The sequence below is a fragment of the Xiphias gladius genome, chromosome 20 (assembly GCF_016859285.1).
Source record: "Xiphias gladius isolate SHS-SW01 ecotype Sanya breed wild chromosome 20, ASM1685928v1, whole genome shotgun sequence".
NCBI classification, from domain to species: domain Eukaryota; kingdom Metazoa; phylum Chordata; class Actinopteri; order Istiophoriformes; family Xiphiidae; genus Xiphias; species Xiphias gladius.
In genome coordinates this window covers 25,574,235-25,645,984 of record NC_053419.1, presented here as the reverse complement: position 1 = coordinate 25,645,984, position 71,750 = coordinate 25,574,235, and the positions used below count along the sequence as shown (strand labels likewise).

General features: G+C 38.6%; 4 protein-coding genes and 1 long non-coding RNA gene across 11 annotated transcripts in view; all 5 read right to left on the bottom strand.

The window, feature by feature from the left end:
* Nucleotides 1-25,454, bottom strand: part of LOC120806736 (multidrug resistance-associated protein 1-like) — a 33,506-nt gene extending 8,052 nt beyond the window's left edge. The window contains exons 1-25 of the mRNA XM_040158118.1: nt 25,257-25,454; nt 24,881-25,060; nt 24,563-24,688; nt 24,004-24,141; nt 21,980-22,105; nt 21,754-21,815; nt 20,884-21,012; nt 19,211-19,435; nt 17,974-18,151; nt 17,578-17,739; nt 16,467-16,559; nt 16,167-16,370; nt 15,732-15,878; nt 14,416-14,503; nt 11,905-12,101; nt 10,764-10,940; nt 10,396-10,563; nt 7,825-8,014; nt 5,754-5,826; nt 2,392-2,500; nt 1,853-2,060; nt 1,282-1,592; nt 1,014-1,202; nt 384-701; nt 105-304 (exon numbers count right to left, since the gene is read on the bottom strand). Coding sequence (XP_040014052.1) covers nt 105-304; nt 384-701; nt 1,014-1,202; nt 1,282-1,592; nt 1,853-2,060; nt 2,392-2,500; nt 5,754-5,826; nt 7,825-8,014; nt 10,396-10,563; nt 10,764-10,940; nt 11,905-12,101; nt 14,416-14,503; nt 15,732-15,878; nt 16,167-16,370; nt 16,467-16,559; nt 17,578-17,739; nt 17,974-18,151; nt 19,211-19,435; nt 20,884-21,012; nt 21,754-21,815; nt 21,980-22,105; nt 24,004-24,141; nt 24,563-24,688; nt 24,881-25,060; nt 25,257-25,454 — 4,196 coding nt within the window. The remainder of the gene's footprint in view (nt 1-104; nt 305-383; nt 702-1,013; nt 1,203-1,281; nt 1,593-1,852; nt 2,061-2,391; nt 2,501-5,753; nt 5,827-7,824; nt 8,015-10,395; nt 10,564-10,763; nt 10,941-11,904; nt 12,102-14,415; nt 14,504-15,731; nt 15,879-16,166; nt 16,371-16,466; nt 16,560-17,577; nt 17,740-17,973; nt 18,152-19,210; nt 19,436-20,883; nt 21,013-21,753; nt 21,816-21,979; nt 22,106-24,003; nt 24,142-24,562; nt 24,689-24,880; nt 25,061-25,256) is intronic.
* Nucleotides 25,455-38,812: 13,358 nt separating this feature from the next.
* On the bottom strand, nt 38,813-42,651 carry LOC120806312. Its single transcript, XR_005709677.1, has 3 exons — nt 42,613-42,651; nt 39,392-39,442; nt 38,813-39,091 (listed from the first exon to the last, which is right to left on the bottom strand). It is a non-coding gene; the product is annotated as an uncharacterized LOC120806312 (long non-coding RNA).
* Nucleotides 42,652-45,671: 3,020 nt separating this feature from the next.
* Nucleotides 45,672-54,122, bottom strand: LOC120806588 (band 4.1-like protein 4A). Its single transcript, XM_040157900.1, has 13 exons — nt 54,040-54,122; nt 51,951-52,042; nt 51,781-51,825; nt 51,254-51,366; nt 50,604-50,673; nt 49,649-49,717; nt 47,801-47,869; nt 47,664-47,714; nt 47,395-47,481; nt 46,927-46,962; nt 46,236-46,304; nt 46,068-46,148; nt 45,672-45,995 (listed from the first exon to the last, which is right to left on the bottom strand). The coding sequence occupies exons 2-13, from the start codon at nt 52,031-52,033 to the stop codon at nt 45,917-45,919; spliced, it is 852 nt and encodes a 283-aa protein (XP_040013834.1). The 5' UTR covers nt 52,034-52,042; nt 54,040-54,122; the 3' UTR covers nt 45,672-45,916.
* A 729-nt stretch (nt 54,123-54,851) lies between these two features.
* LOC120806735 (band 4.1-like protein 4A) lies at nt 54,852-60,205 on the bottom strand. Its single transcript, XM_040158117.1, has 9 exons — nt 60,110-60,205; nt 59,530-59,634; nt 59,349-59,394; nt 58,906-58,984; nt 56,634-56,731; nt 56,056-56,137; nt 55,729-55,816; nt 55,360-55,448; nt 54,852-54,870 (listed from the first exon to the last, which is right to left on the bottom strand). The coding sequence occupies exons 1-9, from the start codon at nt 60,203-60,205 to the stop codon at nt 54,852-54,854; spliced, it is 702 nt and encodes a 233-aa protein (XP_040014051.1).
* Nucleotides 60,206-68,377: 8,172 nt separating this feature from the next.
* The window catches only part of fsd1l (fibronectin type III and SPRY domain containing 1-like), a 14,307-nt gene continuing 10,934 nt past the window's right edge, over nt 68,378-71,750 (bottom strand). For all 7 annotated transcript variants that reach the window (XM_040158172.1, XM_040158170.1, XM_040158171.1 and 4 more), the window contains exons 13-14: nt 71,676-71,750; nt 68,378-69,368 (exon numbers count right to left, since the gene is read on the bottom strand). The exon at nt 71,676-71,750 is cut by the window's right edge and continues 14 nt beyond it. In XM_040158172.1, the coding sequence (XP_040014106.1) occupies nt 69,267-69,368; nt 71,676-71,750 (177 nt within the window). In that variant the 3' untranslated portion in view covers nt 68,378-69,266. The remainder of the gene's footprint in view (nt 69,369-71,675) is intronic.

Here is a 71,750-nt window from a genome sequence, read left to right as displayed (position 1 = left end):
TAAAATATCAAAACATAAGAATTATCTTATAGCTAAATATGTAAGTATTCAGTAGAGAAAACCCTAACACGTAATAAAGTGTATTTTACATAGCTTGAATGAACCTGGTAGCGACAAAGCGAGGGAAGTAAGCTTCCTGGTTGTTGTCGATGCGACTGTCTGCTTGAAGTACGAAGCGCTGCCGTTCACCAAAGGCTCGGATCACGGCGGCACCCTGCAACGTTTCATTGAAGTGGCTGTAGATTGGCGAGCGGCTTACGGCCTCTAGTCGACGCAGCTGACACGACGACGCCACGTAGAAACTCTGGAGACCAAAAACACAGAAAGTAATCATTTATAAATACACTTCGAGCTCAGAGATGATACTGTTCAAGGGATCATACCTGTATGAGGATGTAGACGCAGGTAAGGGGGAGGAGTACCAGCCCTGTGAAGGGTGTCGCCAACAACACAATGATGCAGACCTCCAGCAGCTTGAACAGGTAGCCCAGCATCATCTTCAGCCCGTCAGGAATCATGCAGTCGATGGCGTCAATATCTTTGGAGAAGCGGTTCAGGAGGTTTCCGCTGGGCGTAACCTCGAAAAAGGACATGGATGAGTGCAGCACACTGTGGAGAAGATCAGCATGAAGTTGACGTGATGTGCACGTGATAAATCCCACCCAGAGCAATGGCAAGTGTCGTCCCAAACATGGCCATCCCTGCAACACAGACAATTAAGTCACCAGGAGACCACAAGCTGGTTTTAGTCACACAGTTTTGGATGAAATCTAGCACTTGCTCCTACATGTTTGAATGCACTTAATGTAAATCACTTTGGACAAACGCATACGAAAAATGAATGTAATGTAGTCACAGAGCTGATAGACGTGTTAACAGTTTATCAGAGACATTTTACTGACAGAATGAAACATAAGAATTATCTTATAGCTAAATATGTAAGTATTCAGTAGAGCAAACCCTAACACGTAATAAAGTGTATTTTACATAGCTTGAATGAACCTGGTAGCGACAAAGCGAGGGAAGTAAGCTTCCTGGTTGTTGTCGATGCGACTGTCTGCTTGAAGTACGAAGCGCTGCCGTTCACCAAAGGCTCGGATCACGGCGGCACCCTGCAACGTTTCATTGAAGTGGCTGTAGATTGGCGAGCGACTTACGGCCTCTAGTCGACGCAGCTGACACGAGGACGCCACGTAGAAACTCTGGAGACCAAAAACACAGAAAGTAATCATTTATAAATACACTTCGAGCTCAGAGATGATACTGTTCAAGGGATCATACCTGTATGAGGATGTAGACGCAGGTAAGGGGGAGGAGTACCAGCCCTGTGAAGGGTGTCGCCAACAACACAATGATGCAGACCTCCAGCAGCTTGAACAGGTAGCCCAGCATCATCTTCAGCCCGTCAGGAATCATGCAGTCGATGGCGTCAATATCTTTGGAGAAGCGGTTCAGGAGGTTTCCGCTGGGCGTAACCTCGAAAAAGGACATGGATGAGTGCAGCACACTGTGGAGAAGATCAGCATGAAGTTGACGTGATGCTAAAATCCCACCCAGAGCAATGGCAAGTGTCGTCCCAAACATGGCCATCCCTGCAACACAGACAATTAAGTCACCAGGAGACCACAAGCTGGTTTTAGTCACACAGTTTTGGATGAAATCTAGCACTTGCTCCTACATGTTTGAATGCACTTAATGTAAATCACTTTGGACAAACGCATACGAAAAATGAATGTAATGTAGTCACAGAGCTGATAGACGTGTTAACAGTTTATCAGAGACATTTTACTGACAGAATGAAACATGAAACGTATTTACTGGGATAAAGTTATCTCTCTATCTATCAACCCACCCTGAGTGAAGCCTAGCAGTGCAAACACACTCATTTTCAGCTCATGGTTGCTCTGAGTGCCATTGACAAGTGTCTCGTCTGCCCAAAGGCTCAGCCAATAGTTGTAGGCCAACGATGTGGCCTGCTGGAAGGCACAGAGGAAGATGATGGTCATGATGAAGGTCAGGCCGATAGTCCTGAAGTACTCTTTGTACATCTGCAGCTTCACCTGACAACAGAAGAAGAACTCTGTTGAAAATCACAAACCCCCATTTGATCACTGAATCTTAGAGAAAAGACAAATGAGAAAAACAAAACTTAATTCAGTCCAGAGTTTGTTTCCTCAGTTTCATTCTTTTGTTTAGTTTGTCAGTTTGGTTCTTTAGCTTTGTTTTTCAGGTTCATTCTTTGGCTTACTTCTTCAGTTTAGTTCTTAAATTTATTCTCACTGCAGTTTTGTTATTCAATTGTAAATCCATGTATATGCTGCTGCCCTGACTAAATCTGTCTTTTAATTGATATTTAGGTTTTGATTGATGCTGATGAAGAGAAGGACCCACCCTCCCTGTCTGAGCCTTGTCGACCTCTGTCAGTTTACCAGCATCCAAAGCATCCAAATCCTGATCAACAGCCTCCATCACCTGAACACTGGCACTGCTCATATCACAACTGGAACACACACACATAAAAAAACGCCAAAACATAAACACACACAGAGAAACATAAACACAGTCAGAAACATACACACACAAAGAAACATATCTGTGTGCCTTGTCTTTTAGACCCTATTCCAACAAGGCGGTTCGATAACACTTCCTTTTAGAGCTGATCAGGTGATATTCTTTGCGAACCACAATCTTCTTAAACCTTACATCTCAAACGGCGCTCATCGTGGATTTGCACTTGTATTGTTACAAACTGAATTGTCCTGCATTTTTTGCCAATGGAAGCTTGGAGAGAATGGAGATACTGAACACATCAGCTAAACAACAGTGTGCCGATCCATCCGAAAAGTTTGCCTCGCACTGAAGCACTTTCTGTACATTTTCATTGTTTTCCTGGGACATAAAACAGTAAGGGTTATCAAAGAGGGATTTTACAGAATAACAGGTTGGTTAGTCATCTGTAAAGATCTATTAGGAAGGTTTAGCTACTGAGCTGTTTTAACTGTGAATGATCATTATCTAACATTTCAGGATTTCCAAATGTAATTGGCTGTGTGGATGAAACACAGATTCCTATTTAAGCTCCAGGTGTGAACAAAGGAGATTACGTGAATAGGAAATCTTTTAACAGCATCAATGTGTAGGTAATGGCAAAGATTTAAGTGTCTACATCAAATCTTCATATCAGATAGTAATGTAACTCATTCTCTATTGTCAAGGTAATATGTGATGCCACCCACATCAACACAAATATGGAAATCAAATGGCCAGGGTCTGCAAATGATTCAAGATTGTTTCATTCATCCTTGTACAACAAGTTTGAACAGGGTAAGTTACCTTTCAAATAGCGCTTGATGCTTCAATTCTTACTTTTGCGTTAAGTGTACAAACTATGGCTACTTTTGTCATTTGATTATACGACAATATGATGGTATCCTCCTTAGGGACAGAGGCTACCCCTTTCTGCATTTTCTAATGAACTACTGAACCCTTACCCTGACCCCGAGCCTAGAGCACAACCGGGCCCACTATAGGACAAGAGCCAGGGTGGAGACCTTTGGCATCCTCGAGTTCCAGTTTCCGTGCCTGTGTGGGCTAGGGGTCACTCCAGAGAGGGTATGTGTCATCTTTATGCATTGTGGTAATTGTGGTGTTACACAATATTGCCTCAATAAGAGTAGAGACATGCTCTCCTGCAATAGTAGAACAAGATGATGCAGTGCCCTGCCACCTTCCTGTGAGGGACACGATTTGATACAAACAACTTCAACTAAGTGCAACATCACCATAACAAGCAGTTTTTTTTAAATTATTTTTTTTTTTTCATACATGCTCCATTAATACTGCATTAATACTACATTAATACTGCAGTATGTCTGCAGATTTCTCATTTCCTCTTAATGTCGTGCAAATAAAAATGAAAGGAAGTGCTTTAATTAATTAACATCATGTAAAACCAATGGAAAAATAAAATAATTCTATTAACCCACCCTTAACCTGTGCTTCAGTATTTTGAATGTGGTTCATTTGGAGATCTCATTTTTTTTTTATTTTCTTCTCCAGAGGGACTTTATTTAGATCTTTTATGATTTCAACTAGACACATGGGTGATAGAGACATACAAAAAAAACTATGCTTACTATGCTAAGATGTTCTCTGGAGTTGAATGGGGATTCCTTCACAGGAGAAGGGAAAAAACCAGCCATGGTCTTACAGAACAAACTCAAGCAATATTTTTATCTGTGGCCAAATAATTTGAAGTTAACCCTCTCAGAATTTAAGTTACTTGAAACCTATGCATCAGGCAAAATCTGTTAAAAATGAGACACTTACTTATGGAGGAACGTTTAGAAGATTGAGGACTCCTTCAGTCACTGGACATTAAAGGTGATTAAATGCAAAAGTGTTAATCAACCATCAGCTTTATTCAATATGATAAACCTACAATTTATATAGGTGCTTGTAGCCTCGGGAGTAGTTGGTTCTGATGAGCTACCCCCCCAATGCCATCCATAAATGACCTTTCTGAATTCTAGGTGAATGCAAGCTCTTTCGCCGGGTTGAAAAGTGGTGGTGGGGGCCCTACACTTGTTTTACGAGCCTCCACCTTCTTCCTGCTGGCTACAAAGTGAAACTCAACTATAATGCCTAGGCCTACATTTTGTAATTAAGGAAAAAATTTAGCTATAAAGCAAATACAATATTACCTGACAATAATTTTTTTGTACTTGACTGTTACCTGCTGCCAAGTACATTTCACACCGCCGGGGTTACATCTGATTCAAAAACATAAAATGCATTCAGTATTATTGTGTACAAAGGATGCAAAATTACATCCAAATTCTCAAAAATTACAGTAAATATTGAATGCAATATAAGTAACTTAATCTTATGCATGAACTCTGTCAGCAATTTTTGGCCATATCATCTCCCTTTCCTTTGCTGATGTCGCCATATTACTTCTCTTCCAGATTATTTGCTGATAGTCTTGGCACGCCATCATGACTACTTCTTGCTCTGCTGCTGTGAAAAAGGTTGCACACCGTTTCTCTCTGTCAAGTCATGTCAAGTCAATTTTATTCAAATAGCACCAGTTGATAACATAAGTTATCTCAGGGCACTTTTCAAATAGAGCAGGTCTAGACCGTACTCTTTATAATAATATCTGTCAGAATCCATCCTTTATCATCATATTTATTTATCATCATCATCTTCGCTGTTCGACTGATGATGGCTTTTAAAGTTCGACACAAATGTGCACAATTCAGACTCAGCCTATCTGAGGCTGAGTGAACTTCGTCTCTGGAATGGGAATCTGTTCTGGAACCAAAAATTCAGCAGGTGTAGCATTTTGCCAACTCAAGTCAGAATTCGCGTTTACAGTTTTTCAAACTTCTTTCTGGAACACACTTTTGATCAGAGTCAGTCTGCTGATCATCATCATCTCTGAATAAATCAACACTGAATATCAATGTAAAGTGTCGCTCATGCCTCGCTTATATATAATTCATCAGAAAATAACATAGATTTAAAAGTTTTAATTATGTGCAGTCATCATGTTGTTCAGTAAAAGCTTCACAGATACAAAACACTTTACCACCTGAATTATACAAAAAGATCATCAAACAGATACTCCTGTTCTTCAGTATTTTTAATTATACTTAATGTGTGTATTATTAATGATTTATTAATGATTTAAGTTGTATTATTATTGTTTGTGATTACAAAATCATTTAAACGTCTGTTTACGTTTTTACCTGATCAGCTGCTCCTGAGAGAGATCGATGGAGAAATCCGACGTACTGAGGCGAGACACCGACTTCCTGCTGCCTACACACACACACACACACACACACACACACACACACACACACACACACACACACACACACACACACACACACACACACACACATATACAAACATATAAACAAATACATTGGTGTCCAAAAGTGTGAGACCACTTTCCCATTCAAGCGAATGGGACACTTATATAAACAAACCCAAAGTTTCAAAGATGGTTGGTGTACTTTCATCATGTGTAGATTTGTGAACACATTTTCAGAGTTCAGTATCATAACACACTAAATGTAGTTTTTAATTCAAAGGAAGACAGAATTTTTTGTTTGTTTTTTTGTTGCTTCAATAAAACTCTGATCAGGATAAAGGAAGTGTTAAGATTTATTCAAATATTTAATAATCACAAGATTTTATCCCAAAACAGTGAAAACACATCAGTAAAAGTTTTATTAAATCACTGATCAGTATCAAAGAAAAATACTTTGAGATGACACATTACACGTCTTTCAAGTACATTGAACACTGGATTTATTTCTCTACAGCAGAGACGCCATGATTTTTCTTGTCATCACTTGTTTCTGTCAGTGACTTTCATGCCTGTTGACATCCTTGATTATTTTATTCTGTTTGTTTCTGTCTTTCTCTCTTTTTTCATGAATAAACATGATGTTGTTGTTTTAAGTAAATCAGATTTTTCTCAGCAGATTGTGTGTTTGACTCAAACAAAAGTGAGTCTGTTTGGTTCTCCATTAATTATTATAGAACAGTGGTTCTTAACGTGGGCTTCAAACCCCCAAGGGGGCGGCGGGAAGCATGCTAAAATAAATTGATCTGAAATACATTTCTGAATGAGTGTATAAAATATATAATGGCACCACCTCCAGACTTTTTAATAAAAACACCATGACTTCTGAGAATAACTTCTGACTGTACACGTTACTTCACCAGTGTGGTTACACTGCAGAGACTGGAGCTGAAACTCCGGGATGCTGACAGTGGGGAAAAAGCCAAAAGTAGCTGGAGTAATGCTTCAGTCAGACCTCGGATTGGTGGGATCCAGGACCAACAGCTGCTGGACCACAGTGAAGTCTGCTGGTTTTCCAAAGGAAATGTTCTCAGTCAGCTTTTCGAGCTTCTTCTTGTCCTTTTTACCTGACATTTTCAGCCAACTAAATGATGTCTGTGCAGGACCTGAAGCATGGGTCAGAGAACTGTGGTTGTGGTTCACTTGTCTGGACAATAATAATTGTGATTATTCCCATTGTTGGATGATTTTTAGAGCAAGAACAATGCGTTGAAAGCCAACCTTTGGGTCGTTGTTAGGGCTCATCACTGTGGTTGAACATGCAGTTTGGTAAATATAACCCTAAAAATCAGACAAACTCTGGTCCAGAAAAGGGGATTACAAATCCTTCTGCACTGACGAATTTGACAGGAATGAACTGAAGGAGTCACTGAATGATGTTGTGACCAATACAACTGTGAAGCAAAGGTTCAAGGAGAAGCCACAGGCTGAATTTTCAGTATCAGTGTAGGTGAATACTGAGGACTGATTGACATGGTATTGAATAAGCTTCTCTCATGGTCATGAAAAACAAGTACAGTCTGAGGGTTGAAGACAGTTTGCTCCTCTTCCTCAGCACCTCCCTGCAGCTCAACCATCCCACTCAGGTCAACACTATACAGTTTATCTTGCTGTGTTATCTGAACATTTACACTGGTGGCTCTCATTGTTAAATTGCTAACTATGGTATTATGTGCAGCTTGTTTATTTTAACTTCGGCCTTGGATGTTGTCATGTGTATAAAGAAATTATCAGTGTCTGTATCAATTCTGCACAAGTGTTCATGTCCACAGTGGGAAAAAATGTTAATTACTGACTGTATCACTTTTTTTTAAAATCTCACATTTTGAACGGATAACTATTTTTTTTTTCCCCTGAGCTATGATTAGTTTAGTTACTGAGGTTTTATTCTCTGGTTAGTTTGGTTACTGTCATTTTATATTGCTGTGAGTGTCTTTTCTTACTCTTCTCTCTGAGGGTTGCGGTCTCTCTGCAATGGTTTCCATTGAAGGTTTGGATTAATTTGGCAAAGGCTCCTTTTCTGTCCATCAGCTCCATGTAGGAGCCCATCTCAGAGATCTGACCCTGCTCCATCACCAGTACCAGGTCTGCTTTAGACAGGAAACTGAGGCCATGAGTCACCAGCACCCGGGTCTGAAAAAAACAACAACACACATTACAAGGTTTAAACAATAACACACAAATTACAAGGTTTCAACAGGACTTGGGTCAGGAATGCTCCAGGTCCAACAGTGGACAGATGCCCCTGGACCAAGTATTTCCTGCTGAAGACTGGACCTTTAAGGGCTATACACTCTTCAGTCCAGGTGAATGGACTGACCTTTAAACCTTGATAGTCAGAGCTAGTCAGAGCCTTGACAGTGAGAGCTACCAGTGGTGCTCCAGTGTTATCAAACTGCGTAAGAAATTATCAATAACCACCCAATCATTCCCACAAAGGATCGTACTTCTTTGGTCCAAGGAGGGGGACAGCTAAGGGTAGCTTCTAGTGTTCTTCAAAATGAACACATTGTGAACGTAGGATGCACTGTGTTCTCCACAACCCCGGAGCACTTTGAAAACTAGCCGATGCACCGTGCAGTCCAACAGGCATCACAGTGAACCAGAAGAGTGCAGCATGATTTGCAAAACACTGTTTAAGGTGTACTTGATGACTCAATAGGCACTTGCTAGAATCCCTTAAACATGTAAAGACTAAAGATGTAAAGGGTGGATGCCATCTTCTCCAGGAAGTGATCAGCCCTGGACATGATGGCAAACATCAAACTCTGATATAGAATTAAGCTTCCTGAACACAGATTTGCAGGGAATCATTTGCCTCTAAGACAATGATGACTGAACTTCACCACTTAGAGAAGGATGGATTAATCAGCCCTGACACCAACATGAAGGGGTCAGCAGCTTCAAGTTCCCCAGTGTGTACATCACCAAGGACCTCTTTTGGTCTCTACACGTGGATACCATGGTAAAGAAAGCTTGCCAGTGGCTCTATTTTTTGAGGAGACTGAGGAAGTCTGGCATGAACGCCACTATCCTCACAAACTTCTACAGGTGCTCCATGCTGACAGGCTGCATTACAGCCTGGTGCGGGAACTGCTCTGCCCACAACTGCAAATAACTGCAAAGAGTGGTAGATGTGGAACAGCAAATCACTGGTAACAGACTCCCGGCTATTCTCAATATCTTCCACCAGCAGTGCCTGCGGAAGACACAGCCACCCAGCACTTAGACTGTTCTCCTTGTTGCCATCTGGCACGGCCACACCTACCACCAGACTTAAGGACAGTTTCTACCAGCAGGCCATCAGGTTTCTCAATTCATGTATCTAAAGTAAAATATCTAAATATCCATATATCTAAATATTGGCACTGTTTACTCTTTACTGCACTGTTTACTATACTGCTTACATAAAAATCAGCCATGAAGGCTGCTATTAAACTAAGAACACTACATACCCAAAGTGTAGTACTGCTGTATACACTTATCACTTTTACTTTTATACATACATTCTTATTTTCATATACGTATATAATGCTATATTTTATTTATATCTCTTCCAGTCTTTATTTAATTTTAAATATATATATATATTCTATATTTTATATGACTAGTGCTCTTATTGCTAACCTACATATGGCTGATAAAAAAACTGAATGAAACTGAAAGTGAAAAAACGGCTCCGCCTCCTGCCGAGCTTTTCCTAACAGCTGCAGTGAAACATGATAGGGATGTTGGAGGACTGGTTGACCGTCCTTCAGGCAAATAACATGCTCAGTGAGTGTTGTACTGCCAGAACTAACAGCGAACAGTGACAGTGCTTCCTGAAAGACTTGAAGGAGTTGTGAGGCTTGTTTGTAGTCCACACCTATGTCCACCTCTTCTTCCACATCCACTTCCTTCAGAGAGGGAAACCTCTGGAGCCTGGGGGAGTTGTTCCCTCCAAAGATTCCCAGGTCTCTTTCAGTTTCTTTTTGTATGGAAGATGAATTTTGTAGGGGATAGAGCTCATCTTCCAAGTGATGAGGTAAGGTCCCTGCCATTTGGCCAACAGCTTGCTGTTGGAGGAAGAAAAGAGCAAAAGCAGCTTTTGGTTGTGCTGGAAATTATCTACAACACAATATGACCCCCCAGCTTGGACATCACATCCAGCCGATTTGACTGTGGGTGTCTGGAGGGGTACAGATTGCAGTGATGACTCGCTGCTCATGGAAAAGCTGTATCAGCCTGAAGGTGAGAATGATTCCCTGAACAGTGAGGCCCTAATCTGGAATCTCTACTCTGGAGTAAAGCTGGATCAAGGATCACAGACCAGCTGCAAGGGTGACTGTTTGTACTGGGGAGGCATTCAGGAAGGAGGTGTAACTGTCACACAACGTACTGGTGGACCCAGCTGTTCTTCGCCAAAGAACCAACATTGTCCATGTAAACCCTCAGCTGAGGGATGAAGATGATGAGGAGTGGTTGTACGACAGGTACAGGTAAGACAGGTTCTCTGCAGACCTGTAGAATCTCACCTTGTCTTTGAGGAGGCCTCTGGATCCAATGACTCGATCAAAAATGTGTTGTCCCACTTGAGCATCAACAGCCGACAGCGGGTCGTCCAACAAGTAAACATCTGACTTCCTGTAGACGGCCCGAGCCAGACTAATCCTCTGTTTCTGCCCTCCAGACAGGTTCAGACCCTGCAGTAAGAAAATACATCATCAGTAAACTAGAATAACAATATACAGTCAAACAGGCAACAATAAATAGTCAGAGGGTCTGTATTTTAGTTAAACATCAGCCTTCCTGTAAACTGACCCTTAACCCTGAGGGGGACTCAGGTTTTTGGAGACAGGGTCCTGTAGACAGACCATTTCTGGGGGGGTGTCAATGCTGTTACCTTCTCCCCAATCTCTGTGCTGTCTCCAGCAGGAAGGAGGTCGAGGTCCGGCAGAAGAGCACAGGCCTCCAGCACACGATGGTACCAGCTCTCCTTCCTCTCACCACCGAACAAAATGTTGTCCTTCAGAGACGCGTTCTGGATCCAGGCCTGTTGAGGGACATAGCCCACTGATCCCTGCACACAGTCAACAGAACCTTTTTAAATGGACTGCACTTATCTAGCACTTTTCTTGTCTATCAACCAATGAAAGCGCTTTTCAATGTATGTCTGATTCACCCATTCACACACATCAGTGAGAGTGTGTCTGAATGTGTGTAGCATCACGAGAAGTTAGGGTTACAGTGTCTTGCTTAAGGACACTTCGACACAGTCTCTGGTGGAGCCAGGGATCGACCCGGGAACTTTCCAATTACTAGAGGACAACTCTACCTCCTGAGCCCCGCTATCCCCATTAGTGGTACTTATTGAGAGCTGTCAGTTGTCTCACTTAAAAAACGATTTTCCAACATGTTTAAATCTTGTCTGGATGTTTCATTTGAAGCTGTGGGTTTGGTCTGTTCATCACTTAGCTGAATGAGTTAAGAATGCTAGTTAACAGAGATGAAGGAGTTTAATGATCCTTAGTTTCACACTGTAGATATTAGTGGATTAGTGTTAGAAACCAAGCTGTGTATGGATCCAATGTTGTGTTCATACAGATGTGTCTTCATATCATTTTATGGCTGCTAACACTGCTAACGTAGCTTAACACAGCTAAAATGTTAGTTTGGTCTGACTCTGACATCACAGTAAGAGGTGTCTGTGTAACAGCAAATTAAGTGTTGTGCTTTCAGTGTTTCAGTAAGAGCTTTGAAATTAAACATAAAGAAGAGTCATGGTTCGGAGACAAAGTGGGAATATAGGAACCGGATAACAGACTCCGAGATGGCGTCTGCTCATTTAAAGGGAAAGTTGTTCAGTCACTATGAGCAGCAAGGGGTACTGCTCTGTAGTGGTTCTCTCTCTGGCCACGTCCCCTTGAGATGGCATCACACACAATAAAAAACTTGATATATTTTGAATACAATATAATAAATATAAAAATTTCCGGGTTTTAAAAACGAAGAAACGAGAAATAATAGACATTGATTGTGGTCACCTCAATGGAGACGAAGCCATGCCTCCTTTCCATCTCTCCCAACATGGCTGACAGCAGAGATGACTTCCCTGAGCCGACATGGCCAACCACGGCCACCAGAGAACCCGTCTTCACCTTCATGTTGATCCTCTGCAGACACGGAGAACCATCATGCGACCAGGAGAAGAACCCGCCCTCGATCACAACATCATCTCCGTCTGGGAACATAACATGGGTATACATGGTTCCAAGACATACTACCACAACATGGTGTCACATAGTTGGGGTGGTTCTGGTTTCAACACATGGTCCGACATTGTTCTATGTGCTTAAATACAGTTCAACTACACAGTTCACCATGGTTCCAAAACGTGTTTCTATGTGGTTCCATGTGGTTCCACGATTCCTTCATATGGTTTTATGTGGTTTAAAATGGTTCTGCATCGATAAACATGGTTTTTCATGGGTAAACATGGTTCTACATGGGGAAAATGGTTCTACATGGGGAAAAATGGTTCCAAAATGAGGTTCTATATGGTTCCATTTGGTTCCAGAAGATTCTATGTGGTTTAACATGGTTCTTCATTGGTAAACATGGTTCCACATAAGTAAACATAGGTCTACATAGGGAAGACAGGGTTCCACAATATGGTTACACAAAGCTATGGTGGTTCTGGTTCCTACACATGGTCCTGTTTTGATCTATATAATTAAACATGGTTCCACTACATAGTTCACTGTTATTCCACACGGGTAAATGTGATTCCAAAACATGGTTCTATGTGGTGCCAATTGATTCCTACACATCTATGTGTAGGAATTCTTTGTGGTCTAACATAGTTTCACACAGGTAAACTTAAAATGGTGATGGTGCATCCAGATACAGCAGCTCTTTGCTCTCCAAATCAATGCTATATATGCTATTTACTTATCTTCATTATCTTAATGCTAAGTTTAGTCACCAGTGTGAATCGTTCATACAGCTGCTTGGAACTGCGTAACATCAGATGACGTTGTGAAGTTAATAAGATTTTAGCAACTTTAGACCGAAAGACCTAGCCAGACAACCGGCAGCTCTGTGGATAACCACACCAGCCGCTGCCCCGTTCAGACTGAACAAAGGATTCTGGTAGCAGCAGGGGTGGCAGGCTCTGTATCTACATCAAAAATGTCTGGCGCACCAACCACACTGCAGTTATTGTTCTCCAGATCATGTATATCTACTGCTTAAATGTAGGCCATTTAATCTGCTTCAGGAGTTTCTTTGTTGCTATTATCATGAATGTATACATTCCTCTGCAGGCTAATGCTAAGATAGTGGTAGCACAGCTGCATTCGGCCATCAGTAAACAGCAGGCTGGAGCCTTCATTATTGCAGGGGACTTAACCAGGTCAACTAACAGTCTGTGCTTCATAAATTCCATCAGCATGTGCAGTGCCCTGCCAGGGGCTCAAATACTCTAGATCAAGTGTAAACAAACGGCAAAAACTCATACAGAGCTTTCCCCAGCCCATCCTTGGGACAATCTGACCATCTTTCACTGTTTCTGACATCAGCATAGAGACCTCTCATCCACAAGACCAAACCTGTAATAAAGACAGTCAAATATGACCAGAGGAAGCCACCTTACAACTCCGGGACGGCTTTGATCATACCCACTGGGACCTGTTTGCACAACAGGCTTGCCACGGCACAGAGATAGGCCTGGAGGTATATACAGCCATTGTGGGTTTCTATATCAACAGTTGTGTGAATAAAGTCATATTGGACAAAAAATAAAGACGTTTCCAAACCAAAAACCATGGATGAATAAAGAGATACAAAATCTCCTAAAAGTGTGCAATAATGCTTTTAAATCCAATGAAACTACAGCATGCAGTGTTGCCTGGTCGAACCTAAAAATGGCATAGTTCCATTGTTCAAACACTTCCAACACGTAGTTCCCCTACATTGTTCTATGTGGTTCCAAATGGTTCCATACAGTTCCACATGGTTGCTTCACATGGTTCTATATGGTTTTACCACATTTCCACACAGTTACACATTTGTTTCCCACGGTTCTACATGTTTCCACATAGTTACAAATAGTTCTACGTGGTCCCACATGGTTCTACATGGTTCCAGTCTGTTGTAGTCTTACAGAGTCCACTTGGTAGATCATTAGATAGATCGTGTCAATACATTTATGTAATGATCAATAGGTTTAAGAAATAAAAAAATGTTAAGACTATAAATGGATAAAACATCAAAATAAACTAATTCATTTTAATTTTAAATCTCAAAAACATTCAAACTCATCATCAAGCCTTCAAAACTAGTTTCATAATAAATAAAAGAAAAACATCTATTTTCTCTTCCCTCTGGAGCTGCACTAAGCTCCCACAGCTTTCTGTCTTTGTGCTAATCTATGCTAACAATTTCCCCCTGCTTCCAGTCTTTGTGCTAAGCTAGGCTAGAAGTTTCGGTACTGGACACACAGGTGAAACTGATATCCATCTTCATGACTTGTACAGTTGTGTGTTACGTCATACCTTTGCTATGAGGAAGCCTCTCCACGTTGTTGGGGTTCAGTTCATCTTGACACAGGAAGTTTGTCAGACGTCTGAGTGAGACGATGGCCTGATCACAACAATATAGATTCAACATAGAAACATTAAAAACAGGTAAGTTTCAAAGACACAGTTAAACATTTAATATTTGATATTAAGTTTGGGAATTAAAATATTTAAACACTTTGAATCTGTCTCACGTATTGGAGATAATGAGTATATATCTTAAATCCCCAGTTGGAGCCTGCAGGTGGATGCTGGGTGGGTGGTGGGGCTGAAAGAACAGGCAGCAATACTGATGCATGGCAGGAATGGCATTGACAGGCAAAGGGAGAGATGGGAATTTTTTGCAGCTTAAATAGACCGCAAAGAGGTTGTGTATGGTAGATGATTGTGGTTAGTGGGGCATGACACATGAGTAGAGCATTGCAGCTCATGTTGACTGCCTGAACTTGTTCGTAGGCATTGCTCCATTTGTGATCTGACTCTTGGATTCAAAAACATATCAAGAAGAAGAGCCAAACACTTAAGTACAACATTTATATATAATATATCCATATTTTTCCTCTCCACTGTTGCCAACTGCTTGCTCATGGTTGGAACTGTTGGTTTTCTCTCTATAATACTGTAAGGTCTTGGCCTTACTCTGTAAAGTGCCTTGAGATAATGTATGTTATGATTTGGCACTATCTGAATAAAATTGAGTTGAATCAGAAACTCACTTACTGTTTACTATTTATTTTTAAACAGTGAGTGATCCTTTTGTGTATGTTTTTGAACAAATTACGTTTTCCTGTTGCGTTTGTTTTCAGATAAATGAACTTTTCATGTTGTATTTATTGTAACAGCATGTAAAAACGTTTTCGTATAACATCCTGGTTGTAGAAGCAGCACTCAACTGTACGATTTTCAAATTTCACTGGTCTTCATTCATGGGCTGATAGCCCACAAATTCCACTTAATGACACGGTTTAACGACTCAACATCCAGACTTGATCCGAGGGAACACCTGCTGGCCAATCAGAGCCATGCTTGTCTCCAGGATGACATCGCAGTACTTTTAGGTGAGTTATGTCAAGCTCTTCAATTTTTTTATTTTAAATTTGTAAAACTCCGGGCCTTGAAGTAGAAGATAAAGATTTAAGAACACCATTTGAAAATAGTTTCGTGATCAGGTTATAGAGACTCATCACAGGTTATTTTTAGTCTAACATCCTGTGACTCAGGTTTTCTTTGACTTGGTGGATGTTTTTTGGTAGATGCTGAAGTTCCAGTGTCCCTGATTGGCTGGGACTTGCCTGCATGGTGGTGTTCATGGCAAAGGGAAGCTGACTCAGAGGAGTTTTCAGGATGTTGATGAGAGCAACAGAAACAAAGATTTTCTGAGCATCCAAAACGTTTCGCTCATCGATCAACACGTAGACTCCAAACACTGACAAGGCAATCTGAGACGATAGAAAAGATGAGAAAGATCTGTTTGTTAAAAACAATGAACGTCACACAGGTGATTCACAGAGTTCATTTAGGTGGGTTCATCAAAGAAAAAAGAAGGAGGGTCAAAGAACAAAATCACCTGGAAACAGAATAAAACGATGTACTCAGTGATCAACACTGGGGCATCCTAAACCTCTCAGAGTTTATGACACCAGGTCAGGGGTCAGATGTTAGTGTGAGTCACCTGGCCAGATGTGACTCAGACTCAGTTCACCTAGTCGGGCAGGTGTGAGACTCACCAGGAAGGAGGAAGAGTTGAATGAAGCTAGAGAGAGAGAGTAAAGGATCTGAGATTTCTTCAGGGCATTCAGTTCTCCGTCTCTCAAGACACCGACTCGTCGCAGGAAAGCTTCCTCCCAGGCGTAAAACTTCAGAATTTTCACACCGCTCAAGATCTCGTTCATCAGTTTGATCCGACCGTCCATGAACTTCATCTGTACCTCCTGATAAAGACAGCAGCAGATTGTAGAGGATGATGATCAGATTGTAATTAGTCGGCACTGAGTATCTGATACAAGAAAATGAAACCGTTTCCTCACCTGCAGTTTGCTTCTCATTTTAGCGATGAGTCCATTCAGAGGGAATATCAGAAGAACAGGAGTGATACCAGCGAGAGCAGATGCACCGAGGAGCTGTCAATCAATCAATCACAGAGTGTGGCAGGCAATCAGTCAATCAATCAATCAGAGAGAGAGGGACTGTCAATCATTCAGTCACAGAAAGAAGCTGTCCATCAATTACAGAGAGGGAAAGTCAATAAATCAATCAATCACAGAAAGAGATGCTTTCAATCAATCAGTCGCAGTTAGATTGAAGTTTTCATTCAGTTAATAACAGAGAGAGGTGTTAATCTATCAATCATAGAGAGGGTGTCATGTTGATGTCACAACTGACCAAAGATCTAATCACTGCTCTCTCTCTCTGTATATGATTATTAATAACTATAAATCATATGATTGAATGTGTTTGTGTAAAAATATTTTGATGAGTGAATGTGGACACATCAACAGTCTGATCCATGTTTCCAACAGAGAGAATAAATCAATCAGTCAATCAACCAATCACATAAAATGGCTGTCAACCAGCCAATCACTGAAAAAGATTGTTATCAATCACAGAGAGTTGCTTTCAATCAATCAATCACAGTGAGGCCGTGTGTCAATCAGTCCATCGCAGATAAATCAATAAAACAATAAACCAAATACACCAGATAAACTGATTAACCAGATAAACAAATAAACCAGTTGAATCAATAACCCAATAAACAAGATACTCCAAATAAACAAACAGACCATTTAAATCAATAAACCAGATAAACCAGATACACAAGAAAACCAGTGAACCAGAAAACAACAGTGAGACGTGAATGATTTTCAGAATTGGATATAGAATTAGTGAACCACATAAAGATTATGTTTGAAGTCCTTCTCATTATCTGCAAAGACGTAAGCCGCTTCCAGGTCTGATGTAAGTATGAATCTGAGTGGTAACAGGTCAGGAGATTTTCCAGCACTGGCTTTATATTTATGATGCTGTATGATGTGTTTGTTATGCATTTATGATGTGTTTATGGTGTGCTTATGATACATGTGTTTATGATACATGGATGCATGTATGATGTAAGAATGAGGTAAGAATGTTTATGTTTACCCGCCATAGGAAGTAGAAGCAGAGTGCTATCTCAATGGGAGCGATCCAAACGCTGTTGAAATAAACCACAAAGTCCATCAGCTTCTGAGTGTCGGCTGAAACCAGATTAATGATTTCTCCCAAAGTAAACTGCCGCCGCGCTGAACTGCTCATCACCAGACTCTGAGGATGCAAATAGAGAGACTTTATTGACAACTGTATTCACCGCCGCTGTGCCTGTGATCTGACATTAGTCTGGAAGCAAAGTGTCTCTGTGTGTTTGAGTTTTCACAATGAAAAGAGTTTTTACTGACATGTTTCAACTGACTGAGACTGACTTTTTGCGTGTTACCTGTCCGTGTGTTACCTGTCACACTCTCTCTGTTACCTGTCTGTTACCTGTGTGTGTGTCGTTACCTTCCTGTAGACAAGGCCAATGACGGCCGTCTTCAGTCTCATTCCCACAGTGAAGCAGTGAAACATGTACTGATGATGGAGGGCAGACTGCAGACAGGAGAGCAGGAAGAGCAGCGAGGCAAACAGGAAACCTTTCCACATTGCAGCATCTTTATCCCGCATGAAGCCAAGCAGCGCGCTGACAACAGCAAACAATAAACAAACGACAACATCCACTATAAACACAGAACAATAAACAAATAACTACATACACTATAAAACAACAACAGAAACTATAAACAACAGAAATTATAAACAGTGACATAAGTTTTAAACAACAAACAATGAAAGAAAATGCAAACTATAACAACAACAAAAATAAAGAACAAACACAAGGATATATAACATAAACTATCAGAATTGTTTTTTATTCTTTCAGGTGCAGCCCCGTTGGTGTCAAATGGACTTGGGAGCATATCAAAAATAAATATAAAAACATAATTCAAAGCGGTAAGTAGGCTGACTTTCATATCTTATAAGTACAACAAGTACAAGGGTTTAGTGCTTCAATTAGTCTCTGATGTAGGCTGAGATTGGTACACAAAAGCACAATGAAAATGCTATGACATTGTTTTCAGCCAACAGGAGGGGGCCTCATACACAGGAGTACACTTCTGCTTAGGAGCTTTTCCTCTGCAGTAATGAGGGTCGCTCATATAAAAAATCATCAGGAAAGACAAAGCGGTTTGCTAGTCTCTGAACACTCTAGTCCTCCTAAGAGATCCCCTCTGATCTGTGCACTGAGCTCCACAGGATCTTCTACAAATGGTGAGGTCGTTTTCCAGGACACCTGATTGGTCAGGAGGCGGAGCTTTTATACACGTTGATCTGTTATCTCAAACGTAACCGGCTCCCGAGTACGTTAGGACCTCAGCGTAGGTTACCATGGTGATATACCCCAGTAAGAAGTGAACCACCATCGTAACCCTGAAAACCCAGGGTTGACCCTGTAGTTACCTCGCTAACCACAAATCCTGTTTTGTAATACAGGCCTCTGAAGTCTTCAGAATGCAAACATCCTGACTCATCTGTTGGCCTGTTAAAACCAGACAAACACACCTGTCTGGCTAAATTCTGGGGAAAATTGGCTCAAACTTAGTGAATGTTTACACCTGATGAAACCAGCCACAAACAATATCACAGAGATTCAGAGCAGCGTGAGACATCAGTAAAGATATCTCACACCTCTTTGACTCACCTAAGCACCTGTGGCACGGCGAACATGAAGGCGTCATGGAGGAGGAGACACAGTGTCCCACACAGGAAGTACGGCCCGAAGCTCCGCCCCAGAGCATTTATGAGTAAGAGGCCGGACCCCTGCCCCTTCCTGATCTTCTTCAACAGGTGAGTTTTTTCTGTTGGTCCAGCAGAAGCACCCAACCGGGAGCAGGACCCGGACAGTCCAGAACCTGCTGGCCCCTCTCTGCAGAACATCAAAATAAACTCATAGATATGGTGAATGCTGGGGGCAGGGCCTGTGCTCACTTGTACTCAACATGTATTCTAGTTAAGTCAACTTTTAGTTGAAGTCCAGTATCACCAATCACTGATTTTTGCCTCGAGGACTCTTTACATCTGGAACCCCAAAGTGTTCAAAGTAAAGATATAGAAAACACGTGAAATTAATAATCGTATGATTTGATTGTTTAACAAATATGAAGGAAACAGTGGTTTATGAAATATTAGACAAATTATTAAAACTCAATTCATTACTATAAAATTATATCATTATTCATTTAATTTTTATTTTTTAATGTAACTTTTCATGACTCAGGTGTTGTCACCGTCCTCTCATCTTTCAGCCAATCACAGGTCCCCTGCCTCTTATTTTATTTATGTCTTTATTTAATTTTTAAGGGACCATATACAATATTAAACACGAATGTTACCATCGTCTGCCTCTCTTTAACCTTCTAAGCCAGAGCTTAATTAAGGTGCACATGATACTTACCTAGCTGGCTAACTAGCTGCCACTGGCTTGTGAGCTTGGTTCATTAATCAGCATCAAAGAGATCCAATGTTAGCAGTGTTAGGTAGCTCCTGTCAGTCTTTCTACTTTTCAGAGCCTTCTGTCTTTCTCTGACAAACATCTCTACATTAGACATGTAGAAGAAGTAAATCTGAGTTAACAAGCTAACGCTAGCTGCTGCCATTAGCACTGTGTCTTTACTTTGATGGTGACGAATAAAAAAATCTCACAACCCAATGAGCTAGTTAGCCAGCTAGGTATGTAGCATGTGCAGCCTTGTTCAGCCAAACAAATCAAAGGACGTGTTATTGTCTCTCAGGAGCTAACTGGCTAAATCTACTGTTGGTGCGAAAGGTGAGAGGGTGGTGACGCCTGTGTCATGAGAAGTGTAATCATGAAATAAGAAGTGACATTGTGAAGTAAAAAGTGACCTTTGAAATAAACATTGCTGTTATGAAAAAACAACCTTATGAAATAACATTTCATAGTAATGAGTTGAGTCTCAATAATTTCTTAAATTATATAAGTAATGATTGTTTTGTTTATAGTTTTAATTCATATGATTATTTCATAATGTGTTTTTTTACACTTTGGAGTTGCACAGGATCCATCATCAGATTTTTTTTCCACCATAACGACCTTGACTACACAAATAAACCCAAACTTACCATTCACACGTGTTCTAATGTTCCTCTGTTCATTTCCTGTTCCTCCAGCTGTTTCACATAAAAAGCCTTCCAGTAAGTCAGGCTTTTATTTGGAAACATGCAGGAAGTTTTATCACCAAGGAGTCAGCTTCAGCAGTGTGACATCAGTGAGAGATCACCTGTTTACATTACTCTGTTTTACAAAACACAAGTTAATCAGAATTTATTTCAAATATTAAATATAAAGAGTCGTACTGCAGCTGTTTGCAGTTCTGAGCCCAGAACTTCTCCAAGGCCAACATGATCTGGATTGACGAGTCCTGATCCCGCAGAGACCACAGATCTGCAGCCTGCAGGGGGCGCCGGTAACCCTGAATCACAAAACTGACAGGAAGACAACGCACAACAACACTTTTTATTAATGATTATGTCACTGTTAATTATAAGTTTAATGATTATTATCATAATTATTGTTATCATGAAGTATTTGTACTTCTACTAATGCTGCAGTGACAGACTCGAAATTTGTTCAGTTTAATGTGCTGTGGTGGAGCTAAGTGAGAGTTTTGTCTTTTTGTTTGTCCATAATTCCTTTTGTACTTTTTGCGTAAATGTGTGATATTCTGACGTGTAAGATTATTTAGAGGAAAGTATGAATTAATTTCAGCCCTATATTTTTAACATGAAGCTATAAAAAAAGTCTCTTTATTTTATTATTACAAATCACCCAAACTTTAATATTTCCTGGTCTCAGAGGAAATAACAGGTGTGTTTAATCTTAGTTTGTGATATTTATCTTCATGAAAACAGAGAAACAGTTGGACCTTCAGAATAAAACCCTGTCAAGGTCCAAACAGTATTACTCTGTCTTTCAGAATAAAAGCCTGTCACTGGTTGAATTCACAGAAAGACTAAAGTTAAATTTCTTCTTTGTCAAACTTTGAAGGGGATCTTCCACCTTCAGGTGGGCAGTGTTTGTTTCAGCAGGTTAAAGGTTTAACATCTGTCATCGCTATGACAACAATCCAGCTGTTGTCATGGATACAAAGATGATAAAATCAGATAATAAAGAGATGCCTGCTGTTGTTTGGTGAATTTTGGTGATTTCATTTGTGATGTTCATACCTGCTGATCCAAAAGAAGAAAAACTTTGAAAGAAATGAGGCATCTTCCTCTGGACATTGGTTCTAACAAGAAAAGACAGTGTGTTTTAGTTAAATAAAGTCAGATTTAACATGACAGGACTAAGTGTTCTGTGGGTTACCAAACAAGAGACTTGATCCTGGACCAAGGAATTTTTGGTACCTGGACCTAGGCGTGTTTGTTACCTGGGCGTAGGTGTGTTTTTTACCTGGGCATAGGTGTGTTTGTCAGAGAGTGGTCGGCGGTCTGAGAAGCAACTGAGGACAAGTTCAGTGAGTTGGAGGGAAAAACAGATGAAGAATGCCACAAAGCGAACAGCGTCCGATGAAAAACCCTGAAACAGCAGAGAGCAGAGGTCAAAAGTTAAAGGTCAGAGGTTGAAGATCAGATTAATTTTGTGTTTGGTTTGAATCAGGAGAAGAAGATCAATAGGAAAATATGTAATTTGAAAGAAAGAATAAAAAGAAGTAAGAAACTTCAGAACATTAAAAATCAAAACCTACACTCAACTGAAGGACACAAACATAAGAAAGAGTACACTGGTTAATTTCCGACAAAAATATTAGACCTAAAAGTTAAAACATTTAAATAAAATATCTGAATATTTTATATGTCAAATATCTGTAGCGGCTGCTTCCATCATTATTAAAACTAAAAAAATTCCAAGCTTCATCATGTATTTGGATGAATTTAACATTTGAATTTCCCTCACTGTTAAAATAACCGCAGAAAAACACTTCCACATTTTTTACTTTCAGAATTCAGTTCTTATATAGCAGTTATTTTAGGAAAGTTTGATGACCTTTTATAAATGTGATGGACAATGAATTTTACTCTGTTTCACAACTAAAATAATTCACTTGGAAGAAGTGCAGAATTAAATTCACTTTACACTGGCAATGACTTTCTCTTTTTAAGTTAAGTTCAGAAACTCAAATATCCATCCATGAGTTCTTTCATTCATTTTCATCAAAGTCATTAGAAAAAAAATCCCATCTGTCATTTCTAGGATATCTTCTCTGTAATTAGTAGCTACATATGAACTGCTTTCTAAGAAATGATTAACACACACGTGTTCACACATCCAGAGGAAAGTAAATTTAGGGACACTTTAACTGTCACAGAACTGTGAAATACTGCAACTGAAAGAGAACACAAAGAAACAAATTGAAACAAACTCTGTCTTTGCGTCTGATTAGCCACATTTACACCTGGAAGTAGTGCGAGGTTGAAGGAGACTGAAAGCGGCAGATGAAACAGGCTGAGGATTGAAACAACACGAACAGTATGGAGAGAGAAAAGAATGGGGAAACAGGTGTGCGCGTCAGGTGACAGGTGACAGGTGAAACCCACTGAGGACACCTGGTGGACACGTGAGAATTGACTCCGGTTAAACAGTAAGTAGATGAAGCAGAGGAGGAAACCACAGAAGACGACATGTAAGGTAACAGAGACACTGCTGCCACTGCTCATGAGCAAGGCACTGACATCAGAGCTGAAAAGTTAAAAAACTAAAGCATGACATTCTCATCATACATCAACTCTGGATATAAACATCACCCTAACTTTTCTTTTGTAAGGTTTTATCTTCCTGTTTGTAAACTCCATTTCAGTTCCAGCTGATCCAGATCTAGCTGATCCAGAACTGGTTCACAGCGGAAGCAGACTGACCAAAGTAGTCCAGATGTCCTTGTCCTAAGCCACCTCCTCCAACTCCTCCTGGAGGATCCTGATCAGATGTTGAACCACATCAGCTGACTCCTTTCCACATGAACAAGCAGTGGTTCTCCTCCTCACCCTGAGTCTAGACCCCAGTCAAAGAAACTCATTTCAGCTGCTTGGATCCACCATCTCTGAGTCACTACCCAGAGACCAGACCACAGCTGAGGACTGGCACGGAGATCCACTGCTGAATCTAGAACTTTGCCTGCAGGATCAGCTCCCTCTGAACCACCACAGGTTGATACAAGGTCCGCATCACTGCTGACTCAGTCCACCTGCTGGTCTTACCTCCATCTGACCATCACTGGTCTCTGGACTCCAGCACAGCAGCTCTCAGCTGGTTCATGAGGATCTCAACACCTCACCTCCAGCTAAACCCTTGCAGAAACCCCTGCTCCAATGATTTCTTCCCCACCATAGAGTAGATTATAAATGATTATAAATGATAAATCACTGACACCTGATCAATAATAAATCACTGATACCTGATCAATAATAAATCACTGATACCTGATCAATAATCTGCTCGATGTTGACCCTTAGAGGAGCAATGGAGCAAAGAACCAGAAGAGTCCAGAAGAGGAAGAGGAGGACGGATGAACGACTGCCCTTCATCCTCTCTACCTGGATTATAACAACAGCCAGAACCTGAGGAGTAGGAGAGACAGAGAGAGGAGGAGGAGGGGGAGAGAGATAGAGAAAAGGAGGAGAAGAAGGAGGAGAGAGAGAGAAGAGGAGGACGAGGAGGAGAGAGGGAGGGAAGAGGAGGAGGAAATACAGAGAAGGGAGGGGAGGAGGAGAGACAGAAAGAGGAGGAGGAGGAGGAGGAGAGACAGAAAGAGGAGGAGGAGGAGGAGGAGAGAGAGAGAAGAGGAGGACGAGGAGGAGAGAGGGAGGGAAGAGGAGGACGAAATACAGAGAAGGAGGGGGAGGAGGAGCCTTTTAAACAGCAGATGAGAAACAGATTTGATTTATTGAATGATTCATTGACTGCTTATCCTGAGAAACCATTGGTGGATCAGACATGTTGCCATGGTAACCAGTACCTGTACAAAGAATCATGACCTACCAGAGTGAGGCTCCGGATCAATGGACCCAGTAGGATCACCAAGTGGTTATGAATCTCCTCGTTCTTTTTCACCACTAAGTAAAACATCTCCAGAAGACCAAAGGAAGCCAGACTGAGACCCAGAAGCTGTAACGGAGACCACAAAGACCCAGGTTAGGCCACAGACCACAGACACCCAAGTTACAAGTGACAAGAGAGACCAGGGTCAGAATACTTAGCAGGTTTAGTGTGTGATCTGACCTGGACCCTAGCTTTGAACCTCCTGACCTGTAGGTCCTAATCCCTGACCAGATTTAGACTACAACAGTGTTTTCTTACTGTCTTGCTGCAACAGAGTTTGGACAGTGGGATGACGCCTCGGTGGGTGCGGAACTGCAGGTAGAGCAGGTAAAGAGGAGAACAGGTCCACAGGTAAACACAGGGGAACCATACCAGTACAGTGTGCTGGAAACACTGGGTCAGGTCTGGTCTGGAGGTGTACCAAGTGAGGTTCCAGTCCTGAAACCAAAAAACAGTGTTCACACCCCACAGTTAAGACTCATCTGATGATTTATGGAACATTTTACAGATAAGTCATGGTCACCAGTGATTGGAAACACTGACTTGTTTTAATAGACTGGTTCAAACAAATGCTTTTTGCACATACAACAATCAGAGGCTTTCTCTTAACAACTTGTAGTCATATAGCAGCAACACTCTTATTCTCCAGGGAGAACTCAAACACATCAGTTCTCAGCTGGGGGCTCGTGAGTATCTGCACACCCAGCACACTGATCCAGCCCCTCTCCAGGATCTTGATTCCAGAACCGCTGCTATGCATGGAGTCGAGCCTAACTGTACCTAGTTGGTACCACACCACCTCCCACACTAGCTCTGGTTCCTTCCCCTCCATGTTTCATATCCCTAGAACCAGTCAACAATGCCAGAAGTCAGCATATCTAGGTCTCCATCTTTGCTTGCCATTTGCTTTAAACTTACTGACCACAGCGCTTGCAGATGGCAGCCCCCTAGGACAGGGGTTCCATTACCAAACCCCATGGGTCGAGACCCAGCCATTGAACACCTGCCAATTTGCCATGGGATTTAACGTTGTTAAAGCAGACCATTTACGTTGTTGAATTACTCAGTTTATGTCGTTAAATCTCACAGTTTACAGTGTTACATTAGATAGGTTAGGTTATTAAATTAAATCACACAATTTATGTTGTTAAATCAGACAGTTTACATCATTAAATCATTTTGTTAATGTTAAGTCAGACAGTTGATGTCTTTAATTTATATATTTTTTATTGTTAAATGAGAGTTCACGTCATTAAATCAGCTCATTAATGTGGTTAAATCAGACAGTTTACATTGTTAAATCAGACAGTTTACATTGTTAAATCAGACAGTTTGACTTATTCAGTCAGTTCATTTATGTGGTTAAATTAGATGGTTTATATTGTTACATCAGGCAGTTTAAGTTATTCAGTCAGTTAATTTATGTGGTTAAATTTGTGGGTTTACATAATTAAATCAGACAGTTTATGTTGTAGCATAAGACAGTTTTCATCATTAAATCAGTTAGTTTGTGGTTAAATCAGACAGTTTACATTGTTAAATCAGACACTCTTACGTAGTTAAATCAGACAGCTTAATTCATTATATCACACAACAGAAGTTATTAAATCAATCTCATTAAAGCAACATGTTTATGTTTAAATCAGACGGTTTATGTTGTTAAATCAGTTTACATTATTAAGTCAAAGTTTACGTCTTTAAATCAGCTTGTTTAGGTGGTTAAATCAGACGACAGTTTACGTTATTCAATCAGTTAAATCAGTTATGTTGTTAAATCAGACAGTTTATGTCATTAAATCAGACGGTTTAAAACTTTAACTTAGTTAGTTTATGTCATTAAATCACAGAGTTTACATTGTTAAATCAGAAAGATTTTTTTTCCAAACAGCTCTTTAATGCAGAACTCACCCAAAGAGGATCCAGACCACTCATACTGCACAGATCCTCCATTTAAACACCTCTTCTTCTTTAGTGAATTTCTGCTGCTGCTCAAATTTTTATTCACAAACAAACCCTGCTGTGAGAATACAGTCTAAATGTCTCTCTCGCTCTCTCTCTCTCTCTCTCTGTCCCTCTCTCTCTCTCTAACTCTCTCTCTCTCTCTTTCTCAATTTTCAGTCCAATTCAATTCCAATTCAGTAATGCTGTGTTCAATATGTCTACTAGGCTACGTCAAGATAATTATTTGTCAGATTCAGTGATGTTTTTTTAATGACGTGTCCCTCAGTTTGTGACATACAGTCACATATTGTGCAGCTAAGTCTGCTGCATATCTCTCTCCTAATAGAATCTGTTGCTTTTCACCGTCATCGGATCTGCGAAGTTTGGGATTAACAGATCAAGTCTCTTAAAGTATTCCACTCAGATAATATCATATTGGTCACATTTTAAGAGGAAGTGCATCTCTGTCTCTACCTCACCTGTCGTGCAGTGACCACAGACTCTTTCCTCTTTTGGTAGCAGGACTTGCGTCGTCCTGTCTCTATGGTTAGACTATGGTCACTGAGTCTGTATTCGGTCAGGATCCGTCTCTGTTCTGAGGCTCTGACAGAAAAGAGATACTCTGCCAATGTATATTCATGGTTTAGGCCCAGCTAGCCATTAAGTTTGTTTTGTTTTGGTTTGATTCGGCAAATGTTAGGCATCTTTTGTTATTTAAATAATTTGCTTTACTCTGATTAGCGGTTAGAAAGCAGTGCTGGCCTGCGGTTGAACAGTATTTGATCAGTAAGTCTCAGGACCAGGTTACAGAAGGGACTCTTTTGGGGGTTCAGTTCTTGGGTTGCTAGTGCCTGAAATCTCTGTGTCTTAGAGGCTCAATTTGAGATGTAACCAAAATTTAAGGGTTCTTTTTTTTAATGTTAATAATCAATGGGTAACAGCCTAATTCTGCTCGGCATGCATTGGTTGGTGTTTTTCTTTCGATGCTTAATATGGACCTACAGAATTCTGCAAGCAGGGCCTCTATGGGCAACGCGTTCTCGAGAGGCAACGGATCTGAAATAAAGCCATCAAGATGTGATCGAAGTGTAGAGTTTCAGCTTTAATTCAAGGGGTTTAACAAAAATATTGCATCGACTGTTTTGGAATTACAGCCACTTTTATACATAGTCCCCCATTTTCAGAAGCTCAAAAGTAATTGGACAATTGACTTAAAGTTTCATCTTCAGGTGTGGCCTGTTCCCTTGTTATTTCATAACAAATTAAGCAGATAAAAGGTCTGGAATTGATTCCAAGTGTTGAATTTGCTTTTGGTAGCTGTTCATTGGAATTCTCAATATGTGGTCCAGATGTAGCTGCAAATGAAGGAGGCCATCATTAGGCTGAAAGAACAAAACAAACCTATCAGACAAATAGCAGAAACTTTAGGAGTGGCCAAATCAGCAATTTGGTACATTCTTAAAAAATGAAATGCACTTGCAAGCTCAGCAACACCAAAAGACCTGGAAGACCATGGAAGACAAATCGAGTGGATGCTCACAGAATTCTTTCCTTGGTGAAGAAAAACCCCTTCACAACATCTAGTCGTCATGTCGAGAACACTCTGAAGGAGGTAGGAGTATCATTCCCAAAGTCTGCCCAGTTCTGGAACAAGATTCTCTGGACAGATGAAACCAAGATTAACTTGTACCAGAATGTTGGGAGGAGAAGAGAATGGAGAAGGAAAGGAACGGCTCCTGATCCAAAACCACCACATCATCTGTCAAACATGGTGGAGGCAGTGTTATGGTATGGGCATGTATGGCTGCAAATGGATCTGGGTCACTGGTGGTTATTGATGATGTGACTGCTGATAGAAGTAGCAGGAGGAATTCTGAGGTGTATAGGGCTGTACTATCTGCTTAGATTCAACCAAATGCTGCAAAACCGATGGGACAGCGCTTCACAGTACAGATGGATAATGACCCCAAAAATACTGTGAAAGAAACCCAAGAGCTTCTCGAGGCTTCCTGAAGACAAAACTGAGGGCAGAAAGACCCACAGACAAGCAGCAACTGAAGGCAGCTGCAGTAAAGCACTGGCAAAGCATCTCAAGGGAGAAAACTCAGCATCTGGTGATGTCCATGTGCTTACGCTTTCCCCTTGCCTTATGGTTGGCCATGCTTGCTGAAAAAGGAGGTGTGGCTCTACTGCAGTCCCCTTTAGATGATGTGGAGTACATGATTGGCTTATAGACATCCAATCAAATAAGTTTGTGTATTTGGGTTGAGTTAGATTACAGCAATCATAGATCTTGACATCCTAGAGAGGGTATATCCATTGGAATGGAGATCTGAATGGGTTAAGACAGTGGTGGGACTGTGGAAAGGTTAAAGTCAAGCAGCTCTGCCAGCAGTACACTCTGAATGTCCCAAGGAATATTAGTAGAATATAGAAAAATGAGGGCTCTAAAGATTGAGATAGTGGAAGTTCGAGGTTTAATTGAGTTAACAGGAAATTGAGGGCATACTGAAGCCCCAAAATCCCAAAAAGCTTTGCTAGCAGACCCACTGGGCACTAAAGCTCAGGGATGGCTGGTCCGCTCACATTTCCAGAGCATCAACCAAATACACATTCCATCCAAGTTTTTCTTTGGATTGGAGAAGAGGAATGGACAGAGCAGGTACAGGCAGGTAGTGAAGTTCTAGTCTGAGCTCTACAAAACAGAGTACGTGGAGAATGAACAGCTGTTTGAGTTTTTTTGTGAGGGTTTGCCCCAGTCTCCAGAGAGGACCATCATGAGCTGGGAATGCCTCTGGTTTTAGAGGAGCTGTATGCAGCCCTGCAGGGGATGAGAGGAGGGAAAGATCAGGCACTGACCTTCTTCCTATGGAGTTTCTGGACCTTCTAGAATGAACTTTAAATCATATGGATGTTTTCAACTAAAGATGTGTAAATCTGACCCTGCTCTCACCCGTGCCCCATCTCTACTGTGCCCCATGTCAGCTGCACAGATCAAATGCTCAGAAGCACACTCTCGATGGAGCAGCGGTAATGGGAGGGCCTCTCGTGCAGGTTGTTTTTCCTGAGGATTCTCAGGAAGTAGAGTCGCTGCTGTGCCTTCTTGACTACTGCTGTGGTGTTGTTGATCCAGGAGACATCTTCAGCGATGTGCGTACCCCTGGAACTGAAAACAGGGACCCTATCCACACGTATAAATCGGAATCTGCACTATTCTTCTGGAAGTGAGGAGTTAAGACGAGAGACGAGATTATTCTCTGAACACCATGCTGCCAGTCTTTGGACTTCATGCCTGTAGGCTGTGTCTTCTCCTCCAGAGATAAGTCAGACCACAGTCGTGTTGTCCACAAACTTGATGAGGCTGTCAGTGGGATGGGTGGGGACACAGTCATGAATGTAGAGGGCATAGAGAAGGGGGCTCAACACACAGCCCGTGGGGTGCTTGTGCTGAGTGTAAGGGTAGAGGAGAGGTGGGTGCCTAGTCCAACAGTGTGGGGGCAGTTAGTCAGAAAGTCCTTGATCCAGTGGCAGATGGGCTGGGAAAGTCCTAAGTCACTAACTTTAGAAGGCAGAGCTTAACTCTATGAAAAGCTTCCTCATATAGCTCCCCTAGTGTTCAAAGCGGGTCAATGCAGTGTGAAGAGAACTATATGCTCTCTTCTGTAGACCTATTCACTCTGTAGACAAACTGGTGTGGGTCGTAGGTAAGGGAGGCTGGCTTTGATGTGCTGCAGGACCAGCCTCTTGAAGCACTTCATGATGACCGGTGAAAGGCCTTCATCAGATTTCATCCAAGTTGAACACCTATGGGAGATTTTGGACCAATGTGTTAGACAGCGCTCTCCACCACCATCATCAAAACACCAAATGAGGAAATATCTTTTTGAAGAATGGTGTTCATCCCTCCAGTAGAGTATAGAGACTTGTAGAATCAATACCAAGGAGAACTGAAGCTTTTCTGGAGGCTCGTGGTGTCCAACAACTCACTAAGACACTTTATGTTGGTTTGTCACCTGGAACGTGTCATATCAATCTGAGGGGGTGTAAGTGGGGGCTGACCTGACAAAAAGCCAACTAAGATTTAAACAGTGTGTAACTGAATAAATGTCGCAGCCTTGATTCAGTGTGCAGACATTGTTTTAACTTTCCTTTGATTTATTAATTTAATAACAGCAGGCACACAGTTTTTCATTTGTTCAGGTGGAACACAGCAGCAAACTGTGTCTCTAAATTCAACATGAGTTTGTGAATCCGGTTTCCCCGAAACGCCTTCAGGAACTATATGCTCTTAAATCTGCAGCAGTGACTGCTTCAGAGTTTTACTGTCTGACTTTGAGATTAAAGAACTCTGGTGTCGTCGGGACTGGACGTCCTCTTCACCACCCTACAAAACAAAGACATCAAGAAGTCCAGACCAAACACTGTTTAGTTGCAATATCAAATTCAAATTTATTTTTACAGCTTTACCAGCGAGGGTCCATGTTTACTGAGAAAACCTAATTTCAAATATTCTATTTATTGAAATTAAAAAACAGAATCAGCGGTGCTCTGCTACAGTGACCATCAACTGTCTCTTTTTGTTCACATAGATTCAGAGATGAGAAATTCAGTCTAAATGTAAAATAAAGTTTGGTGGAAGTTCAGTTTGTGTGTGTGTGTGTGTGTGTGTGTGTGTGTGTGTGTGTGTGTGTGTGTGTGTGTGTGTGTGTGTGTGTGTGTGCACGTGTATTTGTTGAGGTGTGACATCAGTGTACAGTATGTCCTGAATTACTTTAACACCAACCTGATAAATAACTGTGTGTTTCTCTGCAACTCAATAAAACCAGGTTGAACCAAACATAGAGTTTAAATTTCACACCTCCCTGAGCAGGTGAGGGTCATTCATTTTTAACTGTTGTCATGGAAACTGTGAGAAACTGATGGTAAGCCCTGACTTCATTGAGACACCATACACACCATACACACTGTAGACACTATACTCACCATACACACTATAGACATAGTGTGTACGGTGAGAGAGAGAGAGAGAGCAGGAGTGTGAGAGGGAGAGAAAGAAGCCATCGCTAACTGCTAAGCTAAAGTAAGTAGCAGATCAGATCAGCAGATCTGAATAGCATGTAAACAACACTGGGATTAGCGAGAAAGTCGCTTAAAGAAGTGGAGAGAGCTATGACTGCTTGAGCAGAACTAGTGCAAGTTTATAAGTACAGCTTGTAATAAGCTGCTCTACTGAAGAAAATAGCAAAATTAGCTAGGTTGAGATAGAGCAGTAAAAAATGCAGTAACACAGGATCGTTGGCAGTTGGAAATGAAATAATATGTTTATTGCAGCACGTCAGAACGTGAACGGCCACTCATTACTGTTACTTAAGAGAGATTATACTTAAGTAGAAGTAAAATTACTTGTGTAAAAATGTACTCAGTTAAAAGTACAAAGTAAGTCAGTTAAAATGTACTCTTTATAAATGTTACTACATTACATTTTTAAAAGGGGGACTGGGAAATAAGACATGTCATATGAAGATAATAATGATATATGATAAAACTATTACATTCACTCAACATCTTTATGCTGCCAGCCGTGTATGCATTGGTATTTTTCCCACGTGAAAACCGCACTGAAAGCAACCAATAAATTCCTGTCAGCAGTTTGCAGCCCTGAGAATACAATTGATATTTAAAAAGTTGTCAGTTTATTAGGAACACCTAGCTAAAACTAATGCAGTCTAATCCAACAGTTTTGCAATAATCGTCCTTCACAAGGTTTTACTGTTCAGTTTTTATTAAAATTGTTTCAGAGAGTTATTGATTCAACTGTCTGATCATGTTGGAGGATGTAGTGTGTGGTGCTTATAAGCTGCATTGCATTATGAAGAGAGGTGTTTCTGTTGTTTAGCCTACCTCCATTGGTATAAGAGGGGTGGACAAAATAATAGAAATGCCTGGACACCAAGGTGGGTGTCCATAGACTTTATGTAACAGTAGCTCTATGTTGGAGTTTGTGTTATTTTTAATTTTGACACCAAGATTTTAATTTTTACTCCAAATGCATGTAATTTCCAAATCAATTATTGATCTGCTTAATTACTAATAATCGGTACTGGCACAAAAGGAGTAATGAAATTTGTCGGACAGTGGCTATACAATACAAAAAAATACCACTGAAATGTATTAAAGGTTCAAATATCAGTAAATGGAAAATGGCTAAACATAAACACTAAAGTGAAGGCATTGTGCATTAAAAAGACACACCTGATAGGTGAGGACAAATTGTTCTACACAACACACAGTACACCAGTACTATGTATTTGCAAAAACATACGTCATTTATGGGGACATACTTTAACAGACCATAAAACCAACAATTTAAAAGACACAGTATGTATAGTATTTTTGCATAGTGATGCAAATGTGCAACCACAACTTTATACCATGCATTCAAGAACCTGTAATTTGTGTGATATGATTGTTTATCTACATTAAGTATGATCTTTTAATAGACATGAGGACATATCACAGCATGCCCAGTCAGTGAACATGGAGTTAAGTTGAATTATTGTTGGTTTTGACAACATAATAACAGTCAATTCCCCTGATAATACTAAATCACAACCTGTGTGTGTAAAGAAAAAAAACTCTCGACTGAGTAGGAGAACTTAACAGGTGGAGAACTTATAAACATTTCCCCTTATGAAGATTTCTGAAAGCATCTTAAAAACCTTCAAAGGTGTACAACAATTCCCCTACACACAAACACAAAAACAAACACAAAAACAAACAAAAAACGGTTATTCTGTATTCAGCGACAGTCTTTTTTGTTTTGTTTTTTGAGCCTTAAGCCCCGATTCCTGACAAAGTCTCCTGTGTTTTGCACAGAGCAAATAGTCAGAGCAGGATACTCATGAGTACTGCACTGCTGGCATTCAATCATAGCGACTAGTTTCCTCTTGGCAATGTGGTGACTGAAATGTTTCATTACTGCTCCAACTTCTGTTGGAGACCACTGCCGTTTTTGTTACCTCCTATGATCGTCCCTTTCAGCAGCATTTTCAAGGAACACTACAAAGATTCCCAAACCCTGGGGTTAATGCTTGATTGTCTTTACACTTGTTCTGTTTCTCACTAAATTTAATTTCAATTTCAAAGAAATGCAAAAGGATGCAGATCAGACTTTTTCTTTCCTGATACTGATTCTGATATCCCAGATCATGGCACTGGACTCAATGTACTTATCAGATGCCAATGCTGTCCCTTTCTCATATTTAAAATGTGGTAAATTAACTACGTAGAGCTCATTGGGTGCGTTGTTGTATTTTTAGGATAACACGAAATGTTTCTTACTTTATCTTTTAAAAGTTAACGAATCATAACATTATCCCTCTTTGCTCTCCTGTCAAACTTTGACATATAAAACTCGATTTCATCCTCACAATGTTTCTAAAAAACCAAAAAACACACATTGAAAAAAGCAAATGTAAAAATCTAATTTTAAGAAGATTATGTTCAACCAGTTTTTGATTATTTCTGGTAATAAGTCATTACTTTCAGCAGAAAGCAGAAAGTTATGAATTATTACCAGCACTAGCTTTACACATCAAATCTTTGCAGCAAATTAACAGAGCAAAACAGGAGCCACCTGCTCTGAATAAGCCATTTGAGTGACGCAACCACTGCAGGCATATTATAATAAATACTTCAATATTATGTACCACAGATTGCTGCAGCAATAAACACTGAGGAAGCGGCTCACTGTGACCTTGACATTTGATACTCAAACACAAAAATGCCACATTTAATATTTGTTTAATAAGTATCCATATCCAATGGATTTGGATCTAGTAAATCTGAATCTCTCTAATTAGGTTGGCACGATTGTTTTTAAATCATGATCTAGAATCATACCCTCGTCCCTCCATCTTACATGACAATGATTCTGTCGTGTTTGCATTAGCAGGGAGATTCATTTCATCAAGCCAAATGCTCCTTTTTTCAACAAATGACAGGACTGCATTACACCACATGACAAAATGTACACAGGAAGGGAGGGCAGATTTAAAATCTAAAATGTGCAATATGGTGCAAGAAAAAGCTTCAAAAATAAGAACAAAAATTAGTTAGACTGCAGAAAACCCTTCTGTGACACTGAAGAAGAGGGAAAAGAAAATTCCAACCCCAATTTGAAAATAACTTTGTGCTTGTACAGAAAAAATGGTCGGATTACACAGTATTGTTTATTTACATTCTGAGAAACATATTTAGCTCTCTGTCATTCTCACTAATGCTTAAACACACATACACAGACAAAGAGAAACACTTTTTGAAGTTGTTATGTTGATAATGGAGAGCAGATGAGGTTTCAGCTTATGTTTAGAATTTCCTCTTATTGACAATATGTAATGCAAAAAACAATGATAAGCAAGAGAAATTGTGATTCATATTTTACACAGAATCTTGCAGCCCTATCCCTAACGTAAACTGAATTTTAACTTCCAGTTATTGTCCTGTAACTGTCTAAAGACGTCTGAAGTCACCATGAAATTGGAGATCATACCCGTGATAGCAAATTTTTGTGATATTAATGTTAATACAGTTATTATATAGACATTTCAGTGGCCTAACTCACGCGAGGACAAAACTTTGTTGACGCAGCTCCTATTAAGCCTGCAAAGACTTAAGTGTCCACTCTCAAAACATAATTCAGTAGTAGAGTTTCCTTTGTGTATGTGTTTATGTGCTTTACCAGGTTGTTCACAAGCTTCCCTTCTGCTGGGCACTTTGTCCTTCCCACCAGTGTTTTCCTTAGTTGCTGTAAAGAGAAAACAAGACTAGGTCAAAACATAGTATATGTCTGGACCGCCCTTTATCTTTTTTTTTCTCTCCAATTCTCTTTGCTCGAATATACAGTATTTTAATACAGCTCCCAGTAAAGCTGTTCTCATTTACATGCTTTTCTGTTTCTGTTGTCAGACAACGGAACAAGTATGAAATAGTGACTGACATGTTAACTAGCAGTCACCTCCAAGCCATTTCCAAGCTGCTGCTCTGCTCTGCTGAAATCCTGAATTTATAACTGAGACACCGTCTGACAAAATCACCGTAGCCTCCAACAGTAATTGAAATCGTTCACGCCAATTCATTTTGAAAGAGCAACGATCAATGGGGAAACTCCGACACTCGGCCAGCCGACCAATAGTGTCCCTTCAGCACTCACTCACTCACTCACTCACTCACTCACTCACTCACTCACTCACAGACACTCACATTTGTCCGTGTCAATTGTAACACTAAGGTTATATTTAGTAGGTTTAGTATGTTTACTAGGTTAGTAGGTAGTTAAAAACGTATTCTTGTCCTTGAGATGTTCCTTCTATGGTAGACTCAACATCTGTGACTGGAAAATTAAAAATTACATACACCACACCAAACAGATCTCAAAGTCAAACTGCCATGTTTACTGAAATTGAAAAACAAAGACCTCTGTAATAATTTTAGGTTTTATGGTAAAGCAATTATAGAAAAATCAGAACAAAATACTCACCCCTACATCTCACACCAATCCACCTGAAAGCAGAAAAGGGTCCACTACAACTGGCAAATTTATACAAGCTTGACGTTACTGAGGAAACGTGTCATGTTTGCAGTTCCGTTGACAAAAATAGTGGTTATGAGATTATGAATATCAAATTACACTTCACTGAGCCTCTGATAATGGGAGACCATTTATAAAAATGGCTGTAATTCCTAAACGGTTGATGTGATATTTTTGTTAAACCCCTTGAATTAAAGCTGAAACTCTACACCTCAATCACATCTTGATGGCTTCATTTCAAATTTATTGTGGTTGTGTACAGAGGCAAAATTACAAAAATCTTGTCACTGTCCAAGGACTTATGGACAGAACTGTAGATGTATCGCTTATGTGTTACACTGTAAAGCATACAAATATTCAGGGTACAAATATGCAAACTGTACCCTCACGTACACTGAGTCCTATCCACAGTACACAGCATGACACCATCAGTGAAGTAAGTTGAAGTACTATACACTAACAGAGGTCAAATCTAGAGGTGGAAGAGTGAAGACTGAACCTCTGCCGATCCACCACAGTACACAGTACGTATAGGGACGAGCAACACAGGATACACAAACTGTGACCTCAACATGGAAGGCAGAACATTGCTGATTCCCCACAAACATAGTAAAATACTGACATCGATACAAATGTTAAACAATCAAACATTTTTAAATAATTAAAATAAATACAAGTCAACTGGCCTATATCTAAAACCAGAGTCCCCTATTTTACAACATTTTTCTCTCTTTGTGTTTGCAACTTTAAATATTTTTTTAATTCATTGGCCAGTTTAATTAGGAAAGCTAAAGAAAAACATTATCAACAACTTGCCTTATTAATGTTTTTTGTGTGACAATCAAACAGCAGAGGTGTCATGGCCATTGCAGAATCCGGCTCGTACAAAGCTGCAAAAAACATAAAATAAAATGAAGTTGCATACACATTTAGTAAAAGAGTAAGTAAAACAGTTAGTAAAAAAGAAGTAAAAAATAACATCCTCTTAAGTTTTAATCATGTGTCCCTGTGTTAATGGTTCAGGAATCTTTAGTAAAATGGAAAAAGTATATTAAAAACATAAGTTTTATGTGTTTTTTGAATAGCAAAATCCTTCTCCTTTCCCCTCCTGTAAAACATTAAAATATTTATAATAACTTAATTTGCCCCATCATTAACTGACTGTTAGCTTATTGGTCATAGCTTTTACAACAATAAAGGGTGGGTGTGTGTTTGAATGTCAACTGACCAAACCTTTGCTTACATTTTCAAAAGTGTGATCTCACCCACAACGTTAGATTGTGGGTGAAAGCAGATGCCTAAGAGTTCTTAAACTTAACCTTACGTATTTAATGTTAAATTACTCAATTTAAATTTTTTTAAATCCCCAAATTTAAATAATCTTTAATACTATACCTGTTCATTGTTTTCATTGAGGAAGTAATTTGTTATTTGTTATTCATATCCCATCAACGCTCGTTACTAACTTGGCTTCTTCTCTCTCCCGTAGTTTTGTTCTTCCTCGTCTCTCTCCTCTCTCGTCCTGTCGCTTTCTGCAGGTGTTTCTGCCTCTGGAGCTGCAGAGTCTGAATCTGTGACTGCAAACCACCTACTGCCCCATGATCCTGCTCAACACGCACTGCTTCATTTATTATGATATTGATTATTAATAGTCTGTTTAGTCTGATTATTATTATTACCCCATTATTATAATGAGTTTTATTATTACTCTCATTATTAATATACATCTTTATGTGGAACCTGTATTGTACTATGTTCTCTTTCCCAACTCCTTTTTACATGATAGTAGTTTATTTGAGGATTTTCAGTCAGGATTTAGTGTGCATCATAACACAGAGACAGCAATGGTGAAAGTTACAAATGACATTCTTACTGCATCGGACAAAGGACTTGTCTCTGTACTTGTCTTGTTAGATCTTAGTGCTGCATTTGATAACATTGACCATCACATCCTATTACAGAGACTGGAACATTTAAGTGGCATTAAAGGAACCGCTCTAAGCTGGTTTAAGTCCTATTTATCAGATCAATTTCAGTTTATGCGCGTTAACGATGAATCCTCCATATACTCAAAAGTTAGTCACGGAGTTCCACAAGGTTCTGTGCTTGGACCTTTTCTATATACCTTATATCTGCTTCCTTTAGGCAATTTGGTAGGAAATACTCCAAAAACTTTGTTATGCAGATGATACTCAATAGTATTTGATGATAAAACCAATCAGTTAGCTAAACTTCAACCATGCCTTAAGGACATAAAGACCTGGATGACCGGCAACTTTCTGCTGTTAAACTCAGACAAAACTGGAGTTATTGTACTTAGCCCCTAACGCCTCAGAAATACATCATCTACTGATATAGTAACTCTCCAACATCACTGTTAGGAATCTCTGAGTTCCTTTATCTCCCACATAAAACAAACTTCAAGCTATGTCCTTTTTTAACATATGTAAAATTGTAAAAATCAGGCACATCCTGTTTCAAAAAGATGCCGAAAAACTATCCCATGCTTTTGTTACTTGTAGGCTGGATTATTCCAACTCCTTATTATCAGGCTGTCCCAACAAACCTTTAAATACTCTCCAGCTGATCCAGAATACTGCAGCGTGAGTACTGACAGGAACTAGGAGGAGATCATATTTCTCCTGTGTTAGCTTCTCTGCATTGGCTCCATGCCAAATTCAGAACAGAATTTAAAATCTTCCTCCTCAACTACAAAGCCCTTAATGGTCAGGAACCATCACATCTTAAAGCTCATAGTACCTATTACCGCACCAGAACACTGCACTCCCAGAAAGCAGGCTTGTTTGTGGTTCCTAGAGGCTCCACAAAGTAGAATGAGGGACAGAGACACACACCTTACAGACGTTTACCTTCTCTGTTTCATCCTCTGCTGCACAGCTGACGGAACCATTTGACTGTTGTTCCCTGTCTGGAGTCCCCTGTGAAGTATGAAGCAAGCATTTAATGCTCAATAATCAAATGCTCATACTGGGTTTAATTTAACTTAGACAGCATTTTATTATATTCATATAAGTGAAAAAATGTAACATTTGTGAACAAAGCATGGCAAGGGCGCTTCTGTACCGCAGTATAAGAAATACGTGAGCAAACCTAATAAAATGTTTCTCGTCTACAGTATCCATTCATCCGCAAAGTTCATTGAACTTGAAAGAATTAATCAGACTTCAACATTCAAAGAACTTATGTCTATACTAAATATTTTAATTTAATTAAGTCACCTGTTGAATGTTGTCATTCCGTCTCAGCTGAGGATCCGTCTCAGTTGAAATCTTGTGGGGAACAAAGGAAAAGTTTAGTCACAGAAAATTATTTTGCACACCAAGGCTGTACAGACTGAGGCTTTGAGTTTGCAACACAACTATGTATTGAAAGAATGGCAGATAATACTGTTGATACTGTAAAAATAACAACTAAAAGTGTGAGAATTTATTCTAGCAAAAAGAACAATAAAATCCAAGCAGTATCAGCACACAGTCCTCAGCGTGTATGTACCTCTCAGGTACAGTTTTTGTGAGGATAGTGTATCTATATTTCTGTATAGAGAAAAAATCTATACAGTTTTTCAACATTCTGCATAATCTTGCCTAAATTTAATTGACATAAACTGTAATAGTGTATTCACTTGAATATAAGTATCTTACAACTATTGCCGTACAATATTCACTTCTCAACTCAGTCACAGATCATCTCCTTAACAACAAAGAACAGTCATTTAGAATTGCATGAAAAGCTGGTAGTACATATTTTGCAGTGAAAATGGCGTTGCAAGATAGGAGATTTTCAGAACCGAGTGTTAGTTCTTTGTGAAATGTACGTTCCATCTGTAAATGCCTTGCCCCTCCATGGCCAGTCAGAATCTCTGTAGGTGTATGTGCTCTCTTACCCAGGACTGAAGTCCTTTAGTGCAAATAAGCACCGATGGGGCTTTCCATCCAGTGTGATTGTTTTAATTTTGCTATTCTAGTTCACATGATCACCACTGACACGTCTCCCCAGAGAGCCGTCTTCTTTGGCAGCGTCAATCCTGACACGGCAAGAGCACAATGCTAATTCCAAAGTGTAACAATATAGACTGAAACACAAGCAGTGTATGCAAGTTTCAGAGAACAGTTAAAGAAAGAATAATTTGCCTGGATGGATTACACATCTTTTTAACACTACTACTACTTTTACTAGCATGGAGTCACGCTCTGTGGCATGTATAAAAATGCTAAGCAGGCCCAGTTGATTCTGATTCTGTAGCAAGATGGCAAGAGGAAAAGATCCATGTGACTTTGAGAGAGGGTTCATTGTTGGGGCACAGATGGCAGGAGCTTTAGTCACACAGACTCCGAAGCGGGTTAGTGTTTCAATAGGTACTGTGACTAAAGTGACATCTTCATTTAGATCTATGGAAAATTCATCTGTAAATAGGGTCGGAAACTGTGGTCAACAGCTTTGATGCCTGCGATGCTCGTGCATTAATGCAATATGTAAGGAAAACCAGACGAGCAACTCTTCCTCAGGTGACTGAGAATGTCACTGCAGGATATGATCAGACTGTGTCACGAGAACAGTCAGTTGACAGTTCCTTTGAGAGGGATATTCTTGGAGGGTTGCAGTGCAAAGATGATCATTACAAAGATGAATGCACATTTGAGAGTAAGTGGTGCAAAAACCATAGATCCGGTAGCTCTGTTATGCTGTGGGGGGCATTTTGCTGGCATGGTTTGGGTCCATATGTCCCGTTAGAGGGAAGGGTAACAGCAAATCAATACAAAGTTGTTCTGAGTGATCACCTTTATTCTATGATGAAACATCTCTCTCCTGATGGGAGAGGTCTCTTCCAGGACGACGATGCCCTCGTCTATAGGGTATGATTTAAATGATGTGGATCATGTGCTGTGGCCTTCGCAGTCACCAGATCTCAACCAAGTTGAACACCTATGGGAGATTTTGGACCGACAGCACTATCCACCACCATCATCAAAACACCAAATGAGGGAATATCTTTTGAAAGACTGGTGTTCATCCATCCAGTAGAGTCCAGAGACTTGGAGAATCAATGCCAAGGCACATCGAAGCCGTTCTGGAGCCACGTGGTGGCCCAACACCTTATTAAGACACTATATGTTGGTTTTCCCTTTTAAAATTGGTGACAGCAGAACACTGCTCAACCTAGGAAAAGAACAAATGATTAACACAGGCCTATTTTAAGTGTTGTTTAAATGTTGTCACTTTTCCTGACTACTCACTTTTGAATAAATGTACATACTTGTCTTTATACAGGAAAGAAATGACGCAGCTTCATCCTCATGTTTTATCCTGACCCTCTGGGACCTTGTTGTCACTATCTCCCACAAAGGCCCGATAATAATGTCTTCAGTCACTTTACAACATGTTTTATTCAGAGATCTTGACCTATTAAAAAAACAGTTAAGTGTCACTGATCAAGAGACTACTCACTGACCAAATCAACTAAGAATTTATACCTTTATTTTGTGATAGAGAAGTAAAATAGGTGGAAATAATAAAATCAGTGATAGTTCTGTACTATTTAGGTGTACCAGTAAACCATACAAGTGAACCAGTGCAGTATTTGAACCTTGACTAAGGTAAGTCAGTTTATTCAGCATTTTTGAAGTATCAAATTGTCACATGCTGCTTTTACTCACTATCTCAACCACACGTACAGGCTGTGTGATTACCCAGGTGGGAATCTCCACAGAGACATGCAGCTACATGACTGACAACTAACAGCAGCCTTCAGAAGTTGTGTCAGATTAAGAAATAAGGACAACGTTGATTAAAGTCACCAAATACGCTAGCGTGGCCTTCCTTCGCAATGCGCAAAGAAACTTTTAGCAGTTACCACGCCAAAGGATAATTAGCTCACAACTTAGGAGCAAAAGCGGACATCCCTGAGAGACATCAAATTCAGCCACGTTCACTCAATCACATCCTTACATGCTCCACAAAATTCAATCTCAGGCTGGCAAATAACCCTAGTGGTCGGCCAGTGACGAGCTTTCCCATCCCACATGACCACACTTGCTTCCTATCTTTTTTTGAGCTGTTGACCGCAGACCCCTTCTTCAGTTGCCTGCCTTGTTGGTAAAGCATGCTAACGTCATGGTATTTTCACTTTCATGTAGTCGTGCGCTGAATCACAGTCGCTCATAATATCTTCAACCGCTGGCTCAGACATTTTTTAAACATCCCAAATAACATACACTAAAGTAAACATCTGTTACTTCCTGCCCAACGCTAGATAAATGCTGACACCAGCAAGCTAACGCGAACTGCTGAAGTTAATTAATTTGATAATGGTCTAGTCAATTGTAAAAAAAAAAAAAAAAAAAAAAAATATTAGAACACTTTTAACCAGCCACCATTATTAAAATAATAACAATAAACCAGCATCTGTAGCTGTGTGTTTTCAGTTCATCACCAGTCTTACCGCCAGCGTCTCCTCTCCTCCAGCACCAGGAAGAGGAATGGGTCGGGTCAGTACAAAATGTTTGGGAGGAAAGCACTCGTCAGAAAAGATGGAGTTATGGCATTTTTCCTTTGCAGATTTTATTTGTTTTATTTTTCTATTTTGTCTCTCCAGTGTAATTTGTTCAGAATTTCCTCGCATGGAAAGTAAAATAGATGTTTTAACGTGAAGACTGGGTCATATGGTACGTGCCAAATGAAAAGGAGAGATCTCTTTCTATCAGTCCTTTATTTTTCCTCTGTTTTTCATTAGTTAACAACAGGCCCAGTATAACAATTGTGTGACAGGAAGGATACATGTGGATCTTAGTGGATTATTAGTGATTTATCAGTGGGGGGATGTACATTTACTTCAGTACAGTACTTTTTTTTTTTTTTTTTTTTTTATTCCATAAGGTCAAAGGGGTACATACCAATACACCTAAAGAAACAGAATAACATTACAAAACAGCATATTAGTAGAGAAAAAAGAAGAAGGGAGAAAAACTTTTTTGAATTACTTTACTACATTAGTTCATTTATTCTGATAATTAAATTCACTATCATTCATATGTACTTATTGTACTATTTACTCAACTACATTTATCTGACAGCTGGAGTCACTTATCACTTATTTTAAAAAGTAAAGATTTTAAAGCACTTTTACTTGTAACCAGGTATTTCTACACTGTGGTATTACTACTGTTATAGATACTGTAACATATCCCCCATTACATCACTCCTCCACCCACAAAGAAATGCCTTCATTTGTAAAGAAAGAGTACAAACAACTTTTAAAAACCATAAAATAAGATTAAGCTAGAGAATGGAATGCAAACATAAAGGAGGCAAGAGCTATAGCGGCCAGCCAAACATATCCTGTCAACAGTCAGCAAAATGTCCAGATAGACACCTCACTGTAGGCAGTCAAATCAGAAAAGCAATGTGGCTGATGCATGGCCCACTGACACACCTGGAAAAGGGTCAGGAGAGCCAGAGAGGGATGACAGGGGAGGGGATGGAGCGTCCTTCCTCCTCCCCTTGCTCCAGTCTTTTCCTAAAGGGGCAAGGAGTAAACCCCATTAGCCTCTAGCCCAGGTGGTGGCATAGTGTTGGAAAGAGAGCCACAAGTTAGCCTTGTTGGGATCAAATGTTGCCAACTTGTTCTGTTAATGAGTGATTTTAAATATAACATATCTGTTTAGACTTTGTACCAATCATATGATCATCTCACCAATGCAGACAATTAATTAACTAGTTAACTGATTTGTTACCTAGACATTTCATGTACATACACATCACATCTTAATAACAACCAAATTGACTGTTTGCAAAACATAAGCTTATAATTAAAAGAAAAGTATGCCCCACACAGCTGTATCCCTCTCTGCTGCATACAGGTGAGCAGCAACGTTTAACAGTTTTCTGATGGTGACTAACTTGTGTTGTGATATTTACTGGTGCATTGTTTAACATACCTGTTTGGTGGAAAGACGTCCCTCTGTATATGTGATACATCTGGTTATGTAATTCAAGCATCCTACACAATATACTATCTGATCTAATTCATCTATATTTTTGTAATTTAGTATTCTGAAGGTCCTCAGCAGCGTTCACAGTAACATCTGTACCAACTTGACTCATTCAGCTTCGTCAGGTCATTTGAGCACAGTGACTGATGTAGTTTGGAATTAAAAGAAAAAGAAAAAAATCCGTAAAATGAAGCTTTCTTTCAGTTATTGACAGTTGGGAGTGTTCACTGCTGAGATCAGTTAACACTCTTACACTGGTCAGTATAATCTAGTCACAACTTAATAAAAATAAAATAAATAAAAAATACATTAACATAGAAACAAAGTTAAGCAATGAAAATTTGAATTAGTGCCCATTAAATCAGTCTACACTTTATCAAGGTAAAAAAGAAAAGGGTTGATTTAATTTCATGTTTTCTTACCTGTTTGACTGAATGTACCAGGTGGAGCATTGAGCAGTCTGTGGACTACCCTGGACTCTCCTGTTCTCTCCTTGTATATATCTTTTTATAACTCATCAGTCTGATCTTTGACTTTCCTCCATCACTGCTTGGAAAATACATGACCACACACACACACACACACACACACACACACAAAGTAACACATGCACATGGTGGTGCAGTAGTTAGAACCGTGTCCTCCGTACAAAGGTTCCAGATTGAAATCTGCCGAGGTTTGTATGTGGAATTTGTATGTTCTCCTCCCAAAAACGCAGCATGGAGGATGGACTGATGGATAGATGGATGGATGATAGATTGATGATGGAACGATGGATGGTTGATGGATTGATGATGGCTGGTTGATGGATTGATGATACTGCATAATACAGCTATCATTTTGTGATATTCGAAATTCAAACGTACGTTCAAATGTGGAAAAAAATAATCGGACTGTGATGACCTGTTTTTTCATAATTTACAATCTACAAGTGCATCGGGCCATTTGAAATAGTTTGTGTTGTTGTCCAGAAAATAACACTCTTCACATTCACTATCAGCTTGACCTTTTCCTGCCCTATTGACTTATCAGTAAACTAAGCTAATCAGTAAAAATGAAGGACACCAGCGGGAAAAACCATGCTGATCAGATAATAATGACATCAAGGCATCTGAGAAGCACTATCTGGAAGTATTTTGGGTTCTTTACATGTGTAAATTATATTGTAACTGTATATTAAACAAGTTAATTATACTGTATATATATTATACTCTATATTGCTTTTTTACAATATTAATATACTAATACATCTTTACAATATATTAGTATATTATGGTGTAAATTATAGTAGTAAAATATAGAATATACAGGGTCATGTTACTACAGATTTGTAGTTCAGAGATTCTTTAAACACAAGATATTTGTTGATTTTCTATTTCAGTTTAATACAGAAAAATGAAACAAACACTGACAAAAACAGAACATTTGTATACATGATTCATATCTTATTATTTAGACTTAATTATTATTTATATTTTCATTATTATATTTCATCAGCAAAAGCCTGAAAACAAGTCAGCATGTTAAAATCAGGAAACAAAACACCCAGTTAAACTTATGTTTAATTACTACTTAAGGTACTGTTACTACTTCGTTAATGAATGAATTACTTTAACAAATATGTTGTGTAGAAACACTCAGTATTATTGTAACCCTGGAGAAACTGTTTTTAAAGGGGAAATGACAATAAAAAATGTTTTCGTATTACAGAGAAAGATAAGTGAATTGTGGGTGGAAAATGAGTCGGCAGCAACCTCAGGGATTTATGGGTAATCGACAGGAAGTGTCAGTTGCCTTGGTAACAGGAAGGGGAGGAACTAGCTCCGTCTTTGAACTAAAAGACAAAAATTAATCAGTAATCTATTATTGATGACATTAATGATTGAAGCTCTTGGTTGACACCTACTGGAGGTCTGAAGCCGACGCCCAACGACAGCGTCGTCGCCCCCGCGATGAACGACGTGCTCTGATTGGCTCCCCTGACACTCTGTATGAGACAAACAAGTTTCCAAGTTTCCTTCATTCCTTCCTTCTGTCTTCCCCCGTCCCCTTCTTTCTTTCCTTCCACCCTTACCTCACTTCCTTGTAAAATATTTCCTCTGTCTGTCTGTCAAGCAAACTGTCAGGCTCCACCAGGTGCTTCCTGTCACACACACACACACACACACACACAGATTTAATATAATATCATTCATATAATAAATAAAAAAAAAATAATTAAACTATTACACACATAATTGGGCAAATAAATACATTAAATGTTGTTCATTTGAATTTGAATTTGAAGATATTTCATTTGACTTGGACGATGTTGCTTAACATAGTTCCAAAATAGAGCTTGAAACCTTATGTTTATAGCTATTGCTAATTTATTTTCAATCGTTGTCCCTAGCTGGGCTTTTACATTTTTGTTTTTTACATTTCTAGTTAAATTTATTTTTATGTAATGAGCAAGCCATCCATAATCTATTTTATTATGCAATTAATGGTTTATTTATGTGTCGATTCCAACTTTTATGTTTTTATTTTTATAGTTTTACATAAAATGTTTCTTTATCTTTTCCAGCATTATTTTAGTTTGTAATGATAAATATGTAATTTTTCATGCTTTGTACTCATCACTGAAGTAACCAATCACGGGACTCTTTCTGAATCTACAGATCATTCAGCACAGCCCAAGGAGCTCAGCTTAGCATCTTAAAATCTTAGCAAGAATGTCCTCGCAGAGCAGGTGGACTATCAAAGGTCCTCACAAACACACTTACTGGATGTGTTGCCATATAAGGACATCAGGACTCCGTCTACAAAAAGACAGAGCATCAGCATTAGCATTAGCATTAACAGTTGGAAGATAACTGAATTATTATGGACTTGTAACTATTATTATTTCACTAGGTACAGTTGTTAGCATTAGCTCTGATATTTCATTTAGTAAAACTGATAGCATTAGCATTAGCATTCATGGTCCACTTCACTGAATTATAACATTCGCATAAACCTAAACCTAATCCAGCCTAAAAACTGAACTGGAATTGTTAGCATTAGCATTAGCATTTGTCTTCACTACAAAGCGTTTGTACATATGATCTGGTCCGGCACCAGGAATTTAGAGTCAGGTCTCTGGTCCCCGTGGCAACCGCTAAGTGAAAACAAGAAGTGGATCAGCGAAAGAGGCTAAAGACAGAAAAGATCCAGAGACATTAAAGATTCAACGGCGTCTTTTTTTTAATTACCGAATCTTTGTTCTTCGGCGTCGCTCGCTGTTACTCACTGTCCTCTCTGATTCGCTACCGGTGCTTGTGCTGCCACGGGAACAAGACCTGCAGATCAAAGTTTACAGATATCTGAAAAATCAAACTTTTCCCAAACTTTAAAAAGTGGACTTAAACTCTCTAAACTCATTTTAAGAAAACTTTGTTATTTTGTTTTTCATAAAATTTCTCATTAAAATTTTTTCCAAATTAAGATGTAGAAAATAAATATGTTAGCCACGCCCCCTCACTTCCTCCTCTGATGTCTGATTGGTCGATCACCATCCAAACTTCTGCTCCACCTGAAACACAAACAGGAAACATTCAAGAAATTTTCCTTTTTCTTTCTGTCTTCGTTACTTCCTTTCTTTCTTTCTTTTTTTCTTACCTCTTTTGTCTTCCTCGATTTCGTTCTTCCTCTTTGGTGTTTGGAGGAAACTTTGGGTTGAACAGGCCACTGGAATCAAATTGTATTCACACATTAATCAGATTACATGTAAACAGTAATCAAATTATATCCACACAGTAATCAATTCAATTCAATTTTATTGAATTCATTTCAATTTTATTCAATTCTATTTATATAGCGCCAAATCATAACAGACATTATCTCAAGGCACTTTACAGAATCAGGTCGAGACCTGACAATGTTATAGAGCGAAACCCACAGCAGTTCCACCACGAGCAAGTACATGGTGACAGTGGAGAGGAAAAAGTCCCTTTAACAGGAAGAAACCTCCGACAGAACCGGGCTCAGAGTGGGCGGCCATCTGCCTCGACCGGTTGGGTTTAGAGGAGAGGAAAAATGGGGAGAGAGGAAAAAAGGGGGAAGAGGGGGAGAGATGAGAGAGTCCAGGAAAAGCTGTATATACTGTTGTATTCAAGCACTGTCAGACTGGTTGTAATTATAGGGTAGGGTAGGCATCCATCCATCGGGGCTAACAATGGATTGCACCTGAAGGGTTGTTAGTTTTTTGTTGAAGCAGCAATTGTGGCTGTGCAGCGCCACTCTGGCGTTGCAGTCTCTTCTGCAGTTGGCACAGATGAATGAAGAGAGGCCTGGCGTAGCAGAGGGGGCTGCTACTTTCTTCTGTCTCTTCTCCTGTAGTAAGGAAGTTTGCCTCTCCTCGGCACGGCGAGTTCCTGCAGCAACAGTCTGTCTCCAAATGCTGCAGTCACTTGCAGCTTCCTCCCAGCTTTTGGGGTTGATGCCTCCCTGCCTCATGTCATGCTTGCAGACAGCCTTGAAGCACAGACGTGGAAGACCAGTAGGCCTAGAACACGTTGACAGCTTGCCGTACAGGATGGCTATTGGTAGCCATCTGAGGCTGCGCTGTCTCAACATGGCAAATATGATAGAAGAGTTGGTCTTCTTAATGCTGACGATGGTGAATAATAATATTAATAACAATAATAAAATGAATAATGATGAGTGTTGTAGTGGCAGATCCGGAGTCAGAGAGACCTGCAGAATTAGGACAGAGAGGAAAAGCACAAACTACGGGAGAGAGAAAACACAAAGTTAATGACATGAAGTAGAGCGATGTAAATGCATGTGGAGAGAGAGAAGAAGAGAGAAGAAGTGCTCGGTGCATCATGGGAGTTCTCCCAGCAGCCTTTGCCTATAGCAGCAGAACTAGGGGGATGGTTCAAGACAAGCCTGAGCCAATGTTAACTACAAGCTTTAAGAAAGAAAGAGGAACGTTTGAAGCATAATCTTAGACCTAGAGAGGGCGTCTGCCTCCTGAACCCAAACTGGAAGATGGTTCTACAGCAGAGAAGCCTGATAGCTGAAGGCTCTGCCTCCCATTCTACTCCGAGAGAGCAGTAAGCCTGCGTTCTGGGAGTGCAGTGTTCGAGTGGGGTAATAGGGTACTATGAGCTCTTTAACATACAATGGATCTTGGTTATTGAGGACTTTGCGCATCAGAAGAAGGACTTTGGATTCTATTCTGGATTTTACAGGGAGTCAATAAGGACAGGGTTGGACTGGGAAAGAAATTCAGTCCTGCATGCCCACTCCTGGAACCTGCACGCAGCATGCTCTCATGCAAACCTCGAATGACAGGCACACCGAGTAAAGAGACTGACAGGGCTCGTAAAAATTTTATGGATTTTTTGACAGTCCTGCCGGGATTTGTCCTGGTGTGCCCGAAGGCCAGTCCAACCCTGCATGTTCACATGGTACACACGTTTTTGTTTTTGTTTTTTTGTTTGTTTTTTGTGTGTGTTTTACCTCATGGGGCCACTGTTTTCCCATGGTGCACTGGGCTTCACATGGTCCTCCTTCGGCTCGTCCTCTGACCTGCAAGTACAAGACAAACTTCATCGCATGATTATATAACATGATCACATGACATTAGGCTTGTTGGAGATGTGCCCCATTGCACGAAGTAGCCGGTTAGATTTTTGTCTGACTTGACCCTGACTCGCTCTGACATCATGTAAATGTAGCAACAATAACCTCACCACTTCAAGGCTGCAGGTTTTGGAGCCAGGTGCTGAAAGGCATGATGGGGAAAACCGGGCTCTCACTTGATATAACAGCTGACTGGTTAAGATGTTGGATCGCTAACAGCTGACTGGTTTAGACTAGTCGTGGTGCACTTATAGACTGCAGACAGACTGTCACAGTTCAAAGCTACAACATGAATGTTACAGATTTCATTCCTGACGTATAGAAATTACAGAAAAACTTATGGTACCTGGGATGTGAAGATTCAATATTGAAAACTATCGTCTTTATTTCTTTCCTCTCCTTGTTAGTTCTGACTGTTGATTCATGCTTTGACTCTATTTCTGTCTGTGTCTGAGAGGGACAGCGTCTGGTCAGCTGATTTATAAACAGCAGATTGATATGATGGCTGCTTTACATGAGAATTCATTTAACATGGAGATTAAACTATAAAACACAGATCACAGATCAGCTGTATCGCAACTTAACAGTGTCCACGGATAGACAGAACATCATTAAAACAACTGGAGAGTGAGTCCAAGCTGAATAGATCAATCTGATCATAATCTCATCATCTAACGGGATGTGAGTGTTTCCTGTTGGAAACTGTCTCAGCCAACAAATCAACAATTGAAGTGCAGTTCATCAGTCAAATAATCAAAAATGTTTTGAATCGAGTTTAATCATGGCTGTGTTTGAAATCCCTCCGTATTTGCTATGTAGTGCTTTTTCTCACCTTTGAACAACAGGTGGTGCCGCCTGTGTTGTCATTGGTTCACAGCTGACACTCTCTGTTGAGCAGTTGGCTGAAAGAGAGGAGAGGGGGCAGAGACACTAAAAGGTTTACATACAAAATCATTTAGAAAAAATAAAATGGTAACCCTATCTGTTTAAAAATGAATAATCAATAGAAAATATTCTACTGTCAAATTATATGTGAATAAACCAGTTGCAAAAATGAAGTACAATTATTTACTATAAATTATTAGTAGTAAATTTAGAAAATAATTTAAAATAATACCAAGGAAAAGCTAAATAGTTTTTGTCAAATATTTATAAAATGACAGTAGAAGACTTTAGTTGTCTTAAAATTCAGATATTTCTGAGCTTTAGAAATTTGTGTCACTGCTGAAGTCGTAGCTTTGAAAGAACTTTAACTCCAACAGAAGATTTAATGTCATTTGGAGTAAAAGTACTGAAATAATGTGTAAAACAGTTGTACCTTAAAGTATCTAGAAGTTAAATACTAAAAATGAACTCAGAAGCATATAAATAAGGATCTAAAAACACGTGACAATTATAATCACATCCTGTACTCTCCTGAAGTAATGAAAACAATAATAATAATAATACAAAAAACATAAACATAACATAAAGTGTACATACTGTGGTGTTTTGGTTTCATAAAGAGATCTGTTGTTGTTTTGTTGTTGATAGTTTTGTTTCTCAGCACTTCGACGTTCAGCCAAGGAAAAACCAGAGTGGGTGAACGAGCAATACTACACGTAACAGAGAGAGAGAGAGAGCGACAACAAAACTTTTTCATGAAAACGTTTGTATGTTCATCCCGACATACTTTGACAGACATTTTATAAACTCAGATATTTTACATGCAATAACAAGTGAATTATAATAACTAATAATACAATACTAAATTACAAAATAAAGTGAAATACAACTAAAATTGCCTCTGATAACACGAACAGAAAAACAAAACTGTATCTTAGTTTACTTTCATGAGATAGAAAAACAATAAAAGGCAAAATATCGGAAAAAAAATGAGACAAAATCAATTGAAACCTAAGGGTACATTTTTTTTATTTTAGTTAATTAAACGAAAGACACAGTATGATCAAGATGAAAGAATAGTTTGAATAAGTCATGAGAAATCAGAAATGCTTCTGTGTGTTTACCTGTTGTGTTTCAGTTTGCGTGTTAAAAGATTCGACTCCGACATCCTGAACACAGTAAATAAGAGTCACATTTTTGTTTTAACAAATCAGTGAATGTATCTGTGTGTGTGTGTGTGTGTGTGTGTGTGTATGTAATTTTGTGTACAAACTAAAATGAAACATGTTGTCACCTGAAGAAGAGGTGATGTTCGACACAACATCTATACAGACGTTTACTGTTGGATCGATCCAACATCTGAAAGAAGAGCGACATCTCTGAACCCTGAAACACAAAAACATAGAACACACACATACATCAACACACGCAAAACACACACGCACACACACGCACACACACACACAACACACACACACACAGACAAACACACACACACACACACACACAAACACACACACACACACACACACACACACATATTTTCAGACAATGTTTCTTTGTTGAGACTGATATAAACTGAAACATTTTACCAGCCGTGACAGCCGGGCTGGTATTGTTTTATTGTGTATGTAGTTCGCACTACTACAAAAGCCTTGAGAAGCAAGTGAAAAAAAAAAAATGGAGTTCCATTTTCTAAGTGTGATTTAAATTGTTTTCTCCTCTGTGTTTATGACATTGTGTAAAAAAAAAAAAAAAAGGTTTGTCAGGGTTTCTTGAAGTGCTTGTTGTTGTGATACTCCTTTCGGCCACAAGAGGCTGGAGTGCACTACTACTCAGGTCTAAATAGGACTGAAAGCATTAATGTTTTCTACCAGGTGATTCTCAATTTTTACATGCTCTCTAAACACAAGGTACATATATATTTTGTGTAAGCAGGTCATGTAACATTACTGTCATGTCTTTCTTTTGGACGGAAATGTATTTTAATCAGCAACGGCTATCTGCCAGGACGGCTTTAGGAAATCTAGTCATAGATAGTATAAAGAGCAACAAAGTCCTCCCACAGAGTAGGTTGTGGTGGAGGAATGGGCCAAACACAGGATTTTCACCAAGCAGACCAGGGTTCAAATTCCATTTGATTTTCTACTCAGGTAACTTGTAATTTTCAGTTTTTTCTTTATTTTTATTTTACATCTTGCAGAAAGTTTTTCTGGCAAAAGTCAGAAAAAAAATTTTAAAAAATGATCCTGGCCAAAAAAAAATGTTTTTACCTGTTTTGAAAGATAAAAAAAAAAAAAAAATCAGAACAATGATCCTGGTAAAACTTTGTTTTCACCTGTTCTCAAGTCATAAGCACAAGTGAGAAAACACTTCAGATCAGATTAGAAAATTGGATCACTAGATCACTTTTTTTTTAACTTGCCTCTCAGGGCCTCCGCGGTGGCGGGAACTACCACAGAGGCAGTTTTGAGTACTTGGTGGCAGGTGTTTATATGTCTGTTGGACTGTCTGTCTGTCTACACACATGTATGTATGTACAGGGAGTTGCCAGTGAGTCCAGTCGCGGAAACACACACGCAGCACACTATCACGTGCACCCTGGGTGACAGACACACAGAGAGGGCCGGTAAGGAGAAGGACATGGATGGTGAAACCACTGGCCCACTGAGATTTGTCCCACTATGTCCGATGACCACGAGAACAAGGTGCTCACCGGCTGTGCTTCTTCGACCAAAGTCTGGGCTAAAATTGTTGACTCGGTGGAGCCGCAATGTTAACGGTCTCTTCCTCATCGCCGTCACCTCTAGCATTTGGCCCTCTGAAATAACTGTCTGAGGTTTTTTGGCTTGTCACAAAGGAAGTATCTGTGTTAAGGGTTGAATGTCACTCTACCCACAGTGAAGGTAAAGAACACTGATCTCAGACCATAGTGCGTTCACGTTTTAACTAGCAGATGTCGCTCTTGAGCTTTCCAACCATTATATCACCGTTTCCAACCGAGCCGCCCAACCGTACCTGTAATTTTAAAAAACATCTTACATTAAACAAAAAATTCCCCAATGTTTAGATGAGCTGCTGGGCTTGCCTTCACTGGGGGGAACCTGTGGATGTAGTATACTCATTTTGTTTTCTCACCATAGTACATAATATATGTGGTATTGTAGTTCTTTAATGTTTCTCTGAATCTTGTACATCTGCTGTTTTTGACAGTTGTTTCCCTGCATACGATCAATAATGTTTATCTGATCTTATTAACTGTTAGCATCAGTATGATTGATTACAATCATCATTAGCATTAGCATTGCACAGCTACAGAGTGGTGAATCCTGAATCCTGACACTGTGACTAGCATTAGCATCAGTCAGCCAATTGGAACTCACATTTTTTCCAACGACTCTGAGCTCAAACGTTTCGTCTTTAAAGTGGAGTTTGGTGATTCTCTGCCTGAGGAATAGAGTCACATGACAAGACACACGACAGGTCACAGCAAAGGTCACATGATCACAACACAAAAAAACTTAATTTTTGGTTTTAATTGATATTTATACATAATTTACATTGTTTATTTAAGGTTGTAAGAACATTGATGTTTTTAATTTATATTTACACAAACGTTTAATTTGTTAATAATCATATAGACATTTATGTTTTTATTTATATTATACAGACATGTATGTTGTCAATTAGACTTACACAAACATTTAATTTTGTTGTTTATTTATCCAAATTATGCACATGTATAGAATATTTATGTTGTGTAGAAATTTACTAACTGATTTCTTGCCTTATATGTCAACAGCATAAATTGAATCATTAGACTATGTGTTATGCTTATCAAACACCTATGTAATTGAAGTAATTCATTTAATCACTGATTTTATGTTTGATTTTATATGTTATAATCAAATGAATGTATTGTTTTATCTGATGTAGACGAGTTTCATCTATCATAGCCAGCATTATAAGAGCTAGAAAAAACAAAGTGCCTTGTCTTCGTAGTAGTACAGAAAAAGTTGACCTCTGATGAAGGGTTTGGTTTCTCAGGGGAGTGGCCAGGGAGTCGAGCATGGACTGAAGGTTGAGAGATTACACTGTGTGTGAGTTATTCTTTTATTATGTGTATGAATGTCTGTGTGGTAAATCCTCTCCTCTCTGAGATTTTGAGAACTGCTGCCCAGTTAGAGCAACAGCGTTAAAGACTGGTGAGTTGCCTGACAAAGGGGATGGGAGTTACACAGTATAGAAGGTTCCTGTTCACTCGTTTATTCTTTGAAGCTTGTATTGACGTACTGCTTCTCGTGTGCATGAAATAGAGGATTCTTGACCTCAGAAGTTGGACTGAGGCTTTTATTTAACTGAAGATTTCCATTAAAGTTGTTTACTTATATTTATAAAAAATATTCATATTAATGCAAATATTTATTTGTTTTTTATGCATACTTAAACAAATGTCACTGTTGTTTATTTATATTCATACAAAAATATATTTAATTTTTTTTATTTATAAAAATGATTCATAGCTATGCAAACATTTATTGATGAATTGATGTTGTTTACAAATAATATCACATTATTTTTTTTTACAAATATTAGTCTATGTTGTTATGTTATATATAACTTTTCTATATTTTGTTTATATTTATACAAATATTTTTATATAGATACCACCACCAAAGATTGTATATAGGTCTCATTCCTACCAGAGATATTTTCCCACCAGCACTTTGTTCTTGTAGATAACTACACCCACTGGAGTTGGACCCAGGAAGTACTCAGACTGGTTCTCTCCCTGGCAAGGAATCATGGGAGACAGATCAATAATTAAAAAAATACATGGCAAAAATATTTTAATCAGTGTAATGCAGTTTTTTCCATTTGTCGACGTGCGACTGATGAAAGTGCAATTGATTAATGTGTTAATGATAAAGATGGATTGATAAAAGTGTTATTCATAAATGTGCAATTGATGAAATTGTTATTGATAAACATGTCATTGTAAACATACCATTGATGAACATTGATTACTGATTAATGATCAGTGATTACTGATGAGTGATTATTGATCTTACATAGGCATTGAACAGAGAGACTCCGTACATCTGCAGAGAGCTGCAGAGAGACAGGAAAAGACTCTGAGCCTGAGGGCAAGAGACACCGCTGGACAATGAGACACAGAGAAAGAGAGAGAGTTTGTCAGTGAATCAGGTGATTCAGTTGTTCATGAACCTCCAGCCCCCCCCCCCAACTCTGGAAGTGAGGTTTATGAAACTGAGTCAGATTCAAACAAAGTAAGTTTCCAATTTCAGCCTGAACACCGTGGAGAGCTTAAACGTCACAAACATGTTTCACTGTAATGTCGTTTATCTAGAAAGTTTATTTCTGTATTTCCTGTCTACCTGAGTGATTTGTAGATGTTTTGTACTTCCTGGTTTTCCTCTGAGTCGGATGTCTGTGCCCCACTGTGGTCACCTCGCTCCGCTGACGTGAAATAAAAAAAATAATAAACAAAAAGAAAAAACTAAACTTTGTTAAAAACTGTTAGAAAATACTTAAATAAACACTGAACAACATTTTTATAGTGTTCGTACCTTGATTTTTTGTTTTTACTCAATTTAAATTATATCAAATATTTTTTTCTAATATATTTTCCTATCTATGCTATAAATATTTTTCCTATATCAGACTTCACAATTTTTTGAAGACAAAACAGTCATAGCAAAAATAAATCATAGATGTTTAGTGATAAAACAAAAATATTTTTAAAATAAAAACAAAATTTGTCTTTTAAAATGTAATAAAGTATAATGTACGTATAAATATTTTTACAGAATAAAGAACAGGAAAATAGGGGAAAAAATCCGAATCCATTCACTTCCCTCAGATAAATGTTTAATTTATTTAAAGGTGTTGATTTAGTGCTAATTGTTTAATTAATATCTAAAGTTTAATATTTGACATTGAAGTGTTTCCTCACCCTGCAGCATCAGAGCAAAGAGCCGAGGTTTGAGGTGAGGGGGGCATAGCAGGCGACCTCGACAGAAGTCCTGACGAACCTGCAGGTAAAACTGACACCTAACGGACAAAACACGTGTTGGTTACCTTTAATAATCTTATTAATTTACAAACAAGAAATAAAGACAAAATATATAAGCATTTAAATTCATAATAAAATATTTTATAAAAGTAATGGTGATACCAAAAATGACACCTGACACAAGAGATGTGTTAGTTATATCAAATATTTACTACATGTAAAGACATGATTAAAGGGTAATATATCTTTATTCTTATACTAAAACTAATTCCTGGCACAGGAGAGACATGTTAGTTTTATTAAATTTTATTTTTTAATTTATTTTATTTTATTTTGCGCTGTACACATGATCACATAGAGTTTTGTTGGAATATGATGTTGATACAGACGATTTTTCCAACAAAATTCTACTCGTCTCTAACCTTGACATAATAGGTAGGAATCCCGATCTATTTTATATGTTGACATTAGTTATTTAGCTTTAACTGCAGTGAATGTAATAAACAACACTTGGTGTATTACCTCTGTGTTCACTGTTAGTAGATCTGAGTGCTTATAAAGGTCTGTGAGGTTAGATTTACCTTCGGTAGGTTATAGATATTTATTAACTACCTTAACAATAAAATTGAATATCCACATCTATCCAAGGAATACAATAGACTCAGTTTTAATTAAGATTCTACTCTGTTCTAAGGCTGTATTGATTGAGAAAATGTGGTTAGATGTTTATATTTTGCTTAATTCTAAAGAAATAGCTGTGCAGTATTTTATATTTGATATCCATTATGGGATAATGAAAATTATTAAATGTAATTCATTATGGGAGGCCCCCCTTCTTTGGGGGCCTCCGAATTGCGTCTTTTACTATTTGCAGATGATATGGTTCTGTTGGCTTCATCAGACCATGGCCTTATGTTCCAACCCTCACCTATGGTCATGAGCTTTGGATAGTGACAAAAAGATTGGGATCACGGATACAAGCGGCTGAAATGAGTTTCCTCTGTAAGGTGGCTGGGCTCAGCCTTAGAGACAGGGTAAGGAGCTCTGACATCCGGAGGGAGCTCGGAGTAGAGCCGCTGTTCCTTCATTTTGGAAAAAGCCAGTTTAGGCGGTTCAAGCATCTGATCAGGATGTTTTCTGGGCACCTTCCATTGGAGGTTTTACAGGCACGTCCAACTAGTAGAAGACCCTGGGATGCACCCATAACACGCAGAAGAGATTATATCTCTCATCTGGCCTGGGAACGCCTCGGTATCCCCCAGGAGGAGCTGGGAAACGTTGCTGGGAAGAGGGACGTCTGGTTTACCTTGCTAATCCTACTCCTACCGCGACCCAACTCCGGTTAAGTGTCACAAAATGGATGGATGTTTGGAAAATGGATTATGGGATGACTGTGGAGGACAAAGACGGTGAAGTATCATACCTGTGTATGTTATTATTATTTGAATATGTCCTTCATGAATGTAATTTTCATGTTAAAGTTCAGTTTATAGAACCACTGTTTTATGATTTTTGATAGATTCTGCTCAGTTTTTTTGAACGACAAGAGTTGCTTTTGCAAGCTGAATGTTGAACTTGGTTGAAAATAAAGCAACGAAAAAAATAGATAAGAATAAGAATAAGAAAAGTGATTAAATTACCATTTCAGAAGTCACCAATTACAGATTTGTTTAAAAAAAAGTGATTAGGGACAAGTATAAGGCATCAACCCACTCCACATACTACAGCATTTACTGTCTCAGTGTAAAAAACTTTACACTGAGACAAACATATTAAAATGAGTGAAACGTACAGTGTTTTCAATGCTTTTGTAAATGAAAACACATTCCTTGCTGTAGTTATTAATGACTATTTTAATAATATCAATAAAAGGGAAAACATCATCATTTTAAATAATGGTGATAAAAAAAGTTACGGGAACAACTTAATCACTTGTCTTTTTAAATAAAGCTTATTTTAAATGAAAGGCTTTGGGGCATGGGAAAAACAGGAGGTCAAACTACAAAGCCTTTCTTACCTCGTGTGTGCTGGAGTTTAAATGTTTGACAGAGGTTGCTAGCAGAGTTTTAGGGTGTAGTTACTCTTGAAACACATGATGAAATAAAATGAAAATATTCTGAAGAAACAAAACATTTTCATTCACAAAGATTCCACTTATTCAAAAAAAATCTACTCCTTACTTTTAAATGACAAATAATAAGAATAACTTTACCGTGTAGTTTCCTCTTTCAGCTTTGACGGATCTTCAGCATAAAATTTGACACCAAAGTAAAAAATGTATGGCGGCCCGACTAGGACAAAAAATAGAGAAAAATATAATTTTTTTATGAAATGATGAAATTTTTTGATCATCTGCATCAATCTGAAGAAAAATTAAGTAGATTTAAAAAATCCTTTTTGTTATTTTTATTTAACAAATGTATAAATTTGCAATTAAAATTCGTTCTATATATTGTTATATATAATCTATACAATCTGTTTGATTGAAGAAATTAGAAGAATAAAAAAATAAAACATTATCAATGAAACTACATGTGACAGGAAAAAAACTGAAATATTAAATCAGCAGGTGTAGTGGTAAAAATACATTTTGCTTGATTTGTTGGTTTCAAACATCATTCATTTTATCTCTGTCAGTTTGTTCGTGAAACTTACTGAGGTCTCGATGTTGTGAAAGAGTTTTTGAAGGATCCAACCAGTGCTGAAAGAAACACAAAAACAATTCAATTAAACTGAATGAGCACGTTTATAGCATTTTTATAAAACTCAATTCAATTTGCATCTCAGTGAAGAAGCTGTTTTAGACTCGTTTCAGGTTTTCTTGGGGTTTTCTCACCGTCTGCTGTTTTTTGTCACAGAATCTCAGTCCGAAGAATTTGACTTCAACCACGCTCAAGTGAGAAAACACCTGCTGCAAGATGGCTGCCGCCTTTGAGGATTTCTGAGGATAAAAAAAAAAGGATTTTACCTTGGTGTTTGGACGAGTAAGATGGACAACACAATAGGGAAGAGAGAGAAAGAGCTCAGCAATATTTTATAAAATAAAAAGAATTACTGCCTCACAGTTGTTTGCCTCCACCAACCAGTCAAGTTGCAGGAAATAAGGTCCCAATCTCCCCTTCTGTTCTTAAGTTATGGTGTTGAATAATGGCCAGAAAACAGTTTTTGCAGAATATTACGATGTCACAGTAAAGTTGACCTTTGACCTTTTGGATATAACATGTCATCACTTAATTAGGAATAAATTTCCTCGAAGTGTTCCTGAGATATTGCATTTACGAGAATGGGACAGAGGACGCACGGACAACTTGAAAACATGATGCCTCCGGCAGCACGGAGGCATGAAAATAAAGCAAAAGTAAAAAATTAGAGAAAAGTCTAAATAGAAAAAATACCAACAGGAAGTCGTTAATTACCTTGAAGCCTCGCTCGGCTGTTAGTGTGATCTTCCTCTCATCCAATAAGAGGACTTCTCCATAAAATTCCTCCCAGTTGCCATGGAAACAGGCCATCTTTATTAAGGAAAAAATATTTTAAAAAGAAACATTACTTGCAGCAGAAACACCTCAGAATTCATCCAATCGCGGCCGGTAATAAACCCTGTGTTCAGTTCACTGTTCAGTCAAAATGTGAGCAGGAATTAGTAGGAAAAGTAACACATCTGGACACATCTGAACAAACCTGAACAACAACCGTCAGGTTGAGACCTGACAATGTTATAGAGAGAAACCCACAACAGTTCCACCACGAGCAAGTACATGGTGACAGTGGAGAGGAAAAAGACCCTTTAACAGGAAGGAACCTCCGACAGAACCGGGCTCAGAGTGGGCGGCCATCAGCCTCGACCGGTTGGGTTGAGAGGAGCAAGAGAGGTCAAGGGGGCACTGTCAGACTGGTTGATAATAATAACATTGATACTTATAGGTGTAGTAATGTTATTAATAATAACAGCAGCAACAATAGTAGCATCAATTATTTTTATTTTTATCATTATGAGTGTTGAGTAGTAGTGGCAGATTCAGATCTTGCAGCTCCAGAGTCAGAGCACAATTAGGACAGAGAAGGAAAGCACAGAACTACGGGAGAGAGAAAAAACAAAGTTGATGACATCCAGTAATGTGATATAAATGCAGGAGGAGATTGAGAAGAAGAGAGAAGATGAGAGAATAACTACTCAGTCCATCGTGGGAAGTCCCCTACCAGTCTAGGCCTATAGCAGCAGAACTAGGGATGGTTCAGGGCTCACCTGAGACAGCCCTAACTATAAGCTTTATCATAAGGAAGGTTTTAAGCCCATTCTTAAATGTGAAGAGGGCGTCTGCCTCCAAGACCCAAACTGGAAGAAGGTTCCACAGTAGAGGAGCCTGATAACTGAAGGCTCTGCCCCCATTCTACCTTTGGAGACTCATGGACCACAAACAAGCCTGAGTTCTGGGAGTGCAGTGTTCTAGCGGGATAATAGGGTTCTATGAGCTCTTTCAGATATGATGGTGCCTGACCATTAGGGGCTTTGTAGTTGAGGAGGAGGATTTTAAATTCTATTCTGAATTTGTCAGGGAGCCAATGCAGAGAAGCTAACACAGGAGAAATATGATCTCTTCCTAGTTCCTGTCAGAACTCACGCTGCAGTATTCTGGATCGGCTGGAGAGTATTTGTTGGGACAGCCTGATAATGAGGAATCACAATAATCCAGCTGGGAAGTGACCAAAGCATGGACTAGTTTTTCAGGATCCTTTTGAGTCTCGATGTTTCTGTTTTTCACAATATTGCGCAGGTGGAGGAAGGCTGTCCTAGAGACTTGTTTTATGTGTTAGGTAAAGGACATGTCCTGGTCAAAAATGACTCCAAGGCTCCTCACAGTAGAACTGGAGGCCAAGGTAATGCCATCCAAGGTAACTATAAGATTAGATCATTTATTTCTGAGGTGTTCAGAGCCAAGTACGGTAATTTAAGTTTGTTCTGAATTTAGAAGTAAATAATTACAGGTCATCAAGGCCTATATTTCTTTAAGACATGTCTAAAGTTTGACTACCCAATTAGTTCATCATGGTTAAATACAGCGGGATGTCATCTGCATAGGAAATTTATGTGATGCTTCCTGATAATATTGCCTAAAGGGAGCGTATATGGGTTGAAAAGTATTGGTCCAAGCACAGAACCCTGTGGAACTCCATGACTAACTTTTGTGTGCATGGAAGAGTTATTAACACAAACAAACTGGAATCAATCTGATAAATATGACTTAAACCAGCCTAGTGTGGTTCCTTTAATCCCAATGACATGTTCCAGTAACATTGACATGTCTTTGTAATAAAATCTTGTGATCGATGGGATCAAATGCAGCATTAAGATCTAGCAGGACAAGTATAGAGACGAGTACATTTTCTGAGGCCATGAGAAGGTAGTTGGTAACTTTCCCCAGTACTGTTTCTGTGCTATGATGCACTCTAAATCAACATTTTTCAAGGATTTTAGAATTAAAGGGGAGGTTGGACATGGGTCTATAAGTGGCTAAAACGTCTAGATCAAGAGTAGGCTTTTTAAGTAGAGGTTTAACCATGGTTACATTAGGAAGGAGAGTCCGATATGTTTTAATATCAGTAAGGACAAAAAGATCGGGTCCTTTCTCCTCCACTTGTCTGTTTTATCAGTGTAATCAGGCAAAACAACAGTTATAATAATGACAAAAATAGAAGTCATGAACTGAAATGCCTGGATCGAGGGTTTGGAAAGTGAAGTGCTAGAATCGGATTGTGCAGTGAGACACAATCCAAAGAAAACAGTGTGTTGCAGTTAATGCCAACATATGTAACTCTTGTGACGTTACATCAGTGCAGAAAGCGTCAAATGCCCTGGGAAGAGGTGAGACTAGCATGAAAAGATCATTTCAAAATTTTTCATTTGATTTCTATCCAGAACATAATTATAGTCAAAATGATGAAACACTGTTGGACCTCAGTTTTCTAAATACCAAAATGCTAATTGAACTGATCTGGAAAAAACCTCTCAGAGGAAAAGTTTCTCACTGGAATAGACAAATGCTGTTAATCCTTCCATTAGAAAGAAAAAACAATAAACAAAAAGGATTTGAAATTTTTCAGAACAGAAGAACTGTTTGCTGTAAATCATGCAGACCTTTAGAGAAAAAAGGAATTTAAAAATGTTTGTTTGAATTTTAATATTTTTTGTGCTTTTTAAAAAAAAATTGAAAGATATGGATTACCATTTGTCAAAATAATAGGAGCAGTTAATTTTTTTTTCTTTCTCTATCTCTGTGTTTGTTTATTATCATTATTATCATTGATGTCTTATTTTTTATATTGGTGCAGCCCTTTTGTGTTTTTTTTCTATAGGTTAAACTTATATATAGATGAATATTTGCAGATTTTTGTGAATGAAAATAAATAAATATATTCTTGAAAAAAGTCATAAAATTAAATAAAGATCTTTTAGATGATGTTAAATAGTAAAAGTGCATATGAGCGGATGTTATCACAGAGCTGTGACAGAAATTGTTCGATTGTAGTTTTAGTAACGTGAAATAATGTCAGTTTGTCTGATCAGAGGGGGAAACCATTTACTGAAATCAGTCAACAAAAAGTTTGAGCTGAAGTTAAAGAAACATTTAAACTTTTGAAGGAACATTTCCCTTTAAAACCAGCAGCTGCTCACACTGATATCTTCACAGCAAACAGATTAACGGATTAAAACTACAGCTCAACCGCTGCATCATGGGAAATGAAGTCAGCAGTGTTTGCTCCTCACCTGATGCTGCAGATCCACTTTATTCCACTTTCACTTCCTTCTTTCTTTCTCTGGTGATTCTCCTTTTTCTACAGTCTTTCTCTCCTTTTCCCATGTATTCCTCTGTTTCTCTCTCTCTTCTTGCTCTGTTGTTTTGTTGCTGTGGAAACAACCTTTTCCCTCCTCCTCTCTCTCTTGTTGTTGTGTCGTTTTGTTGCTGTGGAGACCCCCCCCCCTTGCTCTCATTTAAATTTTTATTTTTTGTTTTTGTTTGTTTTTTTAAATTAAAGACCTGTTTTATTTTTCTCTCTTTCTCTTCCACTCAAACACTTTTGTATTTTTTCACTTTGACAAAACTGAAAAATATCAATATTTTTTAAAATGGTGTTTTATTATCCTGACAATAATAATCTGTATTTACAGAGCAATTTCACACTAAACATTTAATTAAAATCAAGACGTTATAGAATCAAATATAAAATCTCATTAAATATATAAAATGAATCCCTGTGAAATTACAGAGACACGTGTTTCTCACTGATTTTAACTGTTGATGTTTTGTGTTTCTATGGCTAAAGACCAGCTGGAGATGACCTTGGTTCAAACCTGCACTGAAACCACCTCAGGTACGTCACTCAGGTGTGTGTGTTCTGAAAAACAAAAAAAACAAATTCTAAAAGCTGTAAAGCGTTGCTATAACTGAAATCGTTTGTGCGGTGAATTTGCGTCATTGACACATAGTGACATCTCTGTGAAATCACTGGACTCGGAGAGAACAGGTGAGTTCAGGTGGGTCTGGTTTTTGTGTCTGAATATTTTATTTTAAACAGATTAAAATGTAAAGTTACACTTTATAAAAAAATATAAATAATAAAAATTAAAAACTATAAATAAAATAAAAATGTAATATAAAGTTACACAAATATCAGAAGTTAACGTGTTTTCTGCCTTTTAAATCAGCAGAGGGTCGACTTTAAAACAATTTAAATTTAAGAGTCTAATGTTGTTTATGCTCTCCTTCCTCCAACACCGGTCTTTTATTATCACCTGTGGGTCAATTATCTATAATCTTAGATGTATTTTTTGATGTATTGATGTTTTCTGTATCACTGTGTTTTAATGTCTCACACACAGTAACGCACTTTCAGTCTAATTAAAGTGAACGGAGGATTATCTCTAAAAGCTCTAAATCCAAAGTGAATGCAGCGTAAACAGAAAAACATCTTTCATTTAATGTCATTAGCTTAATTAAAATTACTCTTCTTTCTTAATTAAATTTTCTTTATTGAATTATATTTAACAAAAAAGAATGAAACTGAATGAAAAGCAAAAGGAGAGACTTCTAATTCTTAAAACAATCATTAATTTCAGTTTTTTCTTTAAATTAATAAAACAATAATATAATAATTAAATATCTTGTTTTTCTGTTATTAGATTAAAAAAAATGGTACAATTGTGTGTTTTTAATTTATTTGTGAGTGAACATGTAACATTTATATTTTTAGGATGTATTTTTGCAAAGATCATTTTAGTTTCATAACCTTTTTAAACTCTCACTGAATACTAAACACGTAAATAAATCAGTGTTTCAAGAAATTTACTGAAAGAAATTAATAATAAAAATGTTTCTAAAAGTTTTAGCGAAGAGTAATTCAACAAGTTAAATTCAGTTTATTTACTCTGTAAAGTCGAAATTATTCCGTTATTTTTAATGATCCACTTTAATGTTTTTAACAGAATTGTTAACAGTGTTGCAGTTTGTGTTAATCAACTAATGGATTCAGATTAGATTTTTTTACAGTGTGGGATTAAAGCTGCAGATATAAATGTCGGCTTCACTTCACTCATCACTCTATTTACTATTCTGTTCTGTATTTTGTTTTTGATTTTGTTTACTTTATTTTATTTTATTTGTTACAGTTGTCATCAGTCTGATAGGTTACATTTTATAAACATTATTTCACTAAATTTTCTCATATTTTGACTTTTTAATTGTTTCTTTTTTTCATATTTACCTGCATGTGTAAGAATTATTTTACTTTACTTCTATTTTAGATTTAGATTTTTATATTTTAATTAAGCTTCAAAGATGATCACATAGAACTTTTCACTGTTTAGATTTTATGGTTAATATTTATTTAATGAAACTTCATTTCATTTTAATTATTTAATTAGTATAATTATATGTATTGCTTAAATTAAAAGAGTAATTCAACCTTTTCAACAGTTGAAAAAAAAAATATATATATATGTATGTTATTTAACAGACTTGGTTTTAAATTTTTTCAGATATTTATTTTTAAAAACATTTTTTTAATTATTTTAAACATTTTTATGCTGAAGAAGCGCATCCTGATTAGCTGGTGACATTTTGAAAGGACTAATCATGTCTCAGGACTCTCGTCCTCCTCTCTGCGTTCAGATTCTGTCTCTGATTGTTCTCATCTGTTTTGGACTCTACTGTGTCATCAAGGTAACCACCTGTAACTCTGTTAGCATTAGCATTTTGCATTAGCACTGACACATTTTCAATTTAAAGATTAGAATTAACATTTAACGTCGCAGACAGACGATGACTGAAACTGTCTCTGTAATCAGACAGATAATTATTGATTAATCATTACTAGACGTGATCAGTGCGATCAGGTTTTGATCATCTATGAGAGGATTGATTCAACTCAGTTTAAAATTCTACAGATCTCACATTTGTCGGTCTACGGACCTTTAAAACATCGTCAAAACAAGACTTTGAACTTTCAAACAGTTCTCTGTGTTGTGATGTGGATTATGGTTCTGGAGCAGTTTAGGTCAAAAGTGACTTCTGACTTTTCAGACCTCATCAGTGTGTGAGCAGCATATGGAGCGTTAGTTTTCTAAAAAATTTTAAATTTCTAAACTCTTCTCGGTCCTGCATTGTTTTACTCTACAGACTCTTGTAAAAATTTAAACTGTAGCCTCAAGACTCTCAAAGTGTAAACATCTAACCTTCAGGACTTCTTGGGATCTAACCTAAACTGATCAGTAGAGCACTGCCATATGAACATCAGGCTGACTCCTCGGTTCAGTCCTGTTGGTTCCGTCCTGTAATCTCAGTCCGATTGGTTCAGTCCTTACGTCTTAGTCCTGTAGTCACAGTCCTATGGTCTTCATCCTATTGGTTCGGTTCTGTAATCTTAGTTCTGTGGATTCAGTCCTGTAGTCTCAGTCCTGTTTAATTCAATTCAATTTTATTTATATAGCACCAGATCATAACAGAGGTTAATCTCAGGGCACTTTTCATGTAGAGCAGGTCTAGACTGGGACTCTTTATAGTTATATTTACAGAGACCCAACATTCCCTCATGAGCAAGAACTTGGCGACAGCGGGGATAAAATGCTCCCTTTTAACAGGTAGAAACCTGGAACAGAACCAGGGTCATGGTGGGGGGCATGACTGGCTGGGTTGAGAGAGAAAGCGAGAGAGAGAGGGTGAAGGGGGGGGGGCATAGCACAGTAGACGTACAACATAAAGATGTGTAACAATAATGAGACTAATAATAATAATAATAGGGTGAATAATAATACTAATAAAATAATAAAATTAAATATAATCATAATTGATAATCATAATATTTGAAGCAGTGCGTGTTGAGCAGGGTCATGGGGCAGTAGGTGGTTTGCAGTTACAGATCCAGACTCTGCAGCTCCAGGGGTAGAAACACCTGCAGAAAGCGACAGGAGGAGAGAGGAGAGAGACGAGGAAACACAAAACTACGGGAGAGAGAAGAAGCCAAGTTAGTAACGAGCATTAATGGGATATGAATGCGTACAGATGGAGAGGAAGAGGAGGAGAGAGGAGCCCGGTGCATAATGGGAAGTCACCCACCAGTGTAGACCTATAGCAGCATAACCAGGGGATGGTTCAAGACCAGCCTGAGCCAGTCTTGACTGTAAGCTTTATCAAAAAGGAAGGTTTAAGCCCACTCTTAAACCTGGAGAGGGCGTCTGCCTCCCGGACCCAAACTGGAAGATGGTTCCACAGTAGAGGAGCCTGTTAACTGAAGGCTCTGCCTCCCATTCTACTTATGGAGACTCTAGGAACCACAAGTAAGCCTGTGTTCCGGTTCAGTCCTGTAGTCTCAGTCCTGTTGCTTCAGTCCTTTAGGTCTCCAGTTCATTGTAACTGATTTATTATCTATTATTATTGAACCAGTTTGTACAATCTGTTCATGTCTGCAGGGAACCTCCTTCGCCTCCTTCAGTTGGTGGCTGATCCTCGGAGCCTCCTGTCTGCTTGCCACTGCCTTCGCTTCCTTTCGCCTGTATGAGGTCTGCAGGAGGGAGGAGGAAGAGGAGGACGAGACAGGACGAGGAGAGTTGGATTAACCAGACAGCAAAATTTTTGTTTGAGGCTGACACACACCTGCACTCTCACCTGTACTCTCACACCTGTTGAGGATTGGGTGATCAGATCATTACGTAAGACCCTGTCCTTATTAAAGAAAACCCACAACAACCGCAGATCTGTCCCCCTACAGGTAGAGAACCATCAGAACGGCATTTCCCACTGAGACGTTTCATCTTTGGACTTTGCAAATATTTTCAACTTTGACTCTTGAGACGGTTGGAAAATACAAAATTGGACATTTTGGACTCTAGGAATTCAAGACTTTAAATTTTCTTTTTGATTTTTACAATTTTGTATTTATTTTGAGGAACTAGAAAGAAAAACCTCTGTTGTCTTGTAAAAACTCCTTCACTCTCTAATAAAGCAGCAGCCCACACTGATTTAACCTGCTGAGTCGTTTCCATCTATGTCTGATGTAGGTCAGGGTGGGAGTCAGGGTGAGGGTCAAGGTGAGTGGACTGACCCCTGTTATTGTCTAAAACTGGAGGACGTGACTTCAGAATTAAAGCAGACAGACATTTTGTAAATATTTAATGTGTCATTACACAGTTTATAACATTTCTTTTATTTTTCACAGTTTATCAAAAAGTGTTTGTTGATATAAAACATTGAATTGGAGCTGATTCAGGTCAAAAATGACATTTACAAACACGATGGACCAATAAATACAAACATCACCTTTGATATTAATTCTAAGTATATTTTCAGTATTAATGAGTTCTGACTTCAGATCTTCTATATTTTATTTCACAAAAACTGAAAATAAATTTCATCCTAATCCTCAACATCCACTGAAAAAACAACTAATGTGTTTTCTGATATTCAAATTTACTTTCAAAATAAAAGTCAGTCATGCAATCAAAGTGACAGGAAGTAGGAATGCACAACATTATCTCTAATAAGGTTTTTCATAATGAGAGCCTTTCACACAAATTAAACATATAATTTCCTCCTGAACTTTCACAATAAATTACATTTGTTACAGTCTTCAAACTAAAAGCCAGAGGGAACTTTCCTGTGTCTACCCTCAAAAGAAAGGTCTGTCATTCAGACGAAACGATATGAATCTCTGAGATACAAAATCAGTCAAAGCAAAAGCCGTAGTTAACAGACAACATTTGTACTTCTTTAAAATGAAAGCACTCAAACTATAAAGCTGTGGCTTCAGGTCAAGACTTTCAAAATAAGAGCAGGCAAGAATGATCAATATTTTTTTTAAAAATCATTATAGGCCTTAAAATTATGATACAATTTGCTTTATATTTTATATTAATTATCTTTTTACAACGGCAACAGTTCACAAATAATTTCTATATGCAATATAATATTATCTATCATTAAATTACAATTAATAAATATAAATATGTCATAAGAATTAAATTACTGACAATATGAAAAACAGCAAAATAAAATAAAAACAAATAATTGAAGAAAAGTGGATTTACTGTGACAGGTAACTCAGGCTCTGATTGGTGGAAAGGAAATTTCCCATGAAGCTCGGCACCTGCAGACCCGTTGTTATGGTGATACCACCGCACCAAACCTGCAACACAGTTTTACTGCTGTTATTACTGTTAGTACTGCGATAAAATGAGGACAAGTACTGCACTGCAAATTACCGGACAAGTACCACAGGAGGACAGATAAACAGTAAAAGTACCCCTGCAGTACTACTACACACTTACGTGGTCAAACTTTATATTTATTTTATATCTATGTTTGTCTTTATGGTTAAGTGGTTATAATTCCTGGTTTTCAACCAGGTGACCCGGGTTTGATTCCCGGTGGGAGGACCAGGATCCGGGTCTACCAATTACTATAAATGTTTATTGCGCTGGTGACCTTGCCCACTTTCAAATTAAAACAAAAAACTGCCCAAAACGCTTAAAGGCCGTGAAAAACAATTTATGACTCATCTTGTTTCTCTGAGGATTGGTTTTCTAAATGAATTAACACTTTTCTGACAAAGGTGCAACAGCTCTGGTGATTTCACACATATCTGTTTGTCTGTTTGTTTGTTTGTTTGTTTGCTTGTTTTCTCACTGTGGGCAGGGCTCAGATAGAAAGTTGTGATGTCACATAATTCTATGCACCAATCAGGATTGAGCGTTATTTTTATCACAATCTTATGACGGTTGTTTGTTTATTTATGTTGCCGGGCAACTGTCAATCAAATCTGATGAAACTACAAACACACTGTCCTGATGAAAAAGATTCACTGTTTCAATCTTAATAAATAAATGATATCAGTGATCTCAATTTTACCTTTGATTGTTTCCTATTTACTCATGAACATTCAATGTGTGAGAAAAGAACCCAGGTTTTCAGGAGCTTCATAAAATAACAAGAAACCTAGTACAAGCACATATTCGGGCTACGACACAAGTACTACAAAAGAAGTATTAATAGTATCATAAAACTCTACACCAAACTGCATGGACATTTCTTATTAAATAACAGAAAAATGTGAAGAAATCTACTATGAATTACAATTTACCACCAAAACAAAAACTAAACAACCGCATAATCTACTACATTAATACTTGCAAAATATTCAACTATTGTCACGGAAATTGCTTCATTAAAGACTCGGCACTCTGTAAATAAAACACAAAACACTGATGGGTTGAAGAATAAAATACCTATATTGCAGTATAGGACACAATACCTTAGTTGAGTCATGAGTCAATAGATAGGCCTCTGAACACATTTCAGTGTTTAATTCATCAAAGACAGAATTACACGATTGGCTCCCGGCTGCGTATATAAGATGTTCATTCAGTGGCAAGCTGCCAGATCTCAGAAAGAGTCAAAGTCAACATCAACACCACCCTTTATGGCAACATACCACCAAGAAAAGACTGCAAGGACAAGATCACATCTCCGGGAACCCCTTTTCAAAAATGCACTGAGAACATTTGAAAGCCAGCATGTGGTATTTTTAGGACAACACATTTAAAGAGGCATATGTATAAACAAAGAGGCATCTCAGAGGCGCTTACAGAGTGAAATAAATTGGTGAATAAATGATCAACTTTGATGCTCTATGCTGTTTTACTTTCACATTCCTCCCTTTATGTTGTGTTTTACAAAATTGTTTAGACTAATTTCACTTCTTATAAAGTGTAGAAAGGAACAACCCTCGAGATGGTAATACGAGGAAAATGGCGGGCCTCTTTTTAAATCCTATTCACCTCTAGTAAGCTTTTTCTTTATGGCTTATCCAAAGGCTGAAATAAGCTGCTCCTTTGATGGCAAGCAGCTCGGAAGTTACTAGCACCTTGAACCATGCTTATATATAAGCAAAAATCATCATTCGAGTAGAGTTGCAGTCATTGAAGGCAGTTTTCATCATTAATGACCTCAGAATTTACTACTGACCGTTAGGTGTGAATGAGAATCCATTAATGTATCAGATAAAGGGACATTCACGCCAGGCTGCATTGCTCCAGCAGTTAATGAGGTAATAACAAACCTATGGTTCATATCTTCGGCACAACTCAAAAAACAAATAGCTATCAAGAAAAACAGCCATATCGTTTTGTGTGTGTTTTTTCCCCTCTGTATGCCTCTGCACATGTGTTAACAGTACCCATTCCTGGAAATGGTTCCCCGAAACATCATGCCTTAGTTACCTGATGTTTGGGGTCTTTTGAGGATGCCTTGAAGTGTGCTGTTGATGTCCACCTCAACTCTACTACATCAAGCTGCTGAACATAAACACGTGTCCTAGAAAATCTTTTCATATTCTACTAAATGTTTTTTTCAAATATGTTTTAGAGGAAAACTGATTCCTGATTATGTTCACTGTTCAGATGTGGTATTACTGTAGTACTACTGCAGTACTCACAGTGAAGGCGGGGACAAGTGGCTGGCTGAACTTTGTTTTGAAGGAGTGAAGAAGACGAAGTCGATCAACGTCAAT

Excerpts from the sequence above, each read along its gene's own strand:
- LOC120806588 (XM_040157900.1), bottom strand. The coding sequence starts at position 52,033 with ATGTCGCTCTTCTTTCAGATGTTGGATCGATCCAACAGTAAACGTCTG. Across the intron at positions 47,870-49,648 it reads GAAAACAGTGGCCCCATGAG|TGGCCTGTTCAACCCAAAGT; the intron begins GTAAAACACACA and ends ATTTGATTCCAG. Across the intron at positions 46,963-47,394 it reads CGCCGAAGAACAAAGATTCG|ACGGAGTCCTGATGTCCTTA; the intron begins GTAATTAAAAAA and ends GTCTTTTTGTAG.
- LOC120806735 (XM_040158117.1), bottom strand. The coding sequence starts at position 60,205 with ATGGCCTGTTTCCATGGCAACTGGGAGGAATTTTATGGAGAAGTCCTC. Across the intron at positions 59,395-59,529 it reads GTGACAAAAAACAGCAGACG|CACTGGTTGGATCCTTCAAA; the intron begins GTGAGAAAACCC and ends TGTTTCTTTCAG. Across the intron at positions 55,449-55,728 it reads TCTCTCTGTTCAATGCCTAT|GGAGAGAACCAGTCTGAGTA; the intron begins GTAAGATCAATA and ends ATTCCTTGCCAG.